At 43.7% G+C, this 60948-nt stretch overlaps 2 protein-coding genes across 5 annotated transcripts in view; both read left to right on the top strand.

Annotated features, from left to right (window-relative positions):
- Positions 1–263: 263 nt before the first annotated feature.
- On the top strand, positions 264–29793 carry ift43 (intraflagellar transport 43 homolog (Chlamydomonas)). 3 transcript variants are annotated; one of them, XM_080783836.1, is made up of 10 exons: positions 264–366; positions 2479–2580; positions 7832–7902; positions 10871–10906; positions 12047–12096; positions 17196–17268; positions 18061–18136; positions 18344–18406; positions 18794–18933; positions 29737–29793. In XM_080783836.1, the coding sequence occupies exons 1-9, from the start codon at positions 319–321 to the stop codon at positions 18902–18904; spliced, it is 630 nt and encodes a 209-aa protein (XP_080639962.1). In that variant the 5' UTR covers positions 264–318; the 3' UTR covers positions 18905–18933; positions 29737–29793. The 3 variants fall into 3 exon arrangements, with proteins under 3 accessions (XP_080639962.1, XP_080639961.1, XP_080639963.1); XM_080783835.1 differs by lacking the exon at positions 29737–29793 and having other exon boundaries at positions 18794–19038; XM_080783837.1 differs by lacking the exons at positions 18344–18406; positions 29737–29793 and having other exon boundaries at positions 18794–19038.
- A 16839-nt stretch (positions 29794–46632) lies between these two features.
- The window catches only part of LOC308329502 (G patch domain-containing protein 2-like), a 28288-nt gene continuing 13972 nt past the window's right edge, over positions 46633–60948 (top strand). Inside the window, exons 1-8 of one of the 2 annotated variants that reach the window (XM_080783829.1) lie at positions 46633–46734; positions 48177–48881; positions 55953–56014; positions 57318–57476; positions 57613–57692; positions 57801–57865; positions 59041–59080; positions 59257–59348. In XM_080783829.1, coding sequence (XP_080639955.1) covers positions 48181–48881; positions 55953–56014; positions 57318–57476; positions 57613–57692; positions 57801–57865; positions 59041–59080; positions 59257–59348 — 1199 coding nt within the window. In that variant the 5' untranslated portion in view covers positions 46633–46734; positions 48177–48180. Of the gene's footprint in view, positions 46735–46794; positions 46888–48176; positions 48882–55952; positions 56015–57317; positions 57477–57612; positions 57693–57800; positions 57866–59040; positions 59081–59256; positions 59349–60948 lie in introns of those variants that run through there. The other variant, XM_080783830.1, reaches the window with a different exon arrangement.

Raw genomic sequence — 60948 nt, 5'->3', positions numbered from 1 at the left:
AATCATTAGGTCACATATTATGGTCAAAGACAATATTTAGTTAGAATTATGTCAATGCCAAATGGTTTTTTAAATGACATATTTAATTGAGGAATAATAATTGCTGATTCAATAATCACAGGACATTTTTCATTAGAAAAACACAGGCCATTTTTCACACCCTCTCGCCTCAAAGTTTTATCAACGCAATCTGTGGCCAGCGGTACGCCACTGCATGCGCATCGCTCCCGTCGCCATAGAAACGGTTGCTACGTGACGCTTGTTTGTCTCCAGGAAGCAGCAGCGTGCAAGCTGCGTCGCCTGTTAGCAAGCAGAGAAATGGACGACAATAATGTTCAACACGGAGATACTGGATCTGGGAGAAATGTGAGTGTTCGCTTCGCGTGCTGAACATTTAGTTAGTCTTGATTTGCAGTGCCGTTTAAACTAGACAGCACCACACAAGCATGGGACCAGCTAGCTAGGCTAAGCAATAAGCTAATAAGCTAAGCTAACCTGTTGACATTACATGTCTGAAGACAACACGAAATTGTCAAAATGCAACACGATCGAGTCCCCATTTAAATAAGCGTTGTGTTTTATTTTATCTCACATTGATGTTAGCCGTTGTACCCTGACATTTCTAGCTATCCTGGTAAAAAAAAACGACCCAGCACTATAGAGAAGCTCGAATTAAGTAGCTACTGCTACTTACAGTCAATTATAGTTAGTTAGTTAGTTACTAATATTACTTGCATTCTTAGATTTCTTACCTAAAGTAGGTGAAGTGGATATGGCATTTAGTTAGTAGTTACTGTACTACTGTGACAGCTACATGGTACAGTATCTCAACCAGCATCAGCAACAACACATTTTACATCGATGCACAACAGTCATACAACAGAGTCCTCACACAAGTCAATACAAATACAACACAAAGACATTCTCATGATACATCTTTATTACATTTCCATCTTCAACATAATTGATAGATAAATCATAAATGAGACTGGCAGGTCATATCATCCCTTTGTTTGTGTGTGAACAAATCTTTGTAAAAAAGTCAAGATAAAGAAAAGGGTAACGACTAACCAGTTCCATGCCACCATTGCTCTGTAATGACTGTTCTGTTTTGCATTAGTTCTGCATGAGGGGAACAAAAATTATTATATAATTATTATATATTATATGAATGTGATAACACTAATTCTTGGTTAAAGGGTTAGTTCAGATTTTTGGACTTAAAGTTGTAGAAAATATTTGCCATCAATGTAGTGGTTGCAAAAGTATTAATTGATTGCCTGAGTCCCGTGGTGGGAGTTCTCGCCTTTTTAGGAATAAAGTTAGGTTTAACCGTTTAAACATAATTTACTTGGGTTACTTTAGGAATACCAGACTGCTCAGTTCCGCCGCCTTCCAGGGGCGAGTTGGTAAAGGGGCGACTCGTTTGGTATTCATTCCATGTGACAGAGGGGTCAAAGTTGAATGAAAGTTGCGCTATACAGTATGGTAGAAATAGGTCAACAATACAAGTGACCCTAATTTTGTGGATTCATTTATTTGTAATGCGTGGCCTCCCCAGTGACCCCCACCAAATGCCCGGAACTACTTAATATTCACCAAAACCAGACCAGAACTCCCACCACGGGAATTTAATACCTTTGCACTATACTGTATTAATGGCAAGTATTTCCTACTGCAAGTATTTCCTACAGCCAAAACTCTGAACTAACCCTTTAAGTATAAAATGTAGGCACGTATTTACTACAATGTTTTATAGCTGCTAATCCTACCATACTTGACATTTTACTATCAATATATAATGCCTATACTTCGGTTACTTGCTCAATATTTGTGTCTCCCATAGTTACTGTAACTTTTACATTTTAATGAATGGTATGAACCTAATATTATAGATTTGGTCTTTTCTTTACTAAGAACCAATTTATTTTCTGTTATCCACTTTTCTATGAATTCTAATTGATCATTTAAAATTCTGGCAAGTTCACTAGATGTGCGAGTCGTCCACAAACATGCATCGCCATGGTGGCATGATTTCAAATTAAAATGGTAGGTAAATAATGAAAATAAAGGAATTACACAACTCGCAGCCCTCAACCCAGAATAACTCCCATTAAAATATACAGTATTTCCTGCTGGTGACGTAACCTTTGACCCATGCAGCAGCGGATACTTCAAAGCCATAACAGCTCAACTTATTCAATAACAACGTATGATCATCAAGGACATCAAATGCTGCACTTCAAACAATACAGATAAAAAAAATCAAATTAATTCCATTCAATACGAATATGTTTCACAATTTTTTTGCTCACGTGTCATAACGCAATGCGTTTTGAGCTTTGGCATCTGCTATTTTTCAAATAAAGCCAAAGTATAAAAATGAGGTTCACCCCCTGGAACCCCCTCAAGGACCTCTGGCTGTCCCCGGACCCCACTTTGAGAACAACTGATTAAGAATTGTGTTAAATGTTACAGGTTGCAAAGCCCGGATGGAGATCTCGCCTGGCAGCAGAGCAAACATCTTTTGAAGAGAGCCGTCATGTCAGGAAGTTCTCCTCATCTGCTTCTGGGGGAGAGGTAAGCGTTCATCTGGACACAACTAACCAGCTGTGTGTCAACATCTTTACAACACAAGTTGCTTCATGAATATTCATTGTGGTTCTTATGTCTTATGCATAAATCCAAGGATGAAGAGGAGGTACGTATTGCATGAATGAAATGGTTTTAATGCGTAGCTTGAGTAGTTGAAGCTCTCTAGATATTAAAATAACTTTATACCATTTACAGAAGTTACAGATTTAAAAAACACTGGAAGCCCCAACATTAATTGCGGTTTGGTTCAGTTATGTGTTTGTTGTGATTTGATTTAAAGGCCCATAGCTCTCAGAATCTTGTGGAGCTGGACCACTTTCAAAGGGAAACAACCGTATCATGCCCAGCCAAGTTCATATTAAATGATACTTTATTGATACATCTTTGAATAATGGGGGCCTATGCTCTAGAGACATGTTAACCTCCTATGAGACTCTTATGGGGCTACGTCGTATAAACCAACAGACATAGCCTCCTGCAGAGTTCATACAGTACATGTGTAGTATACCAACGGTGTGAGTAAAGCTTGACTATTGATGGTATAAAATTATAATGTAGTGAGTGACACATTTCCTATAGAAGTAGCAGTGCAAAATGGTACTCAAAAGTGTGTGTGTGTGTGTGTGTGTGTGTCTGTGTCTGTGTGTGTACACACTGTGTACCAATTACAGTATATTGTGTGTGTGTGTGTGTGTGTGTGTGTGTGTGTGTGTGGGGGGGGGGTCCTGCCGTAATACAGTAGACAGTTTAGTTTCAGCCCCTTTAGCTGCATTCAGTTTTCTGCATACAGTATGATGTAAAAAACACATCTCGAGTCGTGCCGGTTTATTTACGTGATGGTTCAAAAGTGATTTTTATTGACATTGTTTGGGTTTACGGGCCTTCATCTAGTCAGGTTACAAAACCTGATGATCGTTTTAAACAAAAATGATGTAAATAAACAAACTACATTTTATTAGCGATGGAATAAGACGTTCTTTGCATAGATTCTTGCCAAATGTAATTGTCTGCAATATCGATACATTGCTGCACTGTAACAGGCAACCTCTTTGTGTGTCTGTGTGTGTGTATATTGTTTTACTTTTACATTCAAGAAGATTCAAGATTGCTTCATTGTCATAGTTTTTCCAAACACAAGCAGCCTCAGAAAAAAATATTATTATGTTTCTCCTAGTTAAAAGACAGCATAGGTTCATACAAAAATAAAATATCTAGTGCAAAACAAATGCAAACTAAAACCTATTTTGCTGTCTGTCTGTCTGTCTGTCTGTCTGTCTGTCTGTCTGTCTGTCTGAAAATGTTTATGCGCTTGTTGTTCCGTGATTTACAAAAGCTTGTACATCTATTTTCAATAGCCTACCGTATGTATATACGGTTAATCTGATTTTGATGTTATATATTATTAACTAATTGTGCTGGAGGACACCCTGGTTACCCTTTCAAGGACCCTGGGGGTCACGCACCCCACTTTGCAAACAACTGTATTATTCCATAAAGGACAAAGAAAACTGAGATCAGCAACTTGGTCTAATAATAAACCTCCCACAATGTTTCAATCTTTTTGAAAAGGCGGGAGGGGGGGGATAATGAAATTGTTATTGTTAGTCTCATTGTTACTTACTACTATATCTGAATACTGTATTTCTATGAACTGCCTATTTTCCGGCAGTTCAGCATAGCATGGGCTCTTTATCCGCATCCTTTGAAGTGGTTTAATGTGCTTGTACACTGATTCAAACTCTTTTATATTTACTTTACTTTGTAATCCATTTAGTAAACCACTAATCAATCTGTCTCAGATAGGGACATTTCCTATTGAAGTCAAAGCTAGAGATGACACTGACAATCCACCCCACTAGTATTGGCATTCATGGAATTAGTTACGTCCCCTGGATTGGTAAACTGTAAGCCAGCCAACATTCCCAACACAAGAATGCCAGCCATGCTTATGCTGTAGGCTAATCTTCCAAATTAGGCCAACTTCCCTAACGTAAGATCAGTATTCTCGCGCCCTCTCTGACCTGCTGTGCACATGCAATACATTTTTCCAGAGTGTCGTGCGACTGGGTAGGTCTATTTGCAGTCTCCGTTTAGCAGCACTGGCCTCATCTTCCTAAAAATACCATACCGATTGGTCACATTCTCGACATCGTTTTCAACAAAGCCCGAATTGCTTTTATGGGATGTTAGGGTTTGACTACCGCAAGTGCCCTGCCCCAGAGACCATCAGAGAATCCTGAATTGGAAAACATAAGAGTTAATTGCCTTCATAGCCACAACCACTTCACTACATGGCTGTGAAGTTTATATTTGTCATTTGGAATATTGTACATATGTACAATGAGTGGAAATGTTTTGTCCTTTCATTTTTTTCTTCTTTTTTCTTCAGAGGAAATGATTGCCTAAGGGAGCATTGTTAAGCAGAAGAAAATGTTTGCTGATTTTTTCTTCACGTACATTTATTCTACGTTGGATTATTTTCATTGTGAGCAACACAATCACTACCGGCATACCACTTAAACACTACAGTATATATATACTGTACTTCGTTGACCAAGGTCACACCAGGGCTCTGTACTTGGCCCCATCCCTGTTCCATCTACACCAATGTCTTAACTGAAAATAGCTGACAGTACAGTACGAGCTCACAGTGCATCGTGTTGGTGTTGCAATGTATTGTATTGTGAGTTATAGATCTGCTATTTTCACCGAATGATTCGTGATGCGCAACGAGTTGCAACTTGCCACCACTTGCAACAGAATCCTATAAACTGCTATGTATCGCAAATCGCTGGTGTGGACTGGGCTTTAGTCTGTTAACCCATTCTGACCGGGCACCCATTTTGGTGTTAGCATCATGTTATGCTTTACCTATTGAAAAATAGCAGATCTACAAGCTCATATCGCGCCACCGAGTGGCGCGATACGAGCTTGTAGGTCTGCTATTTTTGAAAAATTCAAAGAAAGACTGACATTTTTAGAATCTGATCTCAGGTCAGAATGGGTTAATCAGACCAGTGTGTGTCCAGTGGAAAACCTCGTATGAATCTGATCTCAGGTCAGAATGGGTTAATGACATGCCCAGAATAGGGACGCTATAGGGTTCATGTGGTTAAGCAATATTCAGACTCAACTTTGGTTAATGGCACTAAACAATGGGCGCCTGCATTCCCTCCGCCCTGCTTAGCACTGACATTCACATTTATAAATGGATTTGGTGAAGGGGCCACGGCCATGAAAGATGATTTCCTCTTTCACGACGAACACATGAAATTCTTCCTGGCCACTTTGTTCTCGGCAGACCCAATTTGGTAATGAGAAATTTTGTATTATTTTTTTTCCCCCATTCCCTTAATTCATTTGTCTACTGCCCAGTGCCCACCCCTCATGTGTGCTCTGAGGAATTCATTCATTCAAGTGCTGCTCTCAGGGTCCCGGTCTCAGGATTGAGATCCAAACTCAATTGACTATTTTCAGTACTATTTTCAGAATCAAAGAATGAGAGGGAGAGGGTCATTTATTTTTTTCCCCCTCCTGTGAAGCTATTTTAGGTCAGACTTGCAGCCCCCGGCCGTTCTTTATTATGGCAGTTCCCACACTCTGCTCCATATGTTCATGCTTTCACATTATTGGACAGCATTGAAAACCACAATAAACAAAACAATGGCCCACGTAGAGACGACTCGTCTGTGTTGCATGCACGTACATGTCTCCTGTGTTGTTTATCCCATTCTGACCTGAGATCAGATTCATACGAGGTTTCCACTGGACACACACTGGTCTGATGAACCCATTCTGACCTGAGATCAGATTCTAAAAAATGTCAGTCGTTCTTCGATTTTTCAAAAATAGCAGACCTACAAGCTCGTAGCGCGCCACTCGGTGGCGCGCTATGAGCTTGTAGATCTGCTATTTTTCAATAGCTAAAGCATAACATGGTGCTAACACCAAAATGGGTTCCCGGCCAGAATGGGTTATGTGAGCTATGCTGTGTATTGTTTGCTTGTAACAATGTGTTTTGGTCCAGTTATTATGATTAGGCGTATAGGGGGCGAGAACAGGGGTTACAATAAGACTGGCCTATACCTTTGTGGAGGGCCTTGAAGTGTAATGTGTAATGTTCATCTTTTAAGGACTTGCCGCTAAAGACAATTTTCAACCTATCTATCCATCTATCGTCACTAAGGCTGACTATAATAAGAGCGCTGTGGACAGTTCAGAAACCTGCCTACTAGTGACATCATCGATGGGAAATCCAAGCTACAGTAATAGAAACGGCAGGCCTTCTATTCCTGGAAAGTTATGCTATAATGGATTTTTTTTATCTAGTTAAAAAAAAGAAAAGCCTAATGATGATATCACTGGTGGGCGGGTTTGACCAAAGCTCTTGTATGACACAGACCGAGTAGAATTTAATTTAATTTATTTTATTTTCATGGGCATTAATTAGGAGGACCAATTATATGAATATGGGTTGGAAATGGGTGAAGTCATCCTTTAACCCATTTTGGACTGAGGTCAATTAAAAAACATTTTTCTGAAAAACCCCAGTGGTGCTCAACCTTTTTAATGTCAAGGACCCCCAGAAGTATCACTATTGGGCCATGGACCCCCATCTCAAAATATGTAGTTCCAACTTCCAGGGACCCCCCAGAAGCCACATTTTAGTTAAAAATGTTCGCTCTGAAATATATATTAAAAGTTTTGTGCCACATTTTCACGACTTTTCAAAAATAGCTAAAGCATAACATAATGCTAACACAAACAGGGGTTCCCGCCCAAAATGGGTTAAGTTTCCAGGCCCTGGGTCTGCTTTTGTTCTAGAAGTGCCTTCCGCTTAATCGCCATGGTGGCGTTGACAGTTTTGATGTTTTTTGTTTCTCTACACTTTCCTAAAATGCATGTAGATGTTTGGAATAGTTCAACACAGAAGGGCTTTGATAGTGTTGGAACAGTGTATACGCATACCGGTAGTTTCATTATATAGACATTCCATTGTTAGGTCTTAGCTTGCTTAGGATTCTTGATGACTATTCTTTTATGTATTTGATGATGTATTACCATGTTTTGTTCTTGCTTACTGTTAATCGCTCTGGATTAAGAGCGTCTGCTAAATGCCTAAATTGTAAAGGCCATACGCTACATACTGTAGAGAGCATGCTCTATTTTGGTTTGCTATCTAGGCCTGAGAGCCACGACACATTTTGGTTGTTATTAAAGCCATCTCTCTTTCCAGGGCCCCCCTCCTAAACCAGCCAGACGACAGGGAGGCTGGGCCGAGGAAAGCTCGGGTACAGGCTCTGCCAAGTGAGTATGAGGCTCTCTCTCTCCTCATCTTCCTCTGTCTATACCGTGGTCGCACCCTGGTTCACATGGGCCCCTCCAGTATGAGGCTCTCTCCTCATCTTCCTCTGTCTATACCGTGGTCGCACCCTGGTTCACACGGGCCCTCCAGTACACGTGGTCAGAATCGGGAACTGCGCTCTTGTGTTATGCGTTATTAATGAACTCTCATGCTGTCGAATGAGCTTATTTATCAGTGCATATTTGGCACTCGGGCTGTGAATCAACAAGGTTAGAGGAAGCCTGTCTGAGCGGGCCACTCACCATTCGTCTTCATCTGTGAGCGGGGCGGTAATTGACATGGTTAATGCGTCAGCCACAGGAGGGCACTGTTAGTCAGCCAGCCACTTTATCACGCGGGTTCAAGCTACTTAATCACCCCCCTTTACCACCGCTGTCTGCTCTTTACAAGGGAAGCACAACATGTAGAATGCACAGAATATGTGAAACAGATGGAATGTGTGTGATGAATGCTCTCTTCCCAAGCGGAATATGAAATATGAGCCATGCACTTGCCTCAAATACTGCAAACTACCACGGAGGCTATAGTGTAATCGGGTAGTGGAACTGATTCTCTGTGTCTTGCCTTCCATCCACCGCTGTGTGCCTCCACCCTCAAGCGCAGACTGAGGTGCGATAAAGTCATACATTGAAGTGAACGGGCCGAGTCAATTGGGCTTATTTGCGTGGTTTTCCGCACCGTTAGTGCAAGTAAGGAGAACAGCAAACTCAATAGGTCTTTCTTCTTTCACGGAAGGTCAGTGGCATAGCTTCCCTGCAACCCCGCCCCCCCCCCCCTGGCTTGATTCTTGGTCTTGGAGAGATTGGAATACGGGAGGTGTAAAGGGGGTTTTGCACGTGCATTGATCCTCTGTGAAACAAAGTAAGTAATGGTCCCCCCTGGAACCGGCAAGGACTTTTCCCTTCAATGTCACCCCTCATGCTCAATCACCGCCGCCCTCCTCCTACTAATCCCAGCGCAGAAATCCCGGGATTTGTCGATCTATCACTCCTAATTGACACTAAATGATCTGTCAGTTTATTGATGAACCTTTGAAGCCGGGTTGTCACAATATATTTTATCCCTAACAACTTTTTCCAGACAGTTTTACCATGTCTATCGCTTTGCCTTACATGAGTCTTAATCAAGGGACCTGTAATGTGTCTTATAAGTGTCGCCACCCCCCTGCTCCCCCCCCCCAGACAGGACATTGTCCAAGGGCAGCCAGGTATAGGCGTCTCAGCCCCTGGCTGCTCTCACTGAACTGTACTCTCACTGAACTGTACTTCCACTGCTGACTGCTCGGAAAAATTGAGATCATTTTTCTCATCATGTGTTTATTTTTGTTACGCGACTCTGTATTGTAACAAAAGAAATAAGAATAAACCAGTCACTATGGTGTTACCTTTTATTTCATTGTGTAACTATCCGGGGGGGTGATCTAAGGAAATTGAACTGTAGTACCGGTATTTAAGAACATTATGGTGATTACTAGTGTGGGTTTTGAATTGATACTTCTCAAATCAAGGCTTTAAGTTTAAGGAATAGATAGTTGCCTATTGGTATCACTGTGATGTTTTATGATTAATATAATCTCTGTTACTTAATTATTGTGTGCTGACATGGGGCTGTAGACTGTAGAGCCTTCATATCCCCACAAAACAAATGTATGTATTCTAAATGATGGGCACCTCTACTGTTCCTTAATAGATCTGTTTTCTAATATGACTATGGAGGACAGAAGAGGGAGACTGAAAATAAATTGCTTTCAAAACCAGTAGGGGGCACTACTCAACCAGGAGAGCAAGCAAGAGTGTTGTGCAGTAAAGAACAGCAAAAAGCTGCCATTCTCAAAGAAACTCTTTCTAAAACTATTTTCAATTATACATAGACACCCTAAGACAACGACTCAAGCCCTATTTTCTAAAACTTTCAATGAAATTTTCATTCCATTCTCTCTCTCTCTCTCTCTCTCTCTCTCTCTCAAAAATGGCCAATCTACTAGCTGTGTTGTGAGCTTTCAAAGTATTTAAGCTAAAATCACATGGTTAGTGCTCCATAATAACAATAATTCTGAAGTTATGCATTACCTTTTTCTTTCTTTTCTTTCTTTTTAGGTCATGAAATGGTAATCGTAGAATTGCGTCATTTGCGTGTTCTAAACATATCTTTTGAGAAGTGAAAATATTGCATTGAAGATTGCATTATTGTGTGATTGAGCATGAACCCGTCTGGGTTTGGTAAATGCAGACACGTCTGCAGGAGATGAGGTTGAGACAGTAGTACACAGTCAGAAGATACAATTTAAACACAACCTACAATTTAAGCAGTTGTCCAGAGCGACAAAGTGCAAATTCTGAGTAGGCCAGTAAGGCCACAGTCAACCAACAACGGTGTAAGCAGGCAAGTAAACATGGTGTGCTAAGAAAAGTGCTACAACGTGTCTAGGAAAGCAGGTAGACATCTGCCTAAATGGCAACCACCACTACACCTTATGTACTGTAACAGGATTACCATTTATACATATATTAGTCATATCTATGCTGTGTTTATTAACCCATTCTGACCGGGCACCCATTTTGGTGTTGGCATCATGTTATGCTTTAGCTATTGAAAAATAGCAGACCTACAAGCTCGTAGCGCGCCACTCGGTGGCGCGCTACGAGCTTGTAGGTCTGCTATTTTTGAAAAATCGAAGAACGACTGACATTTTTTAGAATCTGATCTCAGGTCAGAATGGGTTAATCAGACCAGTGTGTGTCCAGTGGAAACCTCGTATGAATCTGATCTCAGGTCAGAATGGGTTAAGACCGATTATTAAAAAAGGTGCTCAGATCAAGTATCCTATATTTCAGTGTGGCATGTCGTTCCAACGTATATAGGCAAATTAATTAACTGTATAGTTGGTTAATATTTGTGTTCTCCACCTAGATCTTCAAGAAGACCTGCCACTGAGGATCTAGAAGAGTAAGTTCACCTTTTTGTTGACAGTACTGATCGAATTAAATGGCAATTCAATTTCATTTAAGTGATGGTTTCATCCAAGGAGTAGTAAGAAAAAGTGGATCACTTTAAATGTTTGTATGTTTGTGTAAACGGAGAGCAGTAGAAACTGCGTAACAGTTGTCATTGATTGATTGAAATATTTATTAACAGTTTGCAGAATTACTGTACATTTCAAGCACAAACTCAATACAAAGACTGTTAACTTGTTTACAAGAGGGTCCACCATGTTCAATTCATCAAAACATTTATAGACGTACAAATAGACACTTCTATATAGTCAAAGAACAGAACAGGAATTCATCATAAAAGAAGCAAAAAAGGAAAAGAAACATCTACAGTGAGGGGAAAGAGGGGGTGGGGGGGGATTCAGATTTTACGGGGGCCAGTTTCGAATTGCAGCCGTCCGTAGGTGCCCTTTGAGAGCGGTTTTGAAGGAGTCAAGGGATTCACATGTCTTAATGACTGTTGGTAGGGCTTTCCACATTTTGGTGGCATAGGAGCGAAAATAATTTAGTCATCAATTTTATCGCAGTTTGTTCTTGTAGGACTAGAATAGACAATGCCACGAGGCAAGGCAAGTAGAGGACAGGAAATAAATGTATAGAATGGACATCTGTGACAAACACAGAAGAGAAAGTAATCAATCCAGGGAGACCCCTGTGACACATTTGTTCCATAGGAAGATGCATTGGCTATGCTTTCCATAGCAGTAAGCATCATCGGGTCCCTCAGCGAAGTAGGGGGCTGTGAACATCTGTTTCACTCATCATCGGTTGGAACCTGGGGTTTGAATGCCGAGACACCGACTTCATGTGAAAGAGAGGCTGCTGCTGCCCTTCAAAAGAATCTCAGAAACAGATTTCAGTTGTTTCAGGCTTGTCAACGCCGTTCCAAACACAGAATCAGAGGGTGGCGTGTGGAGTGTAACGCCAGTCAGCCAGTATAGCAGACAGAACCAGCCTCCTGTCATCCCAGAGAGAGAGAAGACAAAATCAAAGGAGCCTGGCTCCAAAGTCTGGCTCGCTGCGATGACCTCACTATTAGGTCGCCTTTTTTGAAAGCATTTAATAATTCATGCTCTCGCACTTCCTGTTCCTACAGCCAGCGCCTGCAACCACAAACGACTCCCCAGGGCTCGGATGATGAAGGAGGTGAGAGCACCCTCGCGGTCCCCCGTTGTGTCTCTTCCTCGCTGGGCAAAGTGGAGCCCTCCGATGCCTCCCCATCCCCAGTGCATTCATCCACTGGAAGTAGAGCAGATAAGCAGGCAGTCGGATCATCACTTTGCTCTGGCACCCCACAACACATTTTCATCTGGGTTCAAGTAGGGGGAATCATCTGTCAGAACCGCTTTGACCACCTAGTGCTTAGACACCCCCTTAAAGTGCGGCATGCCACACGGGCCCCTCTGGATGAAAGTGACAAGTGAATATGTTCATTTGATAAGGTTAGGGCCGCGGCTGTGGGGATCATTGGTAATCTCCTACACTCACTCAAGTCACACGACGTCCGTACTAGCACACCTTGAGTATTCAGTTAAATCCCTGCTCTTATTCATTGGCTGAAGTGTGGCAGCGTTCTAACCGGGAACGCATCTGTCATTTTAGTTTTTAATACGTTGGCTATTCAAATATAGCAGATGCTGCGAGCTCGTACATTTGCTACTGTTGAAGTTTTTAAAAGAATATATTGAATGTGTGAGAACTATTAGAAGGCATTTGTAGAATCGACCTCGGGTCTTAATGGGTTAAGTACCCCCCCTCCCCCAGAGCAACACACACACACACACACACACACACACACACACACACACACACACACACACACACACACACACACACACACACACACACTCTCTCTCTCACACACACAGTGCCGCAGAGGAAGGTGCCATGCAGCCCAGATCCAGTGGGAACACTGCCGTTCTGACTGGTGTCACCTCAGGGCCCGACTCTCCACATCACAAACAATGTCAGGATAGGGTAGGTGGGGGGTTTCAACAAAACGCTGCCTAGGATAATTGTTCTATTTTTCAGAGCAAAGCAGCAGGGGAAATAAGGGTGAAATTGCCTTAGCAAAGACAGGAGAGCAGAGGCCCTGTTAGCGCACCCCACCTCAGTTCTGATTATTAAAGAATTTATACATTTATACAATAGCAATGGCTCGGTAGCAAAGCGTTTTTTGTTCTAATTCAAAGAAAGACCATGTCGTTTGTTCTTGAAAGCCGAGAGAACAAAAATTGTTAAGTGTTTTAACATCTCAAAGGCCTTAACTATCTAGTAGTCAATTATGCCATGAATGTCTTGACATTAATGGCTCCGGTACCTACAATTTTAACTTTTTACCATAATAATCACATCAGTGAAATAATAATTAAGGGTAAAAAAGCAGTGTAATACAGTTTCTTATAACTTAAAGAATGTAATTGCATGTGGTTCAATGTCAACATTATATTTGGGTATATTGTAATTCTTCTTTTATTAATTGTATTTGTTTATAATTTAGAGTAGCCGATTATTTCTTTACCAATTTTAGTTTTGTCCCAATTTAGTTAGTCATGCAAATTAATTTATCCCTACATTTATCATACATTTCTATGTTGCCCCTGCTATACCCTACTGCCTCACCTGCCAGTGAGGAGTCGATTCTTCAACTAACTCGAATTATTAAAATACAAAGTCCTTGATTACAGTTCACCACTTTTCACAACTACCTTTTGCCTGGTAAGTTGATGATGAGCCTTGTCCTGACTCTGAGGACCAAAATATAAAATAAATAAATCTAAAAACAGTTTAGAAAAATTGAATTTGCGATAAAAATGCCTTTATTGCCCTTTGTGTGTACTGCTATGAGCAGCATATAGGACAGCCCACACAGACATGTTTTCCATAGTAGTAATGTTTGCATCTTAATTATGCCTTTTTTCCCCCTTTTTGCACTGGCAGTTGAGTGAAGACCCTAGCGGTATAGTTTTCTCTCAGTAAATGCCGCTGGAAAGATTATTACTCTGTGGAGGGAGACCTCTTAATACAGAGCCGGAGGCAGGGGCATTGGAAATTACAGTGCTGAGGGTTAGTGAGATAGCCCCTGCGATCTTGATTATGTCCCCCTACCTTTATCCCTTATGTCCACTGGCAACGAGGAGAGAGGGAGAAGGCTAGCCCAATCCCCGGGTCCCATCACCCCATAGGCAACCCCCTCCCCCCAACCACCCACCCACCCACCCGCCTGCCGCCTCCTGTCACTTAAAATAGCACCACTATCACAAACACACTCATCTGTTTCATGTCTCTCTCTCTTTCTCTCAGCCAGTGATCTGTTGAATATTGTCCCATAAGCCTTTCAAATGGATCTCTCGTGCCTAGGTAATCATTTGACCGGGCCCCCCGCTTAGATTATAGAAGTGTCCTCCTGGTCTCCAAAGTCGCTGACTGCGTTGCGGTGCCTGCCGGGAGCATGTCTACATTCGCGGGCAAATTATCCCCTTTTGATATTTACATGCTTCAGCGAGGAAACCGGACGCTAGCGGGTAATAAGGATACGCCTCGGCCGCTCGCAGCCAGACAAAGCAACCTTGATAGATGTACCAAGGTACAGGGAAGCAAGTCAATGTGGTGGGGTAAAGCCCCGATTCATACCTGGTTGTACGTCGGTGATGCGACGTGCTGTGAGCTTGTAGATCGTCTATTCTCGGCGAGCGACTCCGTCATACGACGCAGTATAACAATCAAGCATATAAACACACCAGCCCGCTGCAAAGAGACAGCTCCTTCTGATGGAGTTGCCCTTTGTGTCAGAGAAAAAAACACCAGCTTGTTTGCAGGCGATACCGGGCCCCCCATTGACCTCTGGTAATAGGTTGAATTTGAAGCTCATTTAAAAATGTTGTTCCTTTTCCCCCCTCCCTTCTTAATAATAGAGTTTGCATATAGAGAACATATGCCTTGCCGCCTCACTTTGAACTCTCATGGAATTGTGTTGATAGTGCATTATTGGCTGAAGTGTGTGTGTGTGTGTGTGTGTGTGTGTGTGTGTTGGGGGCGGGGGGGGGGGGGGGAGAGCGGGGAGGTAGAAGACAACCCAGGAAGCTATTTGCAAAGAGCTGGACAGCCAGGCTTTTGATGTCATTGCACTAGGACCATTAAATTTGATTGGGGGTCCAGAGGGGACAGATTCTGCTGAACGCTGTGCTTTGTAAATGAGGGGACAAAGTGTCACCGGGGCCCTCATGAATATGAAATACCCCGCGGCCCGCGCCCACATTTATTTGGATATCACAAACGCAGATGAATCTTGTCAGCGGCTAAACGAGTGTGGCATTTTTAATTCTGCTTAATTAAAAGAGAGAGAGAGAAAGGAATAAGTGATCAACAACGGAGGATGAGGTCTTGTTGACATCCGAGGTCAGTTGACAGGTCTTTCTATCTGCCCAGATTGCCTCACAAGCCTGCGTCCATCAGGATTTTAGAATTTTAACTCGATTCCGTTTATTGCCACAGTACAGTTTGTATGTTTTATACGGAGAGAGTGCTGAGGGTGAGGAGCCATCAATGCCGATATTTCTACAACTCTGGCTTATTTCCAGCAGTTATATTTTGAAGGAATTGTGACACAGATGCCAAGATATTTCCTCACATCAGATGTGGACTCTCAGCTCCTCACCTCTATTTAACTCCTCTATTGACTTCCTCCTCAGGGCTCAGCACTGTGTTTAGAGATTACTGACAAACCTCCTCCTGATGCCTCTCTCTCTTTCTCTCTCTCTCTCTCTCTCTCTCTCTCTCTCTCTCTCTCTCTCTCTCTCTCTCTCTCTCTCTCTTTCTCCCTCTCTCTCTCTCTCTCTCTCTCTCAATCCCCCCAGCCTCTCCTCTTCACCTCTCTCTCCCTGAGCCCTCCCCACCTCTCATCTTTTTTCTCTCTCATGTCACCAGTCAGCAGAGGAGTTAATAAGGATGTACAATTACATTTCTCTGCTCCATTCAAACAAAGCTTCTGTTCAGGAAACAAATGTAATGACAAAAGTCTACCCCCCCCCCCCCCCCCCCGAGGACAACTGTGATGTCACTTGTTATCAATTTCATGTCATCACTACTAGCTATAAACTTTACTTATTCATTTAATTAATTTCAGTTTTGAGGTTTACTGATTAGGAAACAATAAAGCTGGGAATCCAACCCCCGTCTTGTCTCGGACGTCTCGTCTCTCTGCCGTCTCAACACTACAAATAAAGCATAAAAATTAAGTAGAATAAAGAAGAGCAGCTTCTTATTACACTATCCAAACATTTGACTATCTAAAGCTGTGTAGCAAGTAATCCATTAAGAGTAATGCATTACTTGCTACACAGCTAATTATCATGCAGTTGCCAGATATGGCTCGGTATCTCCCTGCCTCAACAAAAGTCCATCTGAAATATGGTGCTAAAGTTTGCCCTGTCCTTCTTGGTAGCAGAGCCATCCTCTGTCCTGTTGCGTTTTGCCAATTAAAGCGGGTTCCCACTGTTTGAGCAGCGGGCTGGCGGCTCCTGGCACCGCAGCCCCTGCCAGGCCGCACTGTGACTTCCGACCCCACACAGATGGGCCCGCAAGCAAATACTCTTGCACATGGCTGGACGCCGCCCCAGTCAGAGTGGCAGCGTGGACACGGAGGTCGGCCCACTGGCCACCGCGGGTCCTGGGGGTGGCCGCCGCTGACAGGGCCCAAATGCTCGAGTAGCGGGGGGTGCTTTCTGGGGAGCCCCTGGCCAGCACCCCTTTCCCAGCAGGAAGATCTGCCGCCTCGCCTCCTGAATATTCATGGCCGCATGGCTATTGTGACAGAGTGAGAGCGGGAGGCGACGAATCAAGTTGCCTGTGTGTGTGTGTGTGTGTGTGTGTGTGTGTGTGTGTGTGTGTGTGTGCACGCAGTCGCACACACAAACACACACACACACACACACACACACACACACCCCTCTAACTAGCAAGCATGGCAGATTTCCTTTGATTTATTCATTTTTAAGTTGTGGTGCTGTCATTTGCCCGATTGATCAGCAAATTTTTCCGGTGTCTTAATACAGAATTCAGCAGTCCACCTGTGATACACCGTAGAATCCTGTTAATTTATCCATTTGTAGCTCGGATACTGTAGAAATGAAACCACATTCGTACACTCTCTGAGTTAAATTAAGTGTGGGGTTGGATGATATTAATGTGATTGTGTGTGTGTGTGTGTGTGTGTGTGTGTGTGTGTGTGTGTGTATGTATTCCAGACATCCCGGTGATTCCGGACCTTGATGAAATACAGGAGGAAGACTTAACCATGCAAATCGCAGCCCCTCCCAGGTACAGGACCCTTCACACATCTCAGTGTTGTACACACCACCGGCCAAAGACCCAAGACCCACCTGCCTCCCGTGTGCTTAGATGAGGGACACAAGTTGAGGAGTTTTCTTCTTCCAGTGTTGACTTTTGACTTGTTACCTGTCCTCCACTGGTGGCATTGCAAAGTATCTTGGCACTTTGGGCAGTAATAACAGTAGGGTGTGATTTATGCGGCCGCGTTAGTGGCGCTCTTACTAACAGGGGCCCTTTGATTTACAGGGCAGTGAGAGACACCACGACATGTGTCGGCTATGTAGCAAGGCTATGACAGCGCTGGAGGTTATTAGGCAGGGGCTCGCTCTCTGTGCGAGATAATATCCACATTGAACTCATTGCGGGGGCAATGTAGCGTGTAATGTGCAGTAAGTAGGACTGGCATGCACTACTAGGCCCTGGCCACTTTGAGAGCCCCCCTCTTAATTCCAACCCGCAGATAAGCAGCTGGGTTTCAATTTGAGGCGGTTACCACTTGGCACCCATCTCTCCCCCTCACCCTGGTCTTTAATGAAGTCTCGGTGCTTTGTTTAGCACCGAGTTCAAACTTCTCCAGAGTCACTTTTCGCTGTCCTGCTTCACGTGCAACCTGCAAGCAGTGCAGTACCACTGTCGACTTGTTGTTTAGTTATTGCTATTTCCCGCGGCATGTCGTACATACTTACAGAGGCTCAGAACGTTGCTCAGAACTGGGTTTTATTGCATCAGTAGTTGAGTTTGAGTTGTAGTTCCTCAACTTCCTCTGTCCTCACCCTTTAGCATCCAGGTGAATCGAGTAATGACCTACAGAGATTTGGACAATGACCTGAAGTCCTACTCTGCCTTTCAAACATTGGTAAGTCAAATTCTCTAGTTTTCCTGTCTCTGTAAAAACCTTCTAACCCCTTTTCACCTGAAGGTGTTCTATTTGGGTTATAGCCAGTACCCCCCTCTCTTTCTCTCTCACTCTCTCACACTCACACACGCAAAAACACTCACACTCACACCGTTTCAGACCCGTGTTTGTGCAAGCTAAGTAGATTCTATTGTGATCTTCCTTTAGGACGGAGAGATTGACTTGAGGCTCCTCACCAAGGTTTTAGCACCGGAGCAGGAGGTGAGGGAGGTGAGTGGGTTCTTAGTAAATATAGCTTGTGTGCTCCCAGAGAGGGGCCTGTCCAGCTGTTTCTAGAGCACCTGGGGAGGTCGCCACTCTGCCTCCCAGGTAATCAAGATTTATGATGTGTACATTAACACCCTCTGCTCCTTCCCACCTCCTTCTGCTCTCTCTCTCTCTCTCTCTCTCTCTCTCTCTCTCTCTCTCTCCCCCTCTTGCGCTACTTTCTTCCATTGTCTGCTCTCTCTCTCTCTATCTTGCTTTCTCTCCCTCTCGACTCTGAGAGTATACAAATGCAACCAAATGGAAAGTTACTAATGGATAAATTGACACTGAGGATGTCATTGAGTAACTCTCTCTGTCTGTCTCTGTCTGTCTCTCTCTGTGTCTCTCTAGGAGGATGTGTGTTGGGACTGGGATCATCTGTTTACCGAGGTGTCCTCGGAGCTGCTGACGGAATGGGATCAAGGAGAGAACGAGGAGCAGGCCACTTTGCCCGGCACGTGAGCGGGGCGCGGCCCGGGCCGGGACCTCGGGTACGTCTCCTTGCTGGTTGCACACCTACGGCCGGCCAACCTTCACGTTTACCTTCGCCAGCTTCATGGTGTTTTTGTATTCAGAGTTTATATTTTGTACAAAAAAAACAACAATTATTTATTGCTTTTAAAAAAACTAAAAATACGTATTGGCGTTGCGTTCTTCCGCCCTGCCTCTGTTGTTTGTCATCCTGTGTGGGCATTCAGTTCAGTTTCACCTGTTATTTCTTTAACTTAAACAGCCGAAAGGCAAACTGACTTTTGTCTTAAGAACCACTCTGGAATGAGCTGACAGATACAAATGCCCTTCCTGTACAGCTGGCACTATCAACCCCCTCATACAAGTCCAAGGTTGATAATCAGCTAAGCTGAAATCCACTTGATTGTGTTCAAATTAACATTCCTCATTAAAGCCTACAACCTTATTGTTATTGACTCTGCCATTGACTTTATCTTGCAGCTCTTTGATAGAAGCAGCCCCTACTTCTCTATTATCTCAAATGCATTGAACAGGGTTCCTATTGACACCTGAGGGATTAGCATACATTATGCTTCTTTTTTTTTTTTTACTGGATAAGGAGGTATGGATCTACGTCTGGACTAAGATGGCCGCCGGTGGCAGGTGTCTGCTCGTCAAACTTAAATCAACAGCTTCTTCTTACCTATATATGGCTGGAACCAAGACACCATAGAACTCTTGCGCCTCACTAGGTCCAGGATGTTGTCCCGTTTAAAAATCTATCCTGATTGGCTCATACACACACCACCCTTAAATATTGAATGTGTTATTGCCAGTCTCCTGGTGGTTATACTACGAGTTTAACACACATGCGGCTACTGTGTATCTGTATCAGCATTCAGCATTGTCTTTGGCACATGTGTGTGAATATAAATGCGCGCCTCTGAAGTCGGGCCGGGCCTATTAGTGAAACAGGTGTAACATTTACAGACTGTGATTAGGTTTATTTCTGAGGCACAGGGTGGTCTCAAGACGTTCGGGGGATGCACACCGAAATCCTCAAGGACATACGATCCATGCATCTAACAGCTCAATTACTGGCCATCACAAACACACTGGGATGGGATGAGCGTATACCTCAGGACGAACTTGTCACAAAGGATATTCGTGCGTATAATAATCTGTCTGTAGTGTGATGACATATTTGAAGCCAGACACTCAAAACGCAGTGTGGGCTCGCTTCGTCTCTCTATCACACATACAAACACTTATTTTTTCTTTTTTTTTTAACAGTCCCCCACAATTGGCTTATTTAACCGGCCTTAATGAATTCTGCCCATATGCCCCGAGCAGCTGCCGCATTGCCCCTTCCTCCCACCCCCGCCGAGCCGCGAAGTGCCCATCCATGTAGAGACAACCTCTAGCTGTCTCTGTGGAGAATGGCTGAGCCTGCCACTCCTTCGCTGGCACCGGGCCGCCGCCGTCTGAGGCGGACGGCAAGCGGGCCGAGGGGCTCAGATTAAGGCCCGGCGATCACGGGTCTGCGGCCGGGCTCGGCTTATTGGCCACGCCGGCGATAGATCATAGAGGGGATTAGAGAGGGAGAGAGGAAAGAGGTTCCAGAGACTCTGTTTGGCATGTGTCTGCATCCAGCTTCTCAAAGTGACCTCTCTCTCCTCCATCTCTCTCATCCTCCTCCTCCTCCCTCGGTCTCTCTTCCCCCTGCATCCTCCTCCTTCGTACCCTGCCCGTCTCTCTGCTTGTATCTCCTGATGCAGCAGCAGCGCACGGGGCTCAGGATGACCTCTCGGCGTCTGGGTGCAGTGAATTTAATCACGTCAAACCAACTGTAACATATACGTTATTCCAAGTGAGAACGACAGTCTTGTACCTAGAGGTCCTTGTGGCGACGGGCTGCAGAAGAACACGGTGTCACCGCGAGGTGAGACGAGTCTGAGGCCACACTCGTTCTTGTTCTATAAATGCCTTCTAGAATTAGTAGTTCTCAAACGTTTTCGTACCAAGGACCCCCAAATTGATTTAAGATGTCCCATCTTTGTAGAGAAGAGTCCCATTTGAAAATGTTTTGTGCCAGGGATCCCCAGATTTTCTAAATGTTCAGAAATAGCAGATTGATAGCTTGCAGTAGCTGGCACACACAAAGTGAAGCGCTGTGAGCTTGTATATCTGCTATTTTTCGAATAGCCAACACTAAAATCTAAAATGACACAGATGCTTTCCTGATGAGTATACAGGCCTCACCCAGTGTTGACGGTGTCATTTGTTCACTGACATTTTTCTATTAACAAAATGGCGCCATTACTGCCGTAAAATCTAGATTACGACTATGCATTCCTGTAGAACGTGATAGTTTGTTCAAAATCATAATGATAATGGCAAGACGTTCCAACAAAGTACTTTTGATTTGATAATAGGATAGACGCTGTTGCTACATGTGTGGCGGAATGACTTCTGAGACCTTTTTATTTATTTAGGAAACGAGGCTTTCTCGTGTGACTCTACATTGGCTATTTTTAAAGCAGCGTTTTCTCTATTGAAGTTCAACTGTAAAAACCGTCAGGCCAGCTGAGCACAGGCAGTTCTCAGACCGTGGAGTTTAAAGGGGCCCTTTATCTGTGTTTTTATTGGATCCCTTAGTGGAAATGACTTTTCATTTTGTGGCAAAGAAAACAAGCGGGGGAAGTAATACAATTTTAATAAAAAAAACTGACCCAGGCCTCCTTAAAAATGTTTTTTCCTTCTGGTTGTCGGGGCTTCTGGCTCTAATGTATTTTGATACAGGGCGCTAATTGGAAGCGCGTAGAATAGCGATAATATGCTTCCAACTCCGCCTAATATGCCGTGGCGTTGACAGAAGTTTATACATCTTATCTGGTCTCAATATCTGCCTTCCATATGGCCCAAAAGCAATATGCTGATGTGTAATTAAAGCGTTAAGAAAATGGGGAGATGTGGAGATAGCTGGGGGCCCCCGTGCCGGGGCCCCTCAGTCACAGAGTAAGGGGTGAGGACAGACACGGCAAATCTCACGGGATATTAGGAGCGGCTCATTCCACCAGGGGCCACGCGCCTGTCACAGGCTCTGTCGCTGAGCAGGCCAACAGGGCAGCACTCAGGTGCCATGAACATGGCCAGGACTCGCAGTACTGCAGACCATTGATCTGCGCTCTCAAATAACCTTTTTTTTATTAAAGTATTATGTTTTACACGTTGATTTCAGAGTATATAGGTGTATACATGGTCAATTTGAATTCTGGTTGTATAGCCATGAATGCAAATGCAACCATATTCTAATGGATTCCGTGTCCTTTGAAACCAACAAAAAAAACGGTTGTTTAGACCCAGTATTGATTTGCAACAAAGACTCCATGATATTTCAAGTTTAAAGGAGAAGTCCTCGCCACAGAACTGAGAGCACCAGATCAATATCATTTTTTGATCAAAAGGGCATTTGCCTTTGAAAGAAGTCGATTAAACGGATGTTTTATTTTCCTTTAGATTACTACACTGCACCTTAAAGACCCCAGGGGATCTTTGTGTGTCTAGGAATGACTATTTGCTCCCAGATAGACAATGACAGTGGTACATTTAAGGCCCATGCAAAGTTTGATGGGCTGAAAAAGTATTTTCAGTTTTGTCTGGGCCATTTTTCCTACTCTTGCAAATATTCTGTTGCTCCTAAGTCCTTTCTTGTTTACCCCAGGTGGGCCAGAACATGAAGTGACGGGGACAGTGGCAGCTTGGAATGCCCAGGGGCATGGTCCAGCCGTCATGTTGTCAGAGGACCAGAGAAGGAGATTTTTTTTCTTTTAAGAAGAAAACAAAAGCCCTGTTCTTTTTGTAACAATGAGATTGAGGCTGAATTCATTATTAATATTATTATTCCCTCCTTTCTTTCTCATCGTATGTTTTTGGCGCACGCGGGGGACGGGAGGCAAGACGGGGGTTTTGAACGTGAAATACAGTCGGGCTCCACATTTGTCATGTATTTTATTATTTCCTCTCTTCACCTCTCAGTCCTGCGTGCGAGGCCCTTCATTTTTCACATGAGTGGTTTTCTTATCATTGTGGGTGCTCTCCGCTGGCCTACGAGTGACTTAAAGGCAATAAAACACAAAACATTCTGTAAAACACGGGCGACTCTCTCGTTGTGGAGGCCCTCCGACGCCTCTCTGGGAAATTATGATAATAACTCAGTGGTGGCTGGAGTGGCCGGGGCACTGGGAGGGCTGGGGGGGAGTAGGGGAGGGGGCTGGGTGGGTGAGGGGACAGGGATCACCGAAGCCTTATGAGCAGGGACAGGTCAAGGTGGGCCGTTCGGCCGCAGCAGCGCCAACCCCCGCGCCCCCCCCCCGCCACCGTCATAAACTCTCTCCATCACGCAGGACGCTGGCTGCAGCCATGTGTGCAGCAGAACCTCTTTGTCTTGTAGCCGCCGGCGATAAAGTAAGGGCTGATGGGAGAGCAGTTGTGTGCCCCTCCCCGCCCCCGCAGCCCTTGGCAGTGGTGAGGTCAGCCCGGGGAGCTTATCGCCGTGGCCAATGGAGGAAAACGCCTGAGTCAACACAACTCCGGCCGTTTGCCCTCCGAGGGACGGCAACATTCAACACTTCGACGGCCGTTGTACTTTGAACTTGGGTACTTTATATTTTGGGTTTTCTTACGAGACGAAGAGGCACGAGGCGGCGATTGCACCTCTATCAGCAACCTCTTAGTAGTTTGTTGTTCAGTGCTAAAGCGGTGGATGGGTCAGGAAATGGATGGCTGCAGGAGAGGGTGAAAAGATGGAGCGAGGAGGGAGGGAGGACCGAGATGTAAGCCCCCCCGTTGCACCTCTAAAGTGTGTGAATGAGAAGGGGGGGGGGGGACACAGGAAGTGGGCGCGTGCACTCCACCAATGAGGTGCTGACAGAGGGGATTGAGGGGCTGAGATCACACCTGCTGCAGCGCAGCACCTGCCCAGCAGGGGCTCCGCTATACGATTCTCCGGCTTCTTCTGGCATCTGTGATGATGGGGGCCTGCAGGCCGCTCCCACATCCACCCTCCGGCTCCACCACCTCCTTGCCCCGCGGAGGAGAAGGCAGGAGCCGGAGGCTCCATCTGCCGAGGGCTCGCGGTGGTCTCGGCGGCCCGCCTGGGGTAGAGGGGGGTTGAGGGGGAGTGCCGGGGCCTGCGTGACTCTGCCATGGGGGTCTCACAGTGGTAGAACACAGCGTGTCGCATCACACATCACATGCCAGCTGGCCAGACTCACTCCACCATAAACAGAGACTAATGACCACTCCACACACACACGCGCGTGTGCGCGCATGTACGCACGCTCATGCACACGCACACACACAGCCCTAGGAATGATGTGGGGAGGTAAGAAGATTCAGCTGTGTGCACAATTTTAGTTTTGTCATTGAAGAAAGATAGTTATAAATATACATGGATAGATGTGACGGAAGAAAATGAACTCTGTATGTCTTTAAGTTCCAGAGGTTAACTCCAGACCACCTCTGAAAAGCTAGTGGGCCAAACTCCTTCGATGGCGGAAGCTGTCACAAATGGGCAGACAATTGTTCAAGTCGCTCCGGTCCGAGTCCCAAGTCATTTGGTCCCAAGTCCAAGTCGAGTCCCAAGTCTTTCTGTTGTGGGCAAGTCAAGCCGAGTCACAAGTCGAGTCACAAGGTTGTGTCAAGTCTAGAATTTGAATTTTGTTATTTGTCATGTGACTTGTCATGATTATGAATTGATTACCCAGGACCGAATGGAAACAAGACAGCAAGGACTTTTTTCAGTGATCCCTTTTTGATCAGTGTTTGACTGTACCCTATACCGATTACATTTCTGCCAATAAAGTATTCAATCAATGAATCAATAGATATTCCCCACTGTATTTCACTGTACTATGGCTCCCCCTAATGGCCGTTTTGTCCCTGTACGCTGGAGCAGAGGCAGTGCAATCTGCGCATGCTCACAACTGTCACTGTGCGCGTGTTGACACTAGTTTACAGACACAACTTCACACTTAGTTAGTACATATGGAAATATGGAATATACAATTGGATCTGGGTGTCTTTCAGCAACACTAACTCAAAGGTAGGAAGCAACTTTTCAATCTACTGCAGCTGTGTGGTGAAAATAAAGGATTTGCCTTAGTGTGCGAGTGGAGTTGCGCTGCACACCGACGCTGTATTCAAATACCATATGCTCGGAAACAAAACAAGTCACAAGTCATCTTGTCTCGAGTCGAGTCGAGTCGGGAGTCATTGGCTAGCAAGTCGGAGTCAAGTCTCAAGTCTCGTTGGTCTTTTACCTTCCAAGTCCGAGTCGAGTCGCAAGTCTTTACATTCAAAGTCCGAGTCGAGTCGCAAGTCGTCAAATATGCGACTAGAGTCAGACTCGAGTCGAGTCACTATGACTCGAGTCCAATTGTCTGCAAATGGGATGCTGCTGATGGAGCATCTCAAGCAACTACTGTTTCCACTGGTCCTCTGTGATCGCTGGTTCCACTGGTCTGCTGTCTGTGGTCGCTGGTTCCACTGGTCTGCTGTCTGTGACCACTGGTTCCACTGGTCTGCTGTCTGTGACCGCTGGTTCCACTGGTCTGCTGTCTGTGATCGCTGGTTCCACTGGTCAGCTGTCTGTGATCGCTGGTTCCACTGGTCTGCTGTCTGTGATCGCTGGTTCCACTGGTCTGATGTCTGTGGTCGCTGGTTCCACTGGTCTGCTGCCTGTGATAGCTGGTTCCACTGGTCTGCTGTCTGTGATTGCTGGTTCCACTGGTCTGCTGTCTGTGATAGCTGGTTCCACTGGTCTGCTCGCTGTAATCGCTGGTTCCACTGGTCTGATGTCTGTGATCGCTGGTTCCACTGGTCTGCTGTCTGTGATTGCTGGTTCCACTAGTCTGCTGTCTGTGATCGCTGGTTCTTCTACGTTTTGCTGTGATCACTGGTCCGCTCAGGCTGACAAAGCTCTCATCTGGCATCTCTGCAATGGTGGCGTTATTATTTACAGTCTATCTAATCTAATAGTGCCTCAAACCGTCAATCAGTGTTGTCTCCTCCACCTGCTTCCTGGATCTCCTTGGCCCAATGCAAAGCGTTCTGGCTGAAGCAGGTCGTTCTGACTTTCCTGTCTCCGGACTCAAGGACTCACTGGATGACTTTGTGTCTTTGGACGTCCTCCCTGTCCTCGGTCATTCAGGATCTCCTCGTCTAGGTCAACTTGTACCAGCACTGCTCACATTTCTCAAACATTTCCCCCTCATTCAATCAAATTACAAATATTTTTAGCATCCACCACTAGATAATTTCATATGTCCCGCTGTCTCATTTGACGTTTTGCCCCAACGTCCCCAACACATGCATTCATATATATATATAAATAAATAAATATTATATATAGGGATATAAATAAATATATCAAAAGGAGAGGAGTAATGTGACATTGAGTGTTATTCCCCCGTTAGGCGGGGAGAGGTATAGGGAGGTCACCCGTCTACGCTAAACCCACTGGCAGCCCAGGGCCCGCTGGTCCACTGGAGTGACTTAGCTTCATCTACAAACTCGCAATAAATATCTAGCCATCATTTATTTTAATTCACTCCTTTCTTGCTCAGACGGAATGGATTCTTAACCTTGTAGGACAAGGACACCCGCATTGCTGGCTGCCTTGCCTTAGCCGCTAAATTATTCTTCATTCTTCTGGGGGAAGAGAAGGGGGGGGGGGGAAGGAGTCAGGGCGTTGCTCAAACTGTCAGCTCCAATGAAAACGCACGCCCGAAAACATTGTCACTGAACCCCTGGACGGGAAAAAGAAGGGGAGTGGGCAGTAAAAGAGAGAGAGAGTGAAGCCTAAATTGTATTTTTTCTGACGTCGGTGTCGCTCGCCCCCAAAAGAACTGATCCTCAATGCGACTGTTTCGGGAGGTGACACCGGCATGTGACGAAATATAATTTAGGCTTGAGAGAGGAAGAGTGAGATGGGGGAAATGAGAGAGCGGGTTTCGGGGGAGTGTGGGGTAAGGGGGGGGCCGGGGGTGGTTGGAGTCGGCGGCCTCCAGAGTGATTTATTTGCCAAATCAGGACACAATGAGTCGATTATGAGTCCTCTAATAAGAGAGAGTGTTTGGGGACCCGCTAATTGGGCGTGATTGAGTTGCAGTCTGGGAGCCGGGCGAACAGGGAACCTGCTCGGCGGCTGTCATGCAATCATCAGCTAATCAGAGCTTTGAAATTAAAACTGCGTGTTTAGGGTAGAGGAGGGGATAATGGCGGGGAAACGCCTGCCGTGTGAGCTGTGTTTGTGTGGATGACAGCGGAGGCCGAGAGTGTATACATGTCCATGTGTCGTTTGTATTTGTTTGTTTTGTGCGTGTGTGTGCGTGTGTGTGTGTGTGTGTGTGTGTGTGTGTGTGTGAGACTGTGTGTGTGTGTGTGTGTGTGTGTGTGTGTGTGTGTGTGAGACTGTGTGTGTGTGTGTGTGTGACTGTGCGTGTGTGTGTGGCCCCTCATCTCTGACTAGTCTGTGCAGCTCTTGATGAGGACAGTGAAGGACCTCCCAGTAATCAGAACAGCTCTGTGGCTGATAGACTGCTACAGTGTATGCACAGTACACACACAGTCAAATCCTCAGTGTTCATTTAACCAGACGGTTCCATTAGTGCACTCTCTCAAGAGTTACAGATGGAGAAATGAACACTGAGGGTTTTACTGTGCGTGTGTGTGTGTGTGTGTGCTGCATGCATGAATATCAGATTTTATTTGAACACCATGATTCCACGGCGAGATGTAGTGTTATACAATTTAATCTCCCCAGAGACTTCAATTACTGCTTCCGTGTGCAACAGTCAACTTCTGACATTTCTGAATCCTACTTTTTCCTGAATGAATTCATTTATTCATTTGTTTCATTGTTAGTGGGGGGAAAAGGTAGATGTGGCTCTGCGTTCAATGTTCACAGTCAGGCAGTGATAAACTGTTTAATGTCAAATTGTGAGAATTTCACTTTCACATATAATATTCAAATTATTTAAATGAAACATTATATCACGGTGTACTTATTGGACCATGATTCAATATTGCAATTTTCCATCAGTTTGTTTAAGTAGAAAGGGTGAAAGGGTTTTAATCAATGATAAGTCATGTAGTAAAATAATTAGGTAATTTGTAAAACACTAAAAAAATAATTAAATAATAAAGGCCCTTAAAAAAAAGATTGAGTATAAATATCAGACTTCTCATTCATGTAGTCCACATCCACTTCCTTAGAAACACATCAAACGTGTTTGAATGGTATTATCTCTGACCACCTGGGGGCAGTGTTTATCTGCAAAGCGTTGGGACTCGTGAAACTAAACAGACGGGACTTATTGATATCAGGGGCTTTTATGGTGCCATGCTTTTCAAAGACTTTTGTTGCACAATATTGTGATGTGATATTAACTAGCATGCAGTGCAGTTAGACCGTTTACAATGGACTTCAAATGAAAGCAATTTCTTTTTTCTTTTTTTTAAGTTTTGGGCTATTTGGCATTTTTTTTTAACCTAATATTGTAATAGAGTTATATAGAAGGCCTGCAGTGAAATTATCATACTGTCACTTATTTATTTATTAAAATATAAGTAACCTAGCTAGGTCAGACAGTATGTATACATTTATTTATCAACCAATAATTTACAATTATTCTTAAACCATTGACTCTCAAATAAACTCAACATTCATTTAGACAGGGGAAAAATTGTTCATTATTGTGTCATAATCCAAAAATCACAATTATGTTGTTTAATCCCTCTCTCATATGCACCTGGATATTTATTTATTGTTACATTTTGGTGCACAGATACTACAGTGAACTATAGTGCATTACTACACTGATTTGGAGTAATAAAGTTAAATAAAACTAATGAAATGAAACAAAACATACAGTGATGGCCTATAGGGTGAGACTTTTAATTAATTTTGCAGCATTTATCCAGAGGCATTGTAATGCGACGTTGAGTACTCTGAAGCCATAGCCTATATATGAATTGTATGTATTATTATTACAACTAAAGGGACATTATCTATCCTACAAACAAAAACAAAATAGAATTGCCCATAATTTATCATCTAAAATTATTAAATGGTTCTATTGATCTAGCCAGAGAGCGAGAGAGCGAGTGTGTGTGTGTGTGTGTGTGTGTGTGTGTGTGTGTGTGTGTGTGTGTGTGTGTGTGTGTGTGTGTGTGTGTGCTTTTGAATTACAATTTGTATGGTTTGCAATCCACTACATACTTTAACATTCCATAGAGAACACATTTACAATCAGATATTGTATGCCTGAGATCCACTCCACAATAAGCTTCCTTCTGAAAATATCATTGAGCTAATTGAGGTTTTTTATTTCTTTACTCCTTAAAGGCTCCCTTGTTTCTTGGCTTTCCCTGGAAAAATTACTCGAAAGACAGATCAAATACACACAATGTTGTATTTCTTTCAATCCTCCCCAGCCCCTTGTCTAATTGTAAATGCACCTTACATCTAAAACAGGGGGCCTCACTGTAACATTTTGAAGTGGGTTTAGGCATAAATGGGATTAATTCCCAAAGAATGTCCTTTGCTCTTCCTCCTATAATTTCATTTGCAGGGTCCACAGGATGAATAGCCAAGCAGGCAGCGAGGTGGAACATCAGGACAGGCCGCGCGGGGCCGTCCTGCTGTTCCCCTGCCTTCAGGTTCTGTTACCTTGATAATGTCACTGCTGCAGGAGACACGCCGCCCACCGTACAGGACACCAGGAATCCAATTATCCTGCTTCTAATGTGTGGGAATTTTTATGCTCTCATTTCCTTAGACTCGGGGCTCCTGTTCCACCTCGGGGCCATGCCTATACCTGTCCTGGGAACAAGATATTCAGGTATTATTATTATTATTATTATTTATTATTATTATTACCTGCAGAACCTGCAGCCAAAATGTACATTGGCTATTGATTGAAAACGGCAGACCTTGGTTTTTCACGGAATTCAAAAATAAATTTGAGTTTAAAGTTGAGGAAATAAGTTCAAGGTTTAGGACTCTTGTATTTGTTGAAAGAAACAATCATTTACTTTTATGAATGATGCCCTTTTTGTGCTCATTCAAGTGATCAAAAGTCCATGAACAAGTCTACTGCACAAGGAGTCTGACAGATGTACTGTATAATATGAATGCACACACACACACACACACACACACACACAGTCACACGTTTGTATTATCATATTTGTGAGGACATCGAAAACGTAGGATGCAATAGCCGAGAACAGCTGAGAAATTGCAGATCTACAAGCTTGCAATGTTGTGACCTTGTAGATCAGCTATTTTGCCAGAGGTGTGCGACGCCGCATGCAACTACATGAATCGGCGTACTAACCTCTAAATGCCTAACCCTAATCCCAACCTGAAGTCTAAATTTAAACACAAGGCCCTCACAAGTATATTAATACAAGCACACACACACACACACACACACACACACACACACACACACACACACACACACACACACACACACACACACACACACACACACACACTCACATCTGAGGGAAGAGGGACTAACTGGGTCTCAGTTTAGTCTTGAAGTCAGCCAAGTCATTGTGACGGCTGTATGGGCGCAGGACCCCCACCTGCCCCGGCCCCCCGACTGTTTTTGATTTAATTAAAAGGGAGAGGGCGCATCAATTTCAGCTGCGTGGCGGGGAGATGACAGTACACAAATTGAAAGTAAGCATCGCAGTGGAGCAGGGAGGGGGCTGGTCCATCATTAACATGGGAGACAATTCTGTGTGCAATGTAACAAGATTAGAAACATTATTATCACTCCGGCGCTCGACATAAAGCCCCACCAGTGACAGAAGTGTGTGTGTGTGTGTGTGTGTGTGTGTGTGTGCGCGTGTGTGTGGTAACTGCAGCAAGGGAGCATTTTGATATTAGACATACAGTCCATAAAATGTGCACGCTTATGCTACCTGTGGAAATGTGTATCTTTGATACTTTATTTGATATTTCTGGAGTTACTGTATTTGATACTTTATTGGATCTCTTGGAGTTTATTTCCGGAGTTTACACCGCAGAGGAGCGATGATGTACAGTATCTGCATCCTAACCACATTAACCCTGGCCTCTCTATTTTCGGCAAATCCTCGAAAAAATGAAAGCATTTTCAACAATTTTTGTTGAAAATAATAATCGTCTGTTAAAAAAGCAGCAGATCTACAAGCTCACTTTGAACATTTTTTTAAAATCTTGAGAACTAACCGATTTAGGAGGCATTTGTAGATTCGGTTTGAATGAAATAGTAAAAAAAAAGGGGGGAAAAAGCAGATGTCCAAGCATCGCATTTGGCATCACATTTTGCTATCTGTCGGTGAAGCACAATATAGGTCTTAAGTGGTTAAGATACAGGTCCAGTTTTCTCCAGGATAGGATTTCCTTTCGGGGCTGATCCAAAGGAATGTGAATGGCTGCGGAGCTCCGAGGCCTGTTAATGAACAGTAAAGACAGATGAGCTGCTCTCATGCCAAGCAGGTCGCCTCAATTGGATTATTGAAGCCCAGATTGGGATGGATAGCTGTCTATGTGCCAAGGGCCCATTAGGTTGGCACGGCGACCACATGCCAATAGGACCGCACACGCAAAACAGGCTCGGGATTCTCTTGGGCTAATCTCAACGGCGCTCCAACGGCATTCATCACTCCAGCATTTATAAAGTATTCAAACAGTGGGCCGGCTAAAAGAAAAAAACTCTCAATATTGACTGATAAATATTCATGAGATGTGATACTCTGAATATTGGATAGTTGATTGAATATAGTCTAAAGTCTACTTTAGCACAATGTTTCATAAAAACAATATACCGGGTGTAATTTCATTTATTTATTTTGCTTTTAGCTGATCTGGTTCCATAGTATATATCATATTGCGTGTATTTATTGTAAATTTCCAAAGAGAACAGTGGTATGGGCATCCGGTAAACTATGCGATCTATCAGTGGCTGTCACGCCCTGCCTTATGAATGGAGAAGCTGTTCCAGTCCTACGGTGCATCCAGAGCGGCCCGTTGCGTTTAGCAGGCTGATGTCATGTTCTCCGCGGGGCGGTGATGGGCACCGCAGATGCGAACGGACACCAGGGGCCCTTCTCCAACCAACTATACAAATGGGCACAAGTGTGAGGAGCCGGGGAGATGTTATCAATCACCCTGAAGTCCCGGCGGAGGGCCCTGCTAGCGCTTGTGAAGAAAAGCAACACTCATAGTGATCCATATAAAAGACTGTGATGTATTAGAGCAGATGAGCAAGGGGGCCGACTGTGACACATGACTGACAGCTCATTTGACAGCCCCGGGAAAGTGTGTGCAGGGAACTTTCAATCTAATCTAATGCTGGGCAACGAATGGAATTGTGGTGTGAGATTATGTTTTCTGTGTTATACCACTCCCCCCACCCTCCTCCTCTAGGACAACATGGGTTGAATGGGATAGATATGATGTGGCTGACCTCTGCTCTACACGAGGCATCTGTACCTACACTACAACATGGGGCTCCAAACTAACTCTCAGACGAGGCCCAAATGAATCTCCCCCCAGTAGTCCACTTCAGTCCACTTGAGTTCAGTGAATCAGATTTCCCGAGAAAGGAAAACATAAAAAAGGGAGAAATTGAAACCTGTCTCGACGCCATATCACTGGGTAAACAAAAACATTTTTGTGTCATGCATTATCAATCAAGTGTCTCGTGGGGCTTTCCAAACAGGTAATCTCTGTCATTTAATCGCTCTACCGCAGTGCCTGGGTCCTCCTGAAATGGGATAGCCACAAAAACAAACATTAATAATAAGTGCAAGGATCGACTTCTCTTTGAAACGCACGTCTCTCCAACTCTCTGGCCTTTTTTTTTAATCATGAGTGCAAAATATGTGGAGAGACTGCATGTTTCTGTCAAGGCTTTTCTAATCTGTCATAACTATACTCCAATTCTTATGTTCAGAGTCATGTTATTTTTCATGCTTTCACTGATATTATAGTACATATTTGTTTTCATAGAACTGTAATGCCTAGACCACTTACACAGTGAGTACTTACACAGATGTTCTGTTAACTCTAAGTTAAATGGACACTCAATATATCTCACTGTGTTCCCTGTTCCCAGCGTTCATGGCACTTTACTGTCAGAGTTGTCCCGATATCATTTGTTTTCAGACCGAGTACGAGTACAAGTACTTCATTTTTAGTACTCGCCGATACCGAGTACCCATACGAGTACTCTATTTTTGTTGAGTAACCACTTATTTTACCCCCTTTTTCTCATAAGATGCAAATGGATCTCAATCTACACTTGTCAGTTGTCATTTATGCTTGTAGATCGACTGCTCCCGACCCGTTGCATTCGTTCAGTCTAGTGTCAATTGGATGTTTTGGTACTCGGGTCAAAGTATCGGGGGCCGGTTCCGAGTACGAGTACTCGAGGGTGGTATCGGCCCAAGTAACCGATACCAGTATCGGTATCAGAACAACTATATTTATAGTACCTTGCAATTTGTATTAGAGCATCTTGTATTTCTAATATTTGGATAAAACATTGTTTTAAACATATTTGCGCATGCTCAAATTGATTTGTTACCTTGCACTATATATATTATATATTATATATATACACTATATTGGCGTAAAACATTAAAAAAGCACATTTGTGTGTTCAAATTTGCGCATATTTGCAGAGCTCGAGTTTGACTTCTTAAACTGCATCCACGATTTGCAGTTAAAGGTCAGTTAGGTCATTGAACATTTCTTAATTACACAAGAAATGTAAAATTATTTTACCAGAAAACTATTAAAACCACCGGGTCTCAAACCTCTAAATGCACATTCCCACAATGATCCATCATGGAGGACTAATTAGCCGTTTTACAGCTATTAAAAAAAAGCCACTCAGCCCTTTTCATTACACCCGATCTATTTTCAACACCGAGCTGTGGCCTTTTCTCTTTGTCACCCTTTGAAAGTTATTGGAAACTTCCCATATACTTTTGAGTGAAAGCATCAGAAGCAGCGTTCCTCCTGCAGCGTGCCAGACTGTCAGACGCCATGAAGCACACTTCATTCTTTGAATGAGGTCAGCAGTTGTACCACAAGCGTTGAGTGTCAGCTGCTGTTTTTCCATTGAAACAGACTACTCCAATGTTTAGCCCTCTGACAAGCCTGACGCGGGCTTCGTCACTCCCCAGCAGTCCGGTGACCACAGAACCTGATCCCACAGAGGCAGGAGGATGCATCTGGTCTCGGAGAAACCCGCTCACCCAGGCCAGAACATGTAACAGGGCTTCTCCGAACCCTCTGTTTCCTCTCCCCGCTGCCTATCTGCCGTGTTGCTCGCCATATTTTCTTGCGGCGGCACTGCAGGCCTCATGGTGATGGCGTCCATATTTTCCTGTTAATGTGGTGGAAGCCGTGCGAATGTTCATATCGTCAAAGTGATCATTAAAATTTATGGCGGGCTGACTTCATCCAGCTTGCTAGGCTGCGCTGGCATAAGTCATAATTATGTGATGACAGTGTAAGACGGAGCGGCCACACTGGGCCCTCATCCGGGCCAGTTAAATGGTATAATTAGCCCAGTAAGAGGTGAACGCTCCAGATTGGATAAGTTATTAAATGTTTGGATGAACCTGAGCTCCATTTCCCTAACTATCACTGTCTTCCTCTCTCGCTTCCTCCACCCCCCCATTATCCCATTAGCAGTTATGTGATACTATATGCTGATGGGGCAGTGGACGGAGAAAGTGGGTAAATTAAGCCTGTCCAGTGGTCATGTTATGAACCACTCTTATATAAGCTGCCACTGAAGGACGTCGCGAGACTGACCAGAGAACAGTACATCACGGAGGGAACATGCGACTACCACAGGCCTGATTTTACAGTAATGTGAGCTGAGCTGCGTTTGTAAACAATGGACAGCTTGCTGACCTTGGCGTAGATCCTCGACGCAGCACATTTTCCCGTGCGGGAGCGTTCGCTGAGAACTCACTCGGCTCCCACTCGTGGCTCCTTGATCATGCGTGGAGGTGACTGACTGTATAACGAAACGCCAGGCGCGCTAGTCAGTCCGACAAACACGTCAAATGTAACCCATCAAATTGCTCAATTTGTCCCTGGTTAAGCTGTAATGGAGGGGGCCTCGCGCTGTGGCTGACAGCATGCCTACTGCCGGGGCCCTTGAGCTTCTGTGACACACATACTGTACGTGTGAGTGTGTGTGTGTGTGAGAGAGAGAGAGCTAGAGTGTGAGAGGGTTTTACCAAGCGTGACTGCGTGTTATTCACACTGACGAGTTCCGCTGTTCACTGTCACCTCTCATTGTGAGGGGAAATAAGCCTGTATAGTGAGAGTTGTGACCATGGGGAGGGTGGAGGACCACTGGAGGAGGGTGGAGAGGGTGGAGAGGGAGGCGGGAGGAGGAGGAGAAGTGTATAGGAACATAGAGGACCAGGGAGGAAAGTGGAGGAAAGAAGACAGGCTGCAGGGGTCTCATTGGGCGGCCAAAGTGTGGACTGTGGAGTAGAGAAACAGAAGGTCCCCGGTTCACTTCCCAGGTCCAGTAGCGGTTTAGAGTGAAAATCAACGGATAATCACCAGTAGGTGACTTATCAAGACGATCTTATCGACCTATACTGCACATGCTGGGAGCCGACTGAGAACGACAAGCCTCCTCAAACCTATAACCGTAAGCACGGAGCAGCGCAGTCACTTCCGTGTCTCCGTCCTAATGGCAGCCAGTCGGCTCCCAGACTACATGCAGTAGGTCCATAAGATCGTCTTGATAAGTAACCTACTTGGGATTATCGGTTGATCACATTCAAAGCAGGTGTCTTTGAGCGAGACCCCTAACCGGAGGTCCTTACAGGGCAGTATGGGGCATATACTGTCACCATGATGTCCAAATACACAGAATACGTTGTTGAGGCATTACAGTTTTGATAAATATCACAACACCTCGCAACGCAATTTCTCTTTCTTATATTATTATTTGACAATTCGGCAGATTGTTTTATAGTTTGTTGACTTTTGATGGAGTAATGGTCTCTATTCTTTTCTTTGTTTAGGTATTAAAAAGGTCTTAACAGTCAATGTCACCTGGCTGGGGACTGCTAGGACACTGTTTCTCCATGTCTACTCTGGGGCCCTCCAGCCGTCCAAAATAATGGAACCTTATGGAGTCTGACAGGTCTGTAACCATTGAGTGTTCAAATGTAACCTTTGTGACCCTAATCCACACTGTAAAATTATTAAATTAAATCTGAGAGTGTACACAAATTAAACCAAATGGACCCATAGTGGTTCTATTTGTACATTCTCAAAGAGGGGGGTCCATTTCGACCCCCTATGGTGGTCCCTGGACATGACGGTGATGAGGACCAGTGAGTGTGCTGCTATAGAGATACAATAGTGGAGCACAGCTGCTTATTGGCGATGAGCAGTTTTTGTTTGCTAACACATTCTTCTAGACAGCAGAGGTCCTTTCCTAAGCAGTGTGTTTGGCAGGGGTGGGGGTGAACAGGGTAGGGCGGGGGGGGGGCGGGGTGTTATGGTGTTTGATTTGCTGTGAAGACTCAAGCAGCAGGACTCAGCAGAGTCCAGGTTGGCTCAGCGGGCCTGCGGAGAGCGACACTTCCTCTCTCTGTCTCGTCCTGCGGCGAGCCGTGCCAGCGGGGCCCCGGTACTGAGCCGCGACTCCGTTTATCATCACCAGAACCACCCACCAGGCTCTCTGTTCCAGCCCCCTCTCGTCTCCCTCCCCCAACCCTACCCTACCATCCTCTCTCTGTCTGCCAGTCCCTCTGGCCCCTCTCCAGAGACGGAGAGAGTCTCTCTCTCTCTCTCTCTCTCTCTATTTCTCTCCTCCCTGATTGTTTTTGTTCCTGAGAGCGGACAAATAAGAGTTTGGCCTCTTACAAAGGAAAACGCCGGGGCTCATCTGATCTCACCGCCCTAAGGAGCGGCCTGGTGCCCTGCTCTGAAGGGCTGTTGATTGGACGATTACAGTGGTTGGTCTAGCAGCTGGTCTGGCTGCACATGGTGACATGTCATCAGTTCTAGAACATACTCACTGTATTCATCAGCACTGTGGTGGAGTGATTGCCTGCGGTCAGCTACAATTTAACCCATTCTGACCTGAGATCAGATTCTAAAAATGTCTTCTACATCCTGACAGTTTTCATTCTGACCTGAGATCAGATTAAAAAAATGTCTTCTACATCCTGACAGTTTTCATTCTGACCTGAGATCAGATTCTAAAAATGTCTTCTATGTCAGTCGCTCTTTGATTTTTCAAAAATAGCAGACCTACAAGCTCGTAGCGCGCCACTCGGTGGCGCGCTATGAGCTTGTAGATCTGCTATTTTTCAATAGCTAAAGCACGACATGATGCTAATACCAAAATGGGTTCCCGCCCAAAATGGGTTAAGTATGGTGGTCATCATTTGCCTGTTACTCCCTGATATAACTGATTTCGCTATTAGGGTTTATCGTGTGTTTGGAAAATTCAAAAGATGAAATTATTATTATTAGTTATGATTTATTAGTATAATTCTTTGCATATTATATTGATGCCCATTTTTTTCATTGTTTTTTATAAAGAAGGAATAGACTTCTGAGCTTGTACTGTTCTACAAGCACTATCAATATATTAATATATATATATATATATATTAATCACTATCAATTTGCATATAACATATTTCCACCAACTGTTATTTTACATTCATATAATTTCTGCTGATCTCTTGGAATACTTGGCAGTACAAACAACCATATGTTATTACTCGGAAGCTAAGAATCTCATCTTTCCTGCAGTTACCTAATAACTGGAGGAAAGATAACAAATTGCATAACAAATTGATCGATTATGGGAAAACGGATCCTAGGTGGGAAGTGGAGAGAGAGCAATATTTCCGGATATATATTTCCTAGACGTTACACAACGAGATCAACGAGATCAGTTTGAAACGACGCAGTAAGACATTTGGGTCTGTGGGTGAAAATACCTGTTGCAGGACCCGTGTGATTATTACTGTCGCCCCCCAACCTTTCCACACAAGTGCTCTGTGAAAAGTGATTACAATTGGGAGAGAAGGTGAAAGATAACAAGGGCCTTGTCAACACAGGCCCTCCATCAGATTTGAGGTCAATTACGCCTTGATTGTGTGTGTGTAGTGTGTGTGTGTGTGTGTGTGTGAGAGAGTGTGTGACTGTGTGTGTGTTTGTGTGCATGCGTGCGGGCTGAAGTGAGGGGAAGAAACAGAAAGAGAGAGAGAGAGACATCATCATACCTGACATCAGAGTCTGAAAACAGACACCCCTCTTTTTTCTCTTTGTATTTTTCTTTCTTTCTTCACCTCCTCATCGCCATCTCCCCCTTCTTCTCCTCCTCCTCCTCCTCCTGCACCCTCTGCCCCAGCCCACTGTCTGCTCTTTTGCTCACCCCCCCGTGTTCGCAAATCACTTCTTCCCGTGTCAGCAGGTAAATTGTTTTGTCCTCCCATTCCCTGCTTTCATTACCTTGTGTAAATTAAGCGATATGTCGTCCACCGGTGCGCGCCAGAGCACTCACCGCGCCGACGCCAAAATCATGAGATTTGGCATAATAAATGAAGACAAACTGGCAGTAGCGCGGGGCTCCTCTCTGCGCGAGCTCGCCTTCATTATTCGCTTAACTTGCCGGAGAAAATGACTTAACCCTGACCCGTGTATTACGTCCCATATTCACTCCAGATAAAAGCCTTTTTACAGCACACAACAATTTATATTCCAGCAAAGAGGCTGCTTTTCTCTGTCAGTTTTCCAATCTCAGCTCCTGAACACACGTCATTAAACTTGTCTTTCCTTCCTGTATTTGTCCATCAGTCCTTCTTTTTACATAAAATCTGGCAGCATTATTCTGGGATTTGATGACACCCACTCATTTTTTCCCCTTGGAATGTTTGATTGGAAGAAATATGGCCGAGCTGGGGGCTATCTGCTCTCTTCTGTGGAATCATGCGCTTGATGAAATAGTGTTCCCCCTGCAAGAATAATAAAAACAGACTTGTGCATTACAGGGGGCTCTCAATCTGCCAGCTGGGCTTGAGCAGAGAGCGAAAAACCCTACCCTGCCGTCTGACAGATTTTTATAGTTATCCCACCAGATAAATGGAAACGGGTGACCGGGCTGGGGGAGGCCATGCCGGAGCCAAGCGCGGGGCACCTGGCTGGACAATAGAACGTGAACAACACTCACGGGTCAACCAGGGTGGTTCACAATGAGAAACTGAGCTTTACAGCCCCTTAAACATCACATTACTATTCTTCACAGTGCACTCTGAGAGGAGGACAATAACACATAACGGGTTACATTGGCACATACAAATTCATTCAATCTTTGACATAGTATGTCATTCTCAATTATACACCGTGATTCTCAATCCTTTAAATTCCAAAGTCACCTGATTTTATATGCTTTAGTTTAAGCCACGGACCTGACATTTGATACGATTTTCATATCTGACATCAATCTAAGTACATTTTATTGTTAAACACGATTTGGTCCGATGTGGTTTGTTATTTGGTTCAGAATTCCTTTACTGTTGAGATACCAGTGAAACTATGATGACCATATCAAGGCTAACTGTCAAAGCTGTAGCTGGGGATCCTCTGGAACCCACTCACGGACCCCTGGAGTGGGTCAGCACTTCCTCTTCTCTCATCTTTGATGTTACTATATTTTCTACCATACCATGTAGAAGATAAATTGGAAAAGAAGGGCAGGATGATATTTCAGGTCCGGTGGGAATGGGAGTTCAATTTAGATTTGAAACCGTCAGCATTACAGTTATGCAGGTCATTTGAATGTGTCTGACAAAGTTTGCATGATGGCTAATTGTAAATGAGCAGATCCAAGGTGGTGGTCACATGGTTCCACCTCTCAAACTATAGGGCCTTTAGTTTCAAGCTTATATCTACAGCTTAATCTCAGTTTGAATTTTGCTACGCAGCCAACAAAATGTTTACGAGCCATGCTAATCATTGATAATGAATCCAATCTTTCAATCAAACCAAAATGCTGCAGAAGTGGTCATTTTGTTACACTCCATAGAATCATAGGCCTTTTTCTGATTATGCATGGTTAAACAGCACTGTTCAAGTGCCAACCTTCTAGAATATACAGTTAAAACAAAAGCATATGTCCATCATCTATCCTTAGTGATATTCACACACATGCCCAAAAGAACAATGCGTGCACACACAAGAGTGAGAGAGAGAGACGTCTAGTCACACACGTTACACTAATTTTACATCCTAACTATTACTCGAAGTAGGCCTATTATTTTAACACCATAGATTGGAACACATTGATGATGTTCCCTGCTGCGGATGATAGCGCAGTGTGAAGGCAAACCGCTGCAAATTAAATATGCAAGAATCCCAACTTCTCTGTCCATTCGTATCGAGTCTACCGAAGTATTAGGTGTGAATGCGACCTGAGAGTGAGATCAGCTAGGGCTGTTATAAATATTATGATAATCATAATTTATCATATGTCTACTATGTTTCCTATATGACTGGACCAAACACTTATCTGGAACAAACTCCCAGAAAACTGCAGGTCTGCTACAACTCTCAATTCAGTTCTTTCTGTTTACCACGCTATGCGGCCCCAACTTAGTTCTAACCCCATAGGCCCATTTATAGGCATGTCACTATGACTCAGATATAACCATAAACAAACCTGATTACGCCCACAGGCATATTATGGAGATCTGGTTGTCCAGAGTCACAGATCCGACCGCTATGTAATAATATATGCCCATATTTGTAGACTTGTGAGGGCCGCGTAGCAGCATGGACTCTAGTATAAATAAACTCCCCTTTCCAGGTGTTGCTCACATTTTGAATGACAAAATATAGTGTATATTAGGCAGGATATAGCACACTGAACATATACTGTACGTAAAACAAGCAAAAGCTGAATGTATAAAAACGCCCACTCAACATGAAGCTGAAATGTTGCCTATTTGCTACCTTAAGATTGTATGATCTCAGAGACAAATCAGTCATAATCAGCGCTCATGTCCACACACATTATCATTTGTTCATAAAGGCCTCAATTGGTCCTGATTAATCAGCCAAACCGATGGAACAATCTACCTCTAGTGCTTTCTTTCCACCGTAGCTTGGAACCCTCCTCCACATTCTGCAGGCAGTACAATCCTCAGCGTTCATTTAACTCCAAGAATAAACATTTTTACACTCTTGGAGTTCAAATGTCTTACTGTGTAGTGTGTATACATCCTCCACATCTTTTTGTGTATTTTCATCAACAATCTTAGAGCACAGAGCAACGTTTTAGAGCAGGTAGAATGTGCACACAACACATGCTGGTGATGCATTTCTTTATACTCAGTAAAACATCTAAATTCATTCATTCCATGTAGTCAGTTATACACGGTGTGTTACACACAGTGTGTACAAAATGTGTACACATGCATAGTTAAATTAATTGTAACCATTTGGTAACAATTAATGCAAATGGTCCATTTGGTTACAAATACAGAGGATTTTTACTGTGTACTGTGTGAACAGAATGAGATTTAAGTGACACGGCAAATGCATCAAAATGAGAATAAAAAGGCAAAGAAGAATACATTTGAGCCAATTGCATCTGCATCTATTTTCTAATTTCTACTCCTGTCTGTCTTCTCTGCGGGAGTTCTTTGTGTGCATCTATTCCATGAGCTGTAATTTAGGATTACAGTATGTTCTTTGTGTTAATCCACATTTTGAGTCCATACAGAATGATTACAGAGCGTATTGCTCCAGACAGAGCGATGGGGGCTTTTCAATCAAGTGTTCATGTCAACGGTGCATCTGAGGAGAAGTCCTCCTCACCTCCTGTCTTCTAGTGCTCCAAGAATCAATCATGTTCCTCACGACGCACGTGTACACGCACACGCACGCTGCAGACATCACCAGGCCGGCATGGGCTGTTTGCTGTTTGCACTGACATGCCACGCAAATATCTAAAGGACAGATAAAGGATCAAATGAGTCATGACTGAGCACACACAAACACACACACACGCACACACACGCACACACGCACACACACACACACACACACACACACACACACACACACACACACACACACACACACACACACACACACACACACTGCTCTGGTCAGAATGTAACAGTTGAATACGGACAGTAGCATGAGAAGACTTGATAAGCACAGTAGTGTCCAGGAATAAATATTTGTATTAATCCTTTAATTAGGATATTTTTAAGGAATGTTTGATAGAGAGGGATGGTATGACATACAAAATGAATCACAGTTTAGTTTAGACTAGATTATATATACTGAATGCTATAGTACATACGAACTAAAAAAAATGAGTGATCGAGAAACTCAAGTCATTTTTTACTGTACATGGAAGTTTCACAAGGTCATTTGGAAAGACGTTTTAACACAATACCCGAATACAGATTTGTTTCCTTGTACTACAAGTCACGGAGGTCTGGGTCTTTAAGCGATCATTATTACCATACAAATAGACAGATCTATTTAACAACCCCCTTTTTATCGCATAACACTTATTCTTTAGTGTAGCTCCCTGAAAGGCAGTGAAATGCTTCTATACCCTTTTTTTCCCCCCTCCTTTCACAGGGAGAGCAGAGCGTCCCGGGGTTGATAAAGGCTCAGAGCAATAGACGGGGCAAGGCTGACATCTTCTTAAGAGATGATAGGAGAGCCAAATCAAATAGGATGGAGCAGTCACTCTTTTCACAGATAGGTAGCTCATTTCTGGTGGCTGAGAGTTTGCATCCCTAGTGACGCTCTGCATAGGAAAGATAGCTCACTTGCACTCCCATTCATTATTTCATTCCCTGCTCCTCTTTTCACATATATTTGCTATTTTCTCGCTCTTTTCTCTCCAATTTAATGAGTTGCCTGTATTTTTGTGAAGTGTTGATGAGGATGATGAATTTAGATTTTGAGACAAAAATGTTTAATCACAATTATTTTTCATTTGTGGAGAAGAGGCAAAATCAATTATTTCCATTAGACAAAGCTGATTGCAAATGAATGGAAGTGGTAGCATTTGGAAACAAAGGCTCCATGGTGGCAGAGATAAGTGTCAGTCTCGCCCCCTGAGGTGGGACATGTGGTTTAGCTTATTAAGTAGTTTGCAAACATTTGCCCTGGTATTTACGCAAGGGTTTATATTGTCAGTGTCAAACACTAAACAAGGCACCAATACTCAAGATTTATAACTGTCAAACAGGACAAAAACAGTTTATAATTTTCCAAAGTGTCTGAGCAATGATATCGCAAACATTAGAGATGAGATGAGAGATTTGTCATGTTGAAGGTCTATACTTTTGTCATGATATGGTTGGATACCACTTTCTTTGATATGATATTATTCTTTTAACCCTAATATCCTTGGCGTTTTTGATCCATGTCCTAAATTAAATAAGGTACTTTGCAATAAAACTTCCCGGCAAGTGGCAGGAAGTTTTCACATGCACTATTTACTGCCTGACAAAATCAATCAAGCTCCATAGGATGATATTCTGCTTGGCACCTCTTCAAGAGCACTTTGCTATCATATCCGACACATTCTTTGCAAATCCCTTAGAAAATTATTTATAAAAATTAACTTCTCTTGCAGGGGGGCTCATTGAAAAGAAGAATTACATGACAGATAAAACACTTTATCACCAGTGAAAGACTAGACAATGTACTTCGAGAAATTGGGAAGAGTGGAGAAACAATGAATATTAAGTGCCCAAGAAACTAAAGCTGCTGACTAAATTGAAACCGCGTATCCTGAGGGGGCAAGGTTTCCAAATTGCTAATTACTACCTCTGAACCTCTGAAAGGGGGCTGTTTCTGATATGTTTGCTTGTGAAAGGCTGCTGCTTAATGAAGCAGTGGCTGAAGGTTTTTTCCCCCCTTCATATTCCCACTCTCCGGTTCTCTGTGGTCTCCCCGGACAGCCTCCCAGGCCAGAACAATGGCGGACTCTCGAGCCCCGGCTGTCCCACAGGCCCGGTGAGAGGAGGCCGGGGGCTGGGTACTGAGGGGAGCCGTTCAGCATGCTGAAATATGGAGGCGACAGATAAGGTGGCAGCAGCACAGAGAGGCCTGGCTCCCATGGGCCCAAGGGTAAATTTGCAGTTATTAAGAGGAAGATGAGAGAGATTAAATGGCTTTTGTACTCATTTTCACAGACTTTCCTTTTTTATTATTTGGTCTGCCTTCATCTGAGAGATGAAAGAAGTGGTAAATGACTTTTTTTCTCTCCCCCTTCTCTTTATTCAACCACACACCAGTGTTGAGACAACCCTTCATTATTGGGAGTTTGTCACACATCATAAAACACTTATTAGGTCAGTATTGTTTTAAAAGGCTGTGGACGTGACAGCATTAGTATAGTGTGCGCTACAAGTTACAACTGATCACAATTGGGATATGGATTTGCATTTTTGTTTAAAGAAAATGAACAAAATGTTACTATTATCTTTATAATAGTCTATCTATATCCCCCATTATGGACAAGATGACTTTTTGATAAGCTTGTTGACACTATAATTACTTTTTGTTTTATTCTTGTTTTCTATTTGTAATATTTGTAGCATGTAAAATGTTATCGCTCAACATAAAAATAATAATGGTTGATTGATGCATGCCATTTGCTCTGAGTCTATCACATTTTGTTATTATTTTTCAGTTGAAAATGCAAAAAAAGAGAACTAGATGTGTTAGTGTGTATAGACTTAGAAGCTTACTAACAAGCTAAACCTTTGATGGGATATCTTTCTGTAGCCATACCTGCCAACACTCTTTTTTTCAACCCATCTCCTTCTTGGCTCCTGATTTGAAATGTTTCCTGAATTTCTCCTTATTTTTGGGCATTTCAACACTAACCCTAACCATTTCTGAACTTCTGAAGGTTTGGAAAGCCTCATGGAAGTATCAAATGCCCTATTAAAATGCACCAGAAAACAGGAAATTAGAGGCTTTCCACCTCGGAGGAAAGCCTGGTCTGTGTTAATGAATCACTGTGTGAACCGGTCTGGATAAACGGATGGTAATTTTCGTCATGTTGTAGTCACTGATTTGTAGTCATCAGGCAAGAAACCGGAATAAGAACTACACAAAATAATTCCCTATACGATCATAATTTTAGGTCCTACCCAATACTTCTAATTCCGGCTTGTGGTTTCCATGTTGTGGTTTGTGGTTTCCATGTTGTAGTCACTGATTTGTAGTCCTCAGTCAGGAAACCACAAGCCGGAATTAGAAGTATTGGTATAGGACCTAAAATTATGATCGTAGGGAATTATTGTGTAGTTCTTATTCCGGTTTCTTGCCTGATGACTACAAATCAGTGACTACAACATGGCGTAAATTTCCATCCGCTCCCGACCGGATCATAAACCTGAAAAGGAATGCTATTGATTGATTGATTTTACATATAGGTGCCAGGATGTCCCTTTAGTGCCCACTGCCCACCCTATGGTGCTGGTATCTGGAGAACTCGCCAGTTTACCAACTCGCCGCGATTTAGTGCATTTTTGTTTTACTTCACCTTCATTTTAATTTGCGTTGAATTGAGAGAGAGAAAAGATAGTTGTTTAGAGTTAACATTAGAGAAAGTGGGAATGCTAAAAGTTTAAACATCAAAGTACTGTCCGAAATCCGAAACAATGTAATTCATTAGTAAACAATTCCTGAAATGGTAGGCCTACTTATCATTGGTATTCACATACTCACCTTTTTTATCATCATCTAGCTGACCATTTAATTGCACAAAATAGGCTCCTACTTGGCCTCACCCCCCGAACCCACCTCACCCCTGCCCACTTTGACAGGCTGGAATGGCTTAGGGTCGACGACAGAGTACAGCATCTTGCAATGGGTCTGGTCCACACGATTCGATACACCACCAAGATACCCATGTACCTATAGATACTTCCTTAATGTTAACGAAGTCCACACCCACAACACCAGAGGAAGTGCAACTAACCATGTACAACCCAGATTCGGCACAAACAAGGGACTAAATTATTTTCGCTCCTATGCCACCAAAATGTGGAACGCCCTACCAACAGTCATTAAGACATGCAAATCCCTTGACTCCTTCAAAACCGCTCTCAAAGGGCACCTATGGACGGCTGCAATTCGAAACTGGCCCACGTAAAATCTGAATCCTCCCCCACCGCCCACCCCTTTTTTCCCTCACTGTATATGTTTATTTTCCCTTCTTACCTCCCTTATGATGAATTCCTGTTCTGTTCTTTATAGTAGAATAGAAGTGTCTATTTGTACGTCTCTAAATGTTTTGATGAATTGAACAAGGTGGACCCTCTTGTAAACAATTAAGTGTAACGCTTAATTGGGTCGTCCACTCACAGTTAACAGTCTTTGTATTGAGTTTGTGCTTGAAATGTACTGTAATTCTGCAAACTGTTTAATATATGTTAATATATATATATCAATCAATCAATCAATAATTTCATCACTTTGGAAATAAACTATAACATCGTGAGTTTTCGCCGCGACGACTTGGTAAACTGGCGAGTTCTCCGGTATTCATGGTGCTCACCTATCCATTGATTCATCTGTCGCTGGCAGGTTGTTGGAGTTAAAGAAAAGAAAAGTGACCGGATATGACTTCATCGGATTGACAGCAGTAAAGGCGGAAGTGCGACTCGTCACAGCAGCTGTGAAAACAAAACAAGCTGGATGTTGATCTGCGCTGCTGGTGAGTGGAAACACAACAACAACAACAACAACCACACATCGCTTTACTGTTACGTAACATTATGATCGCTCGTACGCGACACCGTTATCACGTCAAAACGCGGTGTAATAACGCACAACAACAACCTCTGTGAAGTGTTACTGCAGGAGAAATGTAAATGCGACTGTTATAATTATGTCTCCTTGTCTCCCCGTGCTTGCTTGGTTGGTGTTATTATGTAACAAAGGATGCGGCAGACGGACAGCGACAGCTATTATTAATTTGATCGCGTTGTAGTGTGTGGATGAGGATCACTCGTCGTCGCATAATTATGTGTCGTGAGTCGTGAGTCGTTCAGCGTAAATACACTCAAAACGAAGACGTGCAGCGTTTATGCACGTCGTATTTAACGAAGCTTTGTTGATCATTGTGCCAGAACATATCGTAGCCATATAGTCCTAGTTCTATGCTATGTCTGCTTCTCCTGCAGGCGCCAGGCAGCTATCCATCTTGTTTACATGTCAGCAGCATTCTGTGTGTGTGTGGGCTGCTGGTTATGTCATTGTTGGTGTCATTGTCATCGTATGTCAGCTAGTGGCTATAGTGCCACAAGCAAACCAGCAATCTTCTTGAATTTGATAGGATAGGACCAACTTTAATCTAGGTCTGGGCATAGATAGATATTATATCTAATCAATATCATGATATGAGACTAGATGGCGTCTAGTCTAGGGCTTTGTATATCGTATAGTTATGTCGTTTTTTTTCTTTTGTTTTTTGTGATCAAATTTGCTCAGCAATTTGTTTTACAGTGTAAGGCTAAGGCCGGAACATGTGCACGCATACATCCACAATCACCCGATTTGTTATATTGTAATATTTAATTTATTTGTTATGTTTTCCTGGTTTAAAAGGCTGCATTACAGTAGTGAACTTACTGACTGTTCTAGCTGTTTATTATTTGCCTTTATTCACTTATTAGTTATTATATTTATCTCATTGTGTAAATATTTTGTGAAAGCATCCACAATATCGACAATGAGGTATTTGGTCAAATAAACATCGTGATATTTGCTTAGCCCTAGCAGATTAGAAGATATTTGTTCGTTTTATTTCTTGTTGTTCCCATCAGTCACATACATAATTGTGCCTCTAGCTTGCTACTTAAACCCTCAATTCATGAGTTTCAAATGATGTCCTGATCTACACCAACACAGGCGTTTCAATTTGTCTGAACAGTCTGATTGGCATAGTTTGGTCCCCAACATGGCAGGAGTAGGACTATATTTGAAACTCATAAATACTTAGTAAACTGTTGGTCTATGGCTCTATGCTACACCAAATCTACCCGAAAATACATGTCACTTGTTCGGCTTGTAGTACGGCTATTTTGGGGGTGGATTTTACCCCCGGAGTTGGGTTTACTTTAAAGTGGCTAGTTGTGTGATTTCCCCCATGCACAGCACCATGATGGATGAGCTTGTGCAGGACCTGGTGTCAGCCCTGGAACAGACCTCAGAGCAGGCCAAACTGGGGGAGCTCTGGGAGGAGATGGTGCTGAGCCCGTTGCAGCAACGGAGGCAAATCCGCCGCCGCCGAGGCCGCAAGCGTCGCTGTGACACCTCGTTCCATCATGGCCTGGAGCAAGGACGCTGCCTGAGCGAGGCCTCGGAGTCCAGCTTCGACGAGGTCAACGCTAAAGACCGCAGGGAGTACGGCGGCACCCTGGCCCCGTCGACCGTCACCGCCTCCGCCGCCAACTTCAGCGATTCCGACGACATGATCGTGACCGGCGGCCGGTGGCCCTCCTTCTCCGGCGGCTCCGCGGGGCCCAAGCAGCACTCCTGGCCGGAGTCGGACTCCTTCACCGAGAACACCCCGGGAAGGCCACTGCGTAGGCGCCGCAAGGTCAAACGCATGACCTCGGATGTGACGGTCAGGCTGCGGCAGCAGTTAACGGTCTCTGGAGCGGATGGCGAGCAGGACAAGGAGTCCACGAAGCAACGGCTGTCGCGGTTGAAGAAAGGGTCGTCCGGTCACTGGGTGGGAGTAGTGGACAGACAGCCTGATGGAGCTGGGCTGATGGCAAAGGAGTGCTGCTGGAAGGATAAGATCTCACTGGAGGCCAAGGAACAGCGAGATGCCTCCGATGAGAACATGTCTGAAGGGTAAGGCTAACTTAACCTTTTATTGACCATATTCACACTGCTGACATTTTGCTTACTGATAGTACTGTATGCAGGAGCAACATTGCCACTGTGTGAATATGGTGGTGAATTTAGTGCATTTCTATCACCAAGTTAGGTCTATATACAGTACGTATACACTAGTATCATGGTACATTTAGGAAAATGTGGAAAACTTTGCACATTTCCTGTTTTACCGTAACAGCCTACTGCCTACTGTACAGTACACTAAGAATGTGATTCAAGATCATACAGCTAGGCAGAGCGTTGAAAACTATTTTTGTATGATGTGCGATAAATATTTCTGTTTTCAAACTAATGGCTACGTTCCTTTGGCAATGTAGCAACAAAACAAAGTTTAACCTTGCCATTGTTTTTAGAGACAGAATTAATGTCGGGCTCGAAGTTGTGCACAAAATCCTAAAAGCCCATTTACCCTTTAAATGGAAAGTTACTAAGGCAGTTAAACCCATGATATAAAAGTCACGGGCATAACTACTATCAGACAGAACCAATTAAACAAGGCGACATTTAAGATGATCTACGCTGCCTGTCTTCATCTAGCTAGTTGTCAATATTCACTGTGTCCTCATCTAAACCAAAAAAAGAAAAAAGTATCACAATCATGCCTCTCCACTTTAAAGTATTGAGTTGACATTAAAAATGAATGATATGCTCCCTTCATCCTCATCTTCTGTGGTTGAAATGATCACCAGGGAGGGATCTTTCATAGTCTTGCCTCGGGGCAGGAGCCAGCTCATTATACTCTCTCCAGAAATATTGTCACAAATAAATAAGTGACTAGGTGTGGTATTGATTGTTTTTTAAATTAATTCATTTTTTTGGGGGGGAGGGGAATCACTCAGGTAATTAAAGCTCTGCCTGTCCCAGCAGTGCACCCTCTTTTTTTTTTCTTCTTTTTTTTAAAGATTTATTTTTGGCATTTCTTTGCTTTATTTTAGATAGCAGTGTAGAGGTAACAAACCAAGGGCAGAGAGAGAGAGGGGAAACATGAGAGACAAGACTGTGGTCGGTTTAAAACCCTGGACCCACCAGGCACCCTTTGCGTGTAATTCTACTTGGTTAATTGCTGCAACTGACGAAGGTGAAACGGATATGATGGTGTTAACGGCGATGTAAGTGGTATTATGGTTTCTTAATAAGTGTTAAAATAGCACTATATTCCAATAGCAATTTCTATAAAATGTTGCTTCAGTAACAGTGGTCTCCCCACCTCTCCAGCTTTTCAGTAAACAGAAAAATCATTTCCAGGTCAGGATGGCGATTATATCCAATCAGGAGAGAGACCTCATACAGGATAAACAAGTGAAATTGGAAGTGATGAAAAGATCAAAAGTAGCAGAAATCTATTTTTATTTTATTCTTTACAAAAACATATCACTTACATCCCCTTTAGCATTATGATGGTGTTAATTAATATTACAATAGAGAAGATGGGCTGAAGCGTACGTGGTTCATACTGATTCATGACTGATCTGACTAATGGCAGATCTTTGTGTCCGATTCTGATCACGATTTTGGAGACATAGCCCACTTATTTCTGATGTTTTGACTGGTACTTTCTCAAAAATAACTAAATCAATTTTAATCAATTTGAAAAACACATTTGATTAAAGTGTTTCAATGATATATATATATATATATATAATACTCAGAAATAGCTGATGTACAAGCTCACAATGTGTGCTATTTATTTTTAAATATATTTTCTCCTACTTTTGAAAATCTTGGCCAAAATAGGGACACCAGGTTGAAAGTGGTAAACAGAAGCAAAAAGGTCAAATAATGGCCGATAGGCCCTACTATATGGGGCAAAACCGACATAATGGTCTGTCTCTATTGCTGTATGTGGTTACACAACGCAGGGCTGTTGGTGTGAGCTAGTAGTGTGGTCGGTTGCTCCTGCCAGCGCTCCTCCACTGGGTATTCCCCCTTTTGATGATCTCATTATCCGCCGACCCATATATATAAATAAAAAAACTGTCTGAAGAGAAGACGTGTGTGGTAACCAATAATGTGGTAGACAGAGGGCTTTACATCTTCTGGTTTAATTTGTGCTGACCTCCGTTGGCCTCTTAACGGTACTTGTTTTCTTACTTTATGGAAAAATCAATAGCCGTTGTGACAGAAAACAGCTCCGGAGAAGAAATAAATGGGAACACTGTGGCACGCTGTCAATCATTTCTCGCTCGCGCCATACAACACTCTTGATTGCTGCACGGTAGACTGCCACCCGCGGTACTGAGGGCCCAACAATCCAATGGCCAAATCCTGATGGGGGGCCAAAGGATATGGAGGAATGGTGGCAGTGATGAGCATTTGACAGCGGTACAACAACAGTATTTAGACCCAGAGAGTCACACAACAACCGTTGATGTTTATTATGAACCATTCTGATCGGCTTTCGGCTCCATTTATTCAGTTAACCTTTCTTTGTGCATGATGCGTCTGGTCTTGTAAAGACCTTTACACTTCATCGCACGGCGGTGATACGTGCCAAAATTAGGCGATGTGTACAAGCTCGATATACGATGAGTTGTTATTGTAGATCAGCTATTTTCATTTGCTTATACTGTAAATTAAGCAAATGTCCCGTCCCTCAAGGTCATTCCCTATGTGCACACGGAGCTTTAGCCTTTAGCCACCCAAGTGCATTATGGGGGAGCAGATGTTGGCAGCTCCAGCTGGGGTCCACACCCTTGATTAGACCTGCCCTGGACCGGTCTGCTGGCAGGGAGCCCACCTGGCGTCCAGGCTGGCCCAGCCAGCAGGCCTCACCTGTGGGGAGACGCTCTCCCCGGCACAGCCTCTGTCCTCAGATGGGTGGCGGTGCTTACTGGAAATGTTCTCGACGGCGGACCGCAGCCGCTTAAAACAAAAGCAATGTCATTGTACATGCTTTTCTCACACGCCAAGCTCCATCACTCTGTAATTTGTATTTTCTTTTTAACTCTTGAATAGTTTTTTGGTAAAGCTGTGTGCTCCATTTGCCGAAGTTCATTTTCATAAATCTCTGAGACTAATCCAATTACTGCAGCTCAGGGAGGGTGGGATAACCTTATAATCAGACGCCCATGGAAGAGGGCATGGATTTGGGTTGGGGTGGCTTGTTTGAAGAGCCCACAGATCCATTGTTATCAGTGCTTTGCCCCCCCTACACCCCACCCTCCCAGCCCCTCGTCTCCTGATTTTTCTTTATTCCTCTGCAGAATGAGCCTGGGCTCAATAAATGGTTGCTGGCCCATAATCTCTGTGCAAACTGGTCTGCCTCTCCCAGGAGCTGGGGATTATATCCTAATGATTAGTGCTCATCTGGCTACTATGTTTTTGCTTCACCTCTCTGGCTTGTATTGAGACAACGGGGCTGTGTGGGGAATCGATTCGTTCAGCCTCAAAACACTGGAATGCACTTCTTATTTCTGCCCTTGTCTCTGTTGCACCATGGACTTGTGGCGTATTAGCTAATTAAGACTTAGTTGTTATTATGGCGCCTAATGCTCAATAAGTTAGTTGCCTTGTTTATTTTTCTACGGGGGTGGGGGGGTGAGAGTGTTTTGGCATGCGTTTTAATTACTGTATATGCGTACACAAACACGACCAGCCATGCCCACATGCTTATGTCTGTACAAGCAACAAAAGCCAACTTCCACGTGTCAACTTTACTTGACAAAGGTCATTGTAGAAGAAAGAGAAGAGGTGTTTCTGTTGGTCCCAAGAAAAATGGCTACATCAATTATTCATGGCATTAATTAGGCAGTACTTAATGGAAACGGTCTCACGTCGGCCTTGGGCTGCTCCAAGCGACATCACATTACACCTTTAATACGGATAAATACTTAATAGGCGGCTCTAATTAATTGTTTATACCTGTGATTCCTTTTCAAACTTTGCACAAAATCCCTTCTATAAGAAGCAAACACATTTTTCAACGGAGCAAATGGTGGAATGACAAGTTGTTAATCATTGTAGCGTTGTTTTGACGGGGTCTCAGATTTCAGAAGTCAACGCCTTATTGAAACGATAGCATAGGGTGACTTGGTTAGCTTTTATTACCACCACAGTGGCACGCACGCACGCACACGCACACACACACACACACACACACACACACACACACACACACACACACACACACACACACACACACACACACACACACACACACACACACACAGAGATTGTTTTTTTACAGTTACATTAGCACTCTGGAATTGGCTGTGCACTTGTGCGAGAGTGAGAGAGACAGTATCAGGAAGTGTTTTTTATTTATGTTTTATTCCATGCACATCTCTTGTAAATCTCTTGTGTAGTGTAGTTAGAATGTTCATTGCTCAACTTCACCAAACCGAGTATGCTGGTATGCACTAGTATGCAGCCAACACTATTTTACAGAAATGGTGATTTCATCAACAAACCGATTTGAATTTCCTTAGTCGAGGACAGCGGTAGAAAGGTTGTGGAATGAGCAGACAATCAAAAGGTCCATTAAAGTTATTCTTACAGAGCGTGCGTGTGGTTGTGTCTGTCCTCTGCTGATGTTGCGCAGGGAGCTGTGTGCTCCAGATGTTGACCCATGTGTCCAGGGATTTGGCACAGCTGAGCAGGGGCCTGGGGAATGGGAGTCTGGAGAGAGAGAGAGAGAGGGGGGGGGGGGGGGGGTGGTCCAGGACCGCTTGGCTCGACCAGACGTCTTCCGAGGTTCCCCAGAGAGGCCTGGTCCCTCTCACATCTGCTCGTAGGGTGTGTGAGGGGAGATGATGCCGTACCATCTGGCTGGAGAGGAGACACACGGCCTGGATGGCCGCTAGTCTCACGCCGTCGTCATCGAGGCACGCCTCCGCAATATGGCAAAACACCATATCAGCGTGTCTCTGACCCCGCCAGCCGCTCCCGTGCCGTAGACCAAGGTCAGCGCTGATCCACAGCAAAGCAAAATGCAAGGCAGTCAAGAGCGTTGAGGCTCTCCCAGCGGCAAACACGCTCCTGAAGGACTTAGAAATAATGGCTGCTTGCTGTTGCCTGAGCTTGCAGGCTTTTCTGTGAAAGGATTGGTAATGTCTGAAGTTCGCTGCCTGCACTGATGACGTTCCAACATGGATTTAAACAAGAACATCATTTCATAAGTTAGAAGTTAGAAGTGTGTGTACTTGCAAAAGTCTATGTACTGTATAGTACATGCAATTTCTTTCTTTCGTTTTGATTACAAAATGTCATTAACCCTGACATCCCTATTCGAGGCTTTATGTGTGTGTGTGTGTGTATTTTATATATATATATATATATATATATATATATATATATATATATATATATCCATCCCAAATTTAAACATATTATGTTGTAGATACAGTAAGACTTGTGGTTAAAAACAGAGAAACAGCCACTATCAACATCAGCGTCTCTATGACCTTGGAGTGTCTGGAACCCCAGTTCAAGGTGTGACAGAAGCAGCGAGACCCAGCAGGCCTGTCCGGGAGGTGAAGGGGGGGGGGCTGCCCTGGGGGTGTACTGTGGAGAGGGGCAGCCATGGAGCAACCCAGGCAGCAGCAGCAGCAGATGCTATAGCCTAGAGCCCGACCGATGCCACATTTTTTTGGGCCGATCCCGATTTTGGAGAGTCCTCGACCACAGACTGACAGATATTTGTTAACCCATTTTGACCTGAGATCAGATTCTAAAAATGTCTTCTACATCCTGACAGTTTCTATGTTTCTATGTCAGTGGTTCTTCAATTTTTCAAAAATAGCAGATCTACAAGCTCGTAGCTACTACCCGTAGCTACTACTACTAATAATAATACATTAGCGCAAATAATTATATTAACCTTAATTAAGTCACCCTATTAAAAAAAAAAAAAAAAAAAGTACATGCCCAAAACAGGCATGCCAGATTGAAAGTGGCAGCATATTTGCCGATACCGATATAATCCAAAATGTCAAGTAATGGCCGATATATGGCCAAACCGATATATGGGTCTGTCTCTACTTTATCCAGTGGTGTGTGTGTGTGTGTGTGTGTGTGTGTGTGTGTTGGTCTCCTCTGTGTGTGTGTGTGTGTGTGTGTGGTGTGTGTGGTGGGGGCTCCTCTCCTGTCATCCTCCACAACGCAGGCCAGATTAGATTGGAGCTGACAGCAGAGGATATTCAATTAGATTGTGCATGTCACTCAGTGGCTTCCATCAGAGTCCTTCCCCGTGCCTTTGTGTGTTTGCCGTGGAAACGAGGCTGAGCTCTGTCTTTTTGTGTCATTTTGCATTTATGTCGACCTCTACCTCCGCTTGTATTCATTATTTGTCTTCTGGGATGTTTACATGGTCGAATGGCGGTGTTTCTGTGGGCTTGTGAAGTCTTGATTCGCATTGTTGACATTTCAAATGCACAACGTGTTGGCGTGACCCAAGAAACCACTTGGAAACCAAAACTGAGTTCTTTGCGAGTCCACGGACTCCACGCTATGTGGGGTCGAATGTGGGGGCCACCACTGGGCGCCAGTGGGGCCAATTGGAGAGAGAGGGAGAACAAGAAATAGGCATTTTGCACTAGGAGGGCCGCAGCCAGAGGCTATGGCTGTTTTAGTGAAGGGGTCCTTGGCATGGAAAGACTTGGGAACCTCTGACAGAGCAGTGGTTCTCAAAATGTGTGCCTTGGGATTTTGTGACAATATATTCGACTGTTCTTTTTATTTAATATTTAATATATCTGTAATTTGTGCCCAGGAAGAGTAGCTGCTGTCATCAAGCTAATGGGGATCTAATAAATAAATCTAAATCAAATCCACCCAATCCAATTATCCAATTATGGTGTCCAAAACCTGGTGTCCATATTTTGGTCATGTGATAAAGGGCATTATGGCATTATTATCTAGATTACTTTTTTCGCTACAGTATACAATACATGTGTTCCATGAGATTTTCACTTGGCCACTGGTGTGCCTTGGTCACAAACAGTTTGAAAACCACTAGCTTACATGTCTAGTAGTTATGATAGGATTCAATAATGATTAAATGATGATGTCTGTGTTTTTCCCTTACAGGGAAACTAGCAGTATATGCAGCAGTGATCCTGGCCTCTATACCACCGATGAGGGACGACAAGGTATTCACGTTGTCAACTTACATGACTTTGACATCACTTGTTGTTATTGTAAAGATTAAACTAGGATGACTAGATCGCTTACATTTCATGAGCTTTCATTAGTCAGGTTTCACCACCTGTTTGTGTGGACATGAAACCTTGTTTGTCAAAATAATAGTAATAAAAAAAATAATAAGGGTAATAATAACCTGTGTAATGAAGTTATGAGTTTTAGTCAGAATCTCTAATATAGAGAAATATTTATAAAGCCCAGATAGACGTGTGACCAATAGCATTGATCCATTGAAAAATAAATAAATGACTATGGGCGTACAAGGTTAACTTACCACCTGGCATTGACTATATGATTATCCTTTCTAGTTTCTACATTCTACATTCAAGCTTAGATTTTTATTTTGAGGAAATATTTGTAAAATCACAGACTAACTCCTTGCATGTGCAAACATGCAAAAGGAATTTAGATTCTGAAGGTTCCGTTGTATAATGTATTTGTAACTCTGAGAATGCAGAAATGTACATGAAATGAACACAGGAGATTTTAACGACGTATACTGCCAGAAAGGTGAGTGTACGTATATCTAGGTTTCAGGGATGCCGTGGCGACAGAGAGCGGTTTTGGTACAACCATGGCGTGGGTGGACGGTTGCTGGGCATCCAGGCGACTCTAATAAGACGTTGTCATGTGGTGTTAATGAGCGGCGAAGCCTTTGCTAATCTCATTAGGTATTGGAGGGGGCCTGGCGGCCTCTTGATTTAACAGTTGTCACTACACCTTGACTGAGAGAGGCATGGTTCCTTTATGTGCTCAGCTGACTGACAGCTCTGCTCTGCAGCGTGTCGGGGGAGGAGGAGGAGGAGAGGCCTTCCGTATAGACTCATAGTACAGCGTTCAAACATCTGCCTTCTGCACTGCTAATGTGGTAATGGGTGGATATACTACTGGGATATGGACAAACATCCAATGTCATAATGTCATAATGTCATAATGTTATCGATATTGTAATGACTGTGACGATTGTATCGTACGGTGACTGTAATATGTGACTATCGTTTCTTTCATTTTTTTTAAAATAGCGGAAATATATCAACAGTAAAGCTCACAACGTCTCACAATCCAACATGTGAGCTTGTAGATCGGATTTATACATAAAAATAAATATGGCTTAAGAGACTTTAAGCCATATCACAAAATTCCGATATCACAATTCCCTAGACTACATCTAGTCTCATATCATATAACCTTGTTATTGCTTAGCCTTACTAGAAGATGTCCCCCCCCCTCTCTCTCTCTCTCTCTCTACAGGTGATGATGAGCAGAGCGACTGGTTCTTTGAGGGGGACTGTGGGGGGGTTAAGGGGGTCCCTGGTCTCCTGACCAGCTGGGACTCAGACAGCCAACTTTCCCTGGAGGACAAACGTCCGTCGCCCACCTTCCTGCAGCCTGCACGTCCCTCTCAGAGAGGTGATGAGTTACTTTACGTTCTGCGCAAAACTCTCATTGACTTGTTTTTCATCACAGGAAACCTAAGTGAGTGTGTGTGTGTGTGTGTGTGTGTGTGTGTGTGTGTATGCATGTATGTGTGCGTGTTCTTTCATAGGGTATCATGCTCGCCTGAACCGTCTACCTGGTGTCGCTGCACGCTGTGTCAGAAAAGGCAGACAAAGGCTTCCCAGCAAGGTTTATAATAATAATAACGTTTACACCAGTTTATCATACGTAATCAATAGCTTGTATTGTATAAGTATTAGGTTGTATAATGTAACTCTGCATTTTGTTTTTGAACAGGACAACAGTATGCCAGTGTTTGTGGAGAGATTGAAGCGTTTCTCTCAAGATCCTTACCAGAGAGAGTAAGATGCCTTTTTTTATTCAGATTGCTTTTGTTCGAGCGTTCGGGTGACACAGGGGTAAAAGTATCTGCCCACCACTGCAGGGTCTAGGTGTTCAGATCCACCATGGTGCATCGGGATTGGCCAAGGCTGCGTTCGAATTCATTCCCTATGCCCCATATAGTGCACTACTTTGGGGTTCCGCCATTTTGTTATAGTGTCCGAATATGTAGTGAGCATTTTTGCACCCTAATGTAGTGGACTGAAGTATCCCACAATGCACCGGGAATTGTAGGGACCATCCGATGGTCACTACAAAAACACAGCGAAGCAAATCTGCCCCATAATGCATTGCACAAGCTCGCTCTTGAGCGCACATGCACGCGTTTGCGCACGTGCGCTGCTTCTGCATGCATGCGCTCATTGCGCTCCAACTCAGAAGAGGGAGGCAGAAGTTGAACCAGTGAAAGAAATAAACACAAATGTACTTTTTAAACGTTCATTTTCCCCTCTCTTTTCTTCCCTGGCGGATCTCGAAGCTACAGATCTCGAGACAAATGATCTGTGCATTTATTTGCAATTGTTTTATATTATTTATAATAAAATATTGTAGTGATGATAATGTCAGTCTTGCTTGGAGGGATGGTGGATCTGGGAAAATGTGAAAGATATTCACAGGAAAATAAATTCTGAGCTTTACTTCCTTGGCCTACTGGCAGCATGCAGGAGGAATTTGGCACTGTTCGGTACGGCAGATTAGTCGCAGACCAGACAGTCACACAGAGTCACAGACACTAATCTCTCAAGAACAGATTCCGTGCTGCGCTATTGAATTTTAATCTGTCAGCAGGGCCATTCAGAACGTGTAGACATTGTTTATAGTGGGAATGAAAACACAGGCACACCACAGGAAGTGGAGGGCTGAGGGCGGCCAACATCCTGTTATACACATTCTCTTGAGGTCTGCCCCCAGAGGGCAAGTTCAAAGGAAACAAACAGCAGAGGGTGCTATTTGTTATTTTTTGCACAGACACACACAGACCCTCTTCTAGATGGCTGGGCCACAAGGTGCCACTGCGTCACAATAATCCACTCTGGTGAAGCATGGAGTCATTGGAGGATATGATCACACTTGTCCATCTGTTTCCATCATCATTTTGCATTCACTAATTCAGCTTTGATTATCTCCCCTGTAGCTTTTGGCTGCCTGCTATTGGAAAACGAGACCGAAGCCAGGTATTTTACAATGCCATTATTTTTCTCACTTTTGTTTATCTTATTTGGAGTATTTATGCATTTTTTATTTTTGTTTTACCACAGTTTGTTCAGATTCTACATTTGAAATTGGAAAGAGTCAAAATGTAAGAAATCACAATGAAATATTCATACACTTGTTATTATTATCCCCCCAGCACAACCCTTTGTGTGCATTGCCTGTGTATCCTATTGACATGGTGCCAGAGAGCTCCCACCGCAAATGTTCCTCCACTGTCTGTAAAAACAGGTAGGACGACGTGTATGATGAAGTAGACACTTAAAGCCTCCCCACTGGAGACTTTATTGAATCTTTTCCATTAAAGCTCAATATGTTGATGGACTAATCTGTTTTCAACATACTTGAATTGGTTTACTGTAGGTTACTTTTTAACCAGTGTCACCTCTAGTATGGTTTGTTCCTCAGAGACTGTGTGTGCGTTTGTGTGCGTGTGTGTGTGTGTGTGTGTGTGTGTGTGTGTGTGTGTGTGTGTGTGTGTGTGTGTGTGTGTGTGTGTGTGTGTGTGTGTGTGTGCGCGTGTGTGCGTGTGCGTGCGTGCCCGTCTGTGTGTGTGTGCTGCATGCATGGATTGTGATGAATGACCTAACTTTGCAAGCTCCTGTGAATCTCACAGGTTCTGCTGAAAGACAGCCCCAGGCTGTATTGTTTTAGTGTCCCTAGTATACTGAGCATGTCATAATACACTCAAATAGCTGATCTACAAGCTCACAATGCATCACAGTGTGATTTGACGAGAACTTCGTAGATCAGCTATGTTCGTTATTGATGTGCAACAAAGTAACTAGGGATTATGAGGCTGTAAAGTACATTGGAAGCTGTCCTAAAGACCTACTCCAGCAAACATGCTGTATCTCTCTATTCTAAGCTTTGACCTTAGATCTGATATATAATGACCACTAAATGTCATGATGCAAATCACAGATAGTTCGCATGTGAAACAGAAGGATAAGAGGATGGTGCATGGACCTGTGCTTGGTCACTCATAGTGAAGGGTCCGTTTATTTTTTCGTCCCTGTCTGAGGATAATTAGCTTTCAAAGCAGGTTTGAAAACAAGTGAAAATATTGATGAGGGGGATTTCAAACTTGTTTACTTGCTGTGAGTCCTTCTGCCGCGAGCAAAAAGAAACCGAGAGATGCGCGCATACGATAAGCATACATAACACAATGAGCAAACATTAACACAAACCGCAATCCTGGCTTACACTTTTCTAGCCAGCAGCAGTTGTTACTAACGCTTGAAATTGGCACTTCTCAAGGTCATCTTTAACAAATAGAAAAAACACTGTGTGAACAAAAACATTGTTGTAATGCAGATTCAAATCCCAACGTTTGTGGAACTGCTGGGGGAAAAAATACATGGGGGGAAAAAAAGGTTAATCCGGAAGATGTTTGTCAAAGCCTTGCATTGCTTCAAGTTGGTGGATCTGCATGTGGAACTTTAGAGGACCTGAGGAGTCCTGCCATCTCCAGGCCACGGCATTGCATTGTTTCCACCGTGTCTATTTATGATGCATTCTTAATTTAGTTTGAAGCACACTTCTCTCTCTCTCTCTCTCTCTCTCTTGGGTTGTTTCACAGAGCTTGCCATCATTCCTTGAAGAGGGGCAAATACACGACTGCTATGAAAAGCCTCCCCTGACTGAGGCCTTTCTCTTCTAAACTGTCCCTTTCTTCTCCACCTGAAAGGTTCCTTCAGATTCCACTTAGAGGCATTGTGAATACTAATTTCTCTCTATTAAACATCCCCTCATATCCCTGCCATGCTCTCATTTGAATGGTAGACTCGGGGGAGGACTCTTAATTCCTTTATAGCAGGATTCAAGACCC

This window comes from Protomyctophum bolini (assembly GCF_963924005.1).
Source record: "Protomyctophum bolini genome assembly, chromosome: 15".
Classification (NCBI taxonomy): Eukaryota; Metazoa; Chordata; class Actinopteri; order Myctophiformes; family Myctophidae; genus Protomyctophum; species Protomyctophum bolini.
Note: the sequence above shows the minus strand (reverse complement) of the source record. Positions and strands in the feature narration are given on the sequence as shown.

Excerpts from the sequence above, each read along its gene's own strand:
- ift43 (XM_080783836.1), top strand. The coding sequence starts at position 319 with ATGGACGACAATAATGTTCAACACGGAGATACTGGATCTGGGAGAAAT. Across the intron at positions 7,903-10,870 it reads TCGGGTACAGGCTCTGCCAA|ATCTTCAAGAAGACCTGCCA; the intron begins GTGAGTATGAGG and ends TTCTCCACCTAG. Across the intron at positions 10,907-12,046 it reads GCCACTGAGGATCTAGAAGA|CCAGCGCCTGCAACCACAAA; the intron begins GTAAGTTCACCT and ends CTGTTCCTACAG.